This window comes from Ambystoma mexicanum, chromosome 1p, assembly GCF_040938575.1.
Source record: "Ambystoma mexicanum isolate Mex_15411 chromosome 1p, UKY_AmexF1_1, whole genome shotgun sequence".
In the NCBI taxonomy this organism is placed as follows: Eukaryota; Metazoa; Chordata; class Amphibia; order Caudata; family Ambystomatidae; genus Ambystoma; species Ambystoma mexicanum.
In genome coordinates this window covers 632860726-632932814 of record NC_090921.1, presented here as the reverse complement: position 1 = coordinate 632932814, position 72089 = coordinate 632860726, and the positions used below count along the sequence as shown (strand labels likewise).

Below are 72089 nucleotides of genomic sequence, written 5' to 3'. Positions count from 1 at the left end.
CTCGTGCCCATCTTTGACGGCCCTACCTTTGCATCTGTACTGCAATGCTCAACAGGGAAACCCAGTTGTCAAATGAGGACAACATTTAAGTGGCTCATTGTTCACCGCTCCGAACTGTTAAGGATTTTACCAGCATTAGTTCAGATGTGTCTGATATGTGGGATGTATTAAAAGGTTTGAAGCATCAACATACTGAATTAAATGTGAGCCTCTAGAAGGGACTAAACCTCGAATACCCCTTTAGATTATTTGTAGTCTTCGCGCAACTCGAGAAAATGGACAGGGTAATCTGTCGAATGCACCATACCTGGGATGTCAATAAGCAAGCGCAAGCTCTACACTTCGCGGTCATCTTACTAAGACGCCATCTTGGAATGCATTATTTACTCCATGATGTTATGCTGTCTATCAATATTGCCAATAATCTAGCGTTCTCAATATACTATCCTGTAGAGACTCTACATGAGAGTGCCGACCATCCAGGGCGCTACTTGTATTCCTGTTGGTCAGATACACTCCTGAGGCATGTGGTGTTAAAACGTCCTAGTGTCACTATTGGTTTTAAATCTAGCAAGGCCACTTCTGCCTCTGTGGAATAAGAGGTGTCGTTTCTCTCGCCTATCCAAACGGGATGCATCATTGACTTCAATGTGCAATCACATTTTCACATTTATTTAGCAGCTCCGCGGTGGCATGTAGCAACGATATTCCATATCACAAATTGGCCCCAAATCAGCCTGTATACCGCTCAGGAAATCCTCCTCACAATCTCTTCCTAGATAGTTATTTACATATCTAGGCATCCAATGGAGGCATGGTGGGACCAGAAGCGTGAGGGGAGAATTAGTAAGAAATGCTCTGGTTAAAGTAGACCACAAAAGACCTCTACAGTCCTCCCTGCCATCTATTCTCACGCACCCATCTGTTCGCAAGACTACATAATTGGACCTTGGACAGTCTACAACTAGAGAGGCACCAGAAGAAACTTTTAGGAAAACCTAAAGCCCACAACTTCCAGAGCAACTGCAAACAGGTGCCAACCCCACTTTCTCACTGGGAAGGGCATGCAAGAGATCCACCAAACTGACCCTTTTGTTTGGGACAATCTCATTCACACTTTTTTTGGCCCTGTTGCAATTATTCCCCTAATAAAAGTCATTGAACTCAAGCATTTGGCTTTGGTGTACTTCTTAGTCCCAGATGAACACTGTAACAGGTGATGTCAGACTTGGAATCAAAAAAGCTTAGATTGGCTACCCAATACGGTACACTAATGCCAATCCTTCAAGGATTGTTCCCATTCCTCAGTCCCCAGGGAAGTAACCCAGTTTGAGCCCCAAGCATCCGATGATCCCACCCATGCACCCCAGTGAGATGCTGTAAAGCTTATGCGAAATACGAGCGGAAACATGGCGTCGGTGGGCAGCCATTTTGGACACTCATCTCCCATCACCGTAATAAAAGTGTCTATGCGGACTGTATTTCAGTAGCGAAAGCAGAGCAGAGCAAGGTCACATAACTACATAAATATTGTTGCTGCTGTGAATAGTTATTATATTGTCCACTGAAGGACGAATACGAGGAGGGAGTCGGAGCTTTCTGCAGGTGCCTGATAAGGGGTTCTGGGAATGAATGCAAGGAGAGGGGCACTGGGTTTTCAACTCTCTGCCCCTTCCACTTGTGATCTGCTCCTCGGCTGATTGTAGTCACAACTGAGAAGGGCGGTGATGCCCCCATAAAGAGCAGAGGGTATTCTGTGGAAGGCAGTTAGAACCTGGACACCCAGGCAGTCTTGCTGAGCTGGAGGACGCTCTGCCTCAGACCCCGTTACTACGAGTGATCTCTTCGCCTACCTGCTCCGGGACTAAGCAGTGTCGTAGTAGCCAAGATGAAGGTGTCTTCTTCTTCCTTACGAACGGTGATGCCAATATATATATGATTATATGTTTATGTATACTCATACATACACTGAGTGAATAAAGGGCCTATAACGAGCCATTTTTATTTTTACTATAACGATTAGTCTATGTGTGTATTGCCTGAGTCCAATAACTTGTTTTGCCATGGGCTCGGGAAAACGCGGTTCTCCTCACGTGGCCAAGCAAAACAGATGCGTAGGGGACTAACCAGAGTAAAAGCCCAAACCTGTGGAACCACCAGTCAACTAGGGAGGTCAATACCGGTATCCAGTCTTTATATCGAAAATGTATATAGAGAAACACACATATCAAGGATTTTATAACGAAAATCTGTATACCGAATGTATTTTTGGGTGGGGTAAAAAATTAATTTTTGGGGGGGAAATGTTTGGGATGGGTTTTTAAGGGTAGTAAACAGGGGCTTTGGGGGGGCACCCCACAACCCCCCCAAAATAAAAAATAAAATCAAAGAAATGCATTCGGAATACAGGTTTTCGTTATAAACTGCTCGATATATGTGTGCTTTGCTATAAGACATGTTATGTTATGGGTACTTATATAGCGCACCGTCACCAACGGAATTGGTCCCCAGGCGCTCTGGTGGATCTGTAAATGAGATGGTGGGATGGGTTAGTGAGGTAAAGCGGGAGTAGGATAGTGAGAGGAGTGGTGTACTGTTGGCAGCTTCAACTCGGAAGACACCGGTGCTGAGCTTTGGTGCGAGTATTGGATCGGTGTCCGTCCGCATATGCTGTTGGTGCGGCTTATGTGTTGTTGCAATGTGGTGAAGTGCGTGCGGCTTGTTGTGCGAGAGATGGCTGTGTGAGTTTTTTAAGTATGCAGATAGTTTGCGTTTATATCGGTTAGTGGGTTATGTGACATTAACATGCAAGCATTCACAGTTCTGTCTAAGTGTGGCACTTGCTGACCTACATAATTCAGTCAGAGTGTGGCACTCACCGGTCCTCACAAAACCATCCAGATACGGCACAGGCCAGTGCCCACAACTCCATCCAAGTGCGGGACATGCTAACATTCTCAATTCCCTTTAAGTGTAGTGCTTGGTAATCTTCATAATTCCGTCTAGATGTGTCACTCGCCAACCTTCACAATATTGTCCAGATGCGACGCAGTGCGAAGCTAGGAAATCCGCTTAAGTTTGGCACATGCTAACAATCGAGATCCGTCTAGGTGTGGCACATGCTAACATTCACAATCCTGTCTAGATACAGCGAAGGCTAATGTTCTCAAATTCTAAGTGTGGCACATGCTAACATTCACAATCCTGTCTAGATACGGCGCAGGCTAATGTTCTCCAGACATGTAACCGTCCATTTCCCCCTTGGCAGTGACTGGATAATGGGGCCAGCTAGAGAAATCGGTGGCTGGAGAAACAAGAGATTGGAGAGGCGACAACATGAGGTTGTAAGAGGTTCAAGAAGGAGATGGTAGGAAAGGGGCCACGAAGATCAAGAAATCAGGAGAGGGTGGTAGCCAAGAGAAGGCGGTAACATCAGGTGGCAAATGTGCACCTGGGTATAGTAGGGTCTACAGAACATTCAATTTGTGACCTAATTCCAAAGCTACTAATAATCTGTTGTAAAGCATGTGTTATGGACTGTGGAATATTATGTGCATTCGCCATCACACCCAAGCATACATCTCCAGCTAACAAATACGCCTCGAAGACCCTTCACCAGCAGCATAGGTTTGGGCTCTCTAATTAGTCAATGGCATGTTTCCGTCAGTGGACCTAGATCAAGATTAAAAATCTTATTAAAAGTTCCCTCCATTTATGAGACTATTGCCAAGAAACTCAAGTAGTCGGGGACCAATACAGTAAGAGAATTCAGGTGTGTCATAGTTCAGACCTTATGTGTTGAGCAGCGTCATAAGCCTATGTAGAGGATGACCACGCAAACTTGACCAATGGGCTGAGCATTACTGTCAAAGTATAAAATATACAAAGGGTGACCCAACCTCACCAAAAGGCTACATCAAAGCATGTACAAAAATGCCCTACGTGGAATACATTTATAGTATAGAACATTCGTTAGCATTATTAGAAGTAAAAAGATGTCACTTTAACTGATATGTTTTAAAGAGAATTAGTATCCCCGAAGAGTAACCAGTAGCTTTCACATGGTGTGTGATTTGTTGGACTAATTCTAATAGAACGTATCAGTATATATGCCTACACGTTTAAAGAGTTTAGTGCTGGGATTTATTCCAGGTTTTATGGAAACATCAAGATTATTAGATTTGTTTGACCAAGAAAATGCTTATCCAATGATTTGATTCCATCTCCCACACCAAAGATCTGATTAATCGTTGCTGTGAAGTTTACTGAACAATCAGAACATATAGGTACCCTCATTCATGTTCAGGTTGATATTTGCTGGCATCCATAAGTACAAAAACACTGCCTTTGTCAGGTGATTTTATAGCTACTAGCACCCTTGGCGGGCGCGTCAAGCATTCAAGTTGCTAAAAATCCGGGCTGCATCCAACGATCCAAGCCTGAGTTCTGAGCAACCCGAGCAATTGAGGCACCCGCCGACCATTTTCCTTCTCTCTACACACTCTCCCCAGTCACCCACCAGCCTCTGCCTCGCCACCCTCCACTTACCATTTGCAGCACGCACCTCACCCGACTCCACTGACAGCCGCCATGGAAATGGAAAAGGGGCTCTGCACCAGAGCCATCTCGTACAGTTCCAGGGCAGCCATGTTAGATGTGGAATAGGATTGTATGAATCAACAGGTCACATGCTCGCCAGGACCCACGATTCACACAAATGTATTGCTGTTGGCACCCCGAGGATTAGCCATTGGGTGCTAATAGCAACAAGCACCTGCTCTGGGGGCTTCACTAGGTGGGAAGGGTACCGGAGTCCGGCATTAAGGCAAGAGCCTAAATTGGGACTTGGTGAATAGAGTGGGCACAGAGCAGTACAAAAAACACCCTCCCATGCTATATCTGAAACAATGTGTCAGGAATCTTTCAGGAAAAAAATCTTAATTAGAAGAAAGCTTAGAACCCCAAATTCATTTTCCTTGTTCCTTTCCAAGATGTGCTGCTCTTGCAAACATTTTCACACAATTGATAAGACTTACATAGACTGTACGTAATTGTTAAAATGTTGAGCCCATATTTTACCTTCTCATAACTCCTCAGCATTGACCTAAGCTGCTGCACTTGTGCGGAGCAACTTCTGAAATAAAATGCAGGGCTTTGGCTTAGCAATGTAAGTGCTCTGTCTCCGAATGTCCATACCTAAGCAGTGGCAAATACTCCACTAATCATTTTTTTCTTCTTTTTTTTTTTTACTAGCATATAGTTTATTTCAAACTTTTGCCTTTACATATAAACATTTAAATAACATTTTAATATTATTTAGAGCATGTGTTGCAGTAACAGCGAAAGAAAAAATGAACAGACAAAAAAAAAAGAAAAAAAGGAGAGAAGAGGGTGTTGATATTTTCACTTTAACATGAGATGGATGGCACTTCTATATTATTCTTTATGCATGTCATATTATGCTCTGAGAACATTAGACCATCACTACTAGTATGGAGACTAAGGGCCTCATTACACGGACGGCGGTAAGGGTTAACGGTCACCGTTAATGGTACCGGTGACCGTTAACCCTTACCGCCTTACTACGAGGTCCCTTTGCGAGTCGGAGACTTTAACGTCTGCTTTTTGCAGGCGTTAAAAACCAACCCGCAAAGGGACCAGGTAGCTAATTACCGTACCGCAATTTGCGGTGCCGTAATTAGCACCTTCCCCATTCCCATTATGCCCTATGGGGCAAAAATGGGAATGGGGAAGGGCAATGGAGGGAAGGAGGAATTACCGCCCCACCAACCTTGGAATAGGGCAGCAATTCCCCTTTCCTCCAAGGCAGTGCCGGTATTTTACCGGCATGGACCAAGGTGCTAATAGCACCTTGGTCCACCGCCGTCCGTGTAATGAGGCCCTAAGATTTCCTTCTCATCGAGCCCCATCTCCTTAAAGCGTACTTATGTTAAGTCAGTTTGAGGATTTTCTATGTTTTACAGACGGGGACGTCTATCTCAGGCTTAGAGTTTCCTATGTGTCGGTTCTAAATATCTCAGAGCACTTTTCCCAGGACGAAAATCAATTTACAGTTTTTGCTTTCACCAAGCTTGTGCCACCAGTTATCAACATCCGTTTTATTCAATAATCATTCATGAAAAATCCTAGATACTTTGTTCTCAGCGGTTCAAGTTGGCTACCTGTTAGAACCACATGCTTTAATGTTTCATCAGGCCCGTTGCAAAGGCGACACCTGTGGTTATCTCCTTATATTTGTTTCCTGGCGATCAAGTGTTGCTTTGTTTGATATAGACTGAACCTGAAGCGCATGAATGCTGCTCGGTATCTTGGGCTAGGAAATGTATCTAGATACATTGGCAAGCTGTTTAATGCCTTCACTTCTTTTGCAGGAAGTGAATACAGTTTGATCTTTGATTTTGCATCTTGTGTTCTCATCCAGTCGATTAACCAAATTTTCTTTTTTCGCAGCATTTGGGCTATTTATTAGTAGATCGTCAGAAATTCCGGCATTTGTTATGAGCGTCATGCAAAAATTGGACTAGGTATCCAATATCCAGTCCTTTGGATAATCAGGATTACTTTCCAAAATTTTGAATTGTGTCTCGAATTTACTGAGCCAGGTTTTTCGAAATAATGAGAACGCATTCCACTCAATTACTGCGTACAACGATCGCAGTCCAAGTTCGTTGCGAATCAGTTGCACTCCACTATTCCAAATACATAACAAATAATGAATGCCCCTTTAATGCAGGGAACAGTCACACCAATTCTTAAAAAAAGAAATAAAAAAAAAAAAGAAAACGATGTCAGTCAGGGCAAATTACCACCAATATCTCATGCTTATTATGCTAGCCAAACATTTGCAACAAGGTGGAGCAATCTGGCTGTTGCCCCCCCCCCCCGGCAGCGTTGGAGCCCTAATATTCCGCACTTAAGTCTCAGTGGTGAAGAGCCTTTTTTTTTATAATAGTGAAAATCTTACATGGACATCTTCTGTTACTGAGAATTATTCTTTGTAAAACAAATGTTAAAAACACTGTTCCTATGTTAACAGGCCCTGGTAAACCTGGCCTTATTTGCATCATTGCTATACTATGCAAATGTTATGAAATCTATTTCTTCCTATTTTATGTCCTAATTGCGGCTCTAACAAAAAACTGGCTCTCCTGGTTCTTCGACTTCATTGATGGAAACATTTAATAAACCCTACATTCTTTGAATTGGCCCCCCCATGTACAACCACACATTTTATTTGAACTAATGAGTCCTCACTTTCATAGCTGGAGAGGGCTATTTTCCCCCAAACGGCACCTATCCGTCTCAAGCCTTGTCCCTTATCGCTATTAGTATTGTACAAATCCGTTGGGAGAGGTTTCTTTAGGAAAGATCTGGCATTTTAAATTATATGTTACTAAACTTCGATCCACAGTGGATGTTGGTGTTGCTGGAAGAACCAAAAGGCCTCTTTCTGCATTGCTTTTCTAGTTTTCTGGTTAGGAAGATTCAGTTGCTATACCAAGAAGTCGCCCGTTTCACTTTACTCAGTATTTAAGCTACAACACAGCTATAGGAATAGAATTAACCCCAGAAAATTATTTGAGACCCGTTATCCATAGCAAACGTTCTGCATGAAGGCCACATTGTTTTAAGTATGAAAAAAAGAGGCACAGTACTTGTCAGAGACATTAGCTTAACCATTATCGAACTGGATATAACATACCTAAATGCAGATTCAATTTTAACTGCATTGTAGGGGGCGTGGTCTGCACGCATGGTGTGAAGCCGCGAATCCGCCGTGCTCCTGCCCAAGATCCTGAAGCCGCCGACACTACGGTGGCAGAATCGAAATAGCAGCTATAAAAAATTAAGAGGCACGTAGCGGAACCTTATTGCTCCACGCGGCTGAAATCCCAGTGGAAATCGGAGCTGGCAAAGAGGATAACGGAGCGTTTGAAAAAGCTCCCCTATGGCATCCAAGATGGCAGCAGAGGACTGCGAGGGCCGGACTGGGCGGAAGCAGATGAGATTGTGAACGTTTGCCCTCCGGATCGAGACGAGTACTGGGCTGAGACCCCACGGGGGAGAGCGACCCCCGCCGGAAGCCTGCCGAGGAGCTGGAGCGAAGACGAGACGGACGGAAAGAAACCTACCCCTTCGGCGCTGTGCGGCGAAGAAGATCGAGGTGAGCGGAGTCAGTCGACTGGGGCACCAGGATTGCTGGCGGCTGAGGAGCGCTGACGGGCAGGTACACGAGCAGTCCCGAAAGGCTTGACACAGCACAGGGTTCCCTATCACATACAACTGGGCCCTTACCTCGCACCTGGAGGGCAGACAGCGGAACTGGGATTAGGATTACAGAGTCAAGACCTACAGCCCGCCCTGTCCATCTGGAACCCTCCAACGGGGCCATGTCGCCTCCTAAGAACAGATCAAAGGCCGCCACGATGGACGCTTTCACAACTGCATTCCCGAGGCAGCAACTACCGCAGGAAGCAACCCCTGCGGCGGACCCGCCACCCTCGGCGTTGGACCCCCGAGACGCTCAAATCTTGCAGGCAATTGCAGCGCTACGCACATCTATGGAAGGCATGATCGGAGAAATCAGGTCAGATATACAACTGATGAGACAAGATGCCAGCAACCTGACGGAAAGGGTAACTAGAACTGAAACGTCCCTGCAAGTAACCAGCAAAGACACACAGGAGCTAAAGGCGAAAGTCCAGGAACTGGAACCGACAGAGGCTAGACTAGAATCCCGCTCAGAGGACGCAGAGGGGCGGGCCCGCAGCAGCAATGTCCGTATCCTCGGGGTTCCGGAGGACATGGAAGGCCCAAACCCCACCGAATTCATCGAAACGCTGCTGCTTCAAGAAATTGGGGCAGGCTCACTTACCCAGGGGTTCTCAGTGGAGCGGGCCCACAGATCCCTCCAGAAAAGACCGCCGCCGGGCTCGTACCCACGCCCGATAATTGCAAAAATTCTGAATTTCCGTGACAGGGAAGTGATATTGCGGTTCTCAAGAGAAGGAGGGGTGATAAAGAGGAATGACTCCGTAATAGTTATATACCCAGACTACACCCCAATGGTGCAACGATCGCGGAATTCCTTCATACCTATAAAGGCCAGGTTACGGAAACTCAACCTGAAATACAGGTTGTTGTATCCGGCGAGACTTAAGATACTATATAAAGGGAAGGCAGTCTTCCTAGAAACCCCAGCTGCCGCTAATATGTGGCTTGAGCATAATAACCTGGCCGACGACACCGAAGAACCTGAGAAGGGGTCCATATGACTAAGGAATGACAATCTATGGAAGGGACCGCACCAACAAGCTGGAGATAAGGTCAGCGACATCACTTAACGCTGCAACAAGCTGAAGTCTTGATTGGGCAGGAGCACGAAGGCCCAAGCGCGAGACCGTCAACGACCCACCCCGCCTAGAACAGTGCAGGCCAAATGCCTACACACCACCCGTACCGAAAGGCCTGGAAAGGCCCCGAGGCTTGGGAGCCCCTGAGCGTCGCAAGTTCAAAACGACTGCTGGGGGCAGCTACTTGTTTTGTTTTTCGGTTAATGCATCCTCCACGTTGGAGGATGTGAAGGTTGGTAAATCTCCGATGGTTAAGCCTACGACAAGGGACAGGAGGACAGAAACACTGAAGATATTGGACCTAAGCCTATTACAAACGGGGAGTGATGGGGACACAGCCGCCATCAGCATACAGCCCTTGCAGGAGTGGGATTGCTCCCAGACCCCCTAAGAGACCACCATGGTTGTACAAATTAAGATAATGATGTGGAATGTGCGGGGCCTGGGCACATATCTCCGCAGAAACAGAATCAAGTCCTACCTGCAGCGGAAGAAGGTGGACATTGCTCTACTACAAGAGACACATTGCTCTGCCGAGTTGGAGGCGAAGATCAACGAACACTGGGTGGGACAGGGTTTTGGGGCCTCCTATTCCAGATTTGCAAGAGGGGTCTACACCTGGATCGGCCCCCACGTACCTTTTCAACTCACTAAAATGGATAAGGATCCTGAAGGCAGATATGTGGTACTATGGGGGACACTTGAACAGAGGGAAGTGTGTATAGTGAACTCATACTTCCCCAACAACAATATCCCACTACACCTGAAAGATCTGAGCTCCAAAATGCTACAGTACAGAGTTGCCTTCTTTTTATGGGGAGGGGACTTTAACTGCGTCCATGATCCAATGCTAGACAGGTCCAGCCCCACAACGAAGGGTCCTTCAACGGCCACATCCCTGACAACCACGACCAATGAATTGGACCTGGCGGACGTCTGGCGGGAGCTGCATCCAGGTGCGAGAGGTTACTCGTCTCCACATGCCCTCCATACCCGGCTAGATTACCTCTTTGTGGGCAGGGAACATTTACCTCCCGCAATATCTGGGAAGAACTATTTCAGATCATTCGCCACTGTTAATCGAAGGAATCAGACCGGCCCGAGACCACCCATCCCCATGTGGAGGATGCCTGCGGAGGACTTGGGGGACCAGGCGTTTAAGGATGAGCTACACGAGTCCATAGACAATTTCATAACCGAAAACACTGGGAGTGTAGAACACGTCAGCACGCTATGGGACGCTCTGAAGGTAGTGGTGCGGGGGTAAGTCATTGCTAAAGCGGGCGGTATTAGGAAACTTCTGCGCAGCGAGCTAGACGAGGGAGAATTGAAAATCACGGCACTGGAGGCAGCCCCGATAGACACCCCAAAGAGAGAAGAAGATCTTAGAACTTTGAGGGAGAACTGCAACGATGCATGGAACAGGCTATCAAAATTCGATTTTATTACTAGAACCAATAGGACACACGCCGAGGCAGACAAACCCGGCTGACTGTTAGCTTGGCTTTGCAAAAAAGAACACGCCAGACATATAACCACTGTATTGAAAGACGAACTCGATGAAACTCACAACACTCAACAGGGTGTCAATGACACCTTTAAGAATTTCTACGAACAATTATATTCCCATGCGGACCAGATTCCCCCCCCCCCCCCCCGAGATCAAATACAGGACACTTTAGATGAGATATGCTTACCCAAATTAACCCCTGCACATTCTGAGGCTTTAGATGGGGACATCACACCCGATGACATTACGGAAGCAATTAGACCCCTGGCGACGTGTAAGACCCCGGGCAGTGATGGGTTGCCCCCGGAATTTTACAAGGCATTTGAACCCTCCTTGACGCCACTATTGCTTGAAGTCTTCCGAGAATCCTATGAATGTGGGACCCTCCCCGTTAGCATGAGAGAAACTTTGTTGGTCCCCATACTTAAACCCGACAAACCCACAGATAGGTGCGACTCTTACCGCCCGATTGCAATGATAAATTATGATGTTAAAATACTTACGACAATCCTAGCCAACCGACTAGCCAGAGCAATTGGAGACTTAGTGCATGAGGACCAAAACGGTTTTGTACCCGGTCGTAATACGACCATGAACCTGCGTAGGCTCCAACATATAATAACCCATACCGACACAAGCAAAGAATGCTATGCACTACTGTCCTTAGATGCTATTAAAGCATTTGATTCAATATATTTGGAGTGGCTAGTGGTGGTCCTGGAGCGGTTTAGTTTCGGTCAGGGGTTTATTAGATGGATCAAAATACTGTACAATGGACCGCGGGCACGAGTAAAATCTGGAAGATATGCATCGGAGTCGTGGGACATCCGCAGAGGTACCAGGCAGGGGTGCTCACTCTCACCCATGCTGTATATACTGGGCCTGGAGCCCATCGCTCTCTTTTTTAGGCAGCAATTCTTCGATGCAGGCATTCGGGTTGGAGGGGTAGACCATCATCTCCTTATATGCCGATGACGCGCTGATATATGTCAATAATTCCCTTCTCAATGTACCAACAATGCTGGACGTTTTAGACAATTACGCCAAGGTCTCGGGCATAAAATTCAGCAGAGCCAAGTCCTGCTTGTTCCCGCTCGCGGGACTGAAGGGAAAGGCCATTACGGAACTTCCTCTGGTGGGCATAACCTGGCAGACCACTTCATTCCGATACCTTGGGAATCAGATTCTACACACCCCAGAACTAATGCACAGTACAGATCTTGGATACGTATGTATAAAGGAAAACTATTCCAACAGGATGGAGAAATCTTTCTTTCAACTATAGCAAGCAGGAACTCTGCTCAAATTTGGCAGTTACTCAATCTTAACTCAAATTTGAACAATTTAAAGTCACAATTGAATGGAGTTTCAGAAAATCTATGGATTTCACACTTTGCTCAATTATACTCGGACAAAGCCTTTCATACACATAACTATGGATCTAACTCTTCAGGCTCATGGAATTTAGAATGCTCTGAAAACCTAATTGAGGCACTCATTCTTAAATCATCTTCCTCCCGTGCGGCAGGCCCAGATGGTATCACCAACTTTATGCTTAAGCAACATCCTCAGATATGGGCCAAAATCCTGAATAACATCTTTCAACGTTTATTAAAAACTCGCAACATTCCCGATTCATGGCGTTCATCGGTCATTGTGCCAATCTTTAAGAAAGGGGATCGCTGCGTACCAGCAAACTATCGTCCGATTGCACTTTTAGATGCTCCAGGCAAAATCTTTAATCGCTTAGTGCTATCGGCCTTTAACATATGGACATGTAAACACAAGCATCGTGATAGCAATCAAACTGGATTTGTTTGTGGCCTGGGGACTTCAGTAAACCTTATGATTCTCAACACATTGAAAGCTCAAGCTCATCAAACTAAAACATCATTGTTTTTTGCATTTATAGATCTAAATGCTGCATTTGACTCGGTTTCTCGGATAAAACTTTTTCAAAAACTAATGAAAGCTCAGTGCCCTCAAGACATCATGGACATTATTATTGCTCTTCATACAGGCACTTCCATACGTGTCCGCCTATCTACTGCTGGCCTGTTATCTACAGTCATTAAACATCAAGAGGATTAAAACAAGGGTGTATTTTGGCATCAGCGCTATTTAATTTTTTCATTCATGATGTACAAGAAATCTTTTTCAACCTATCCTCCGATTCACCAAAAATGAATGGCTCCGCAATCCAAGCGCTCTGGTATGCTGATGACTTAGTTCTAATATCTAAGACACCGACAGGCCTTCAAAAACTAATTGATGCACTTTCAATGTATTTCGATGATAATGAACTATCCATGAATATCAAAAAGTCGCAAATTGTAGCCTGCGTTGTGAAACGATCTCAGAGAACAAGATTTGTGTGGAGGGTAAAAAACATCGCCCTTGACACTGTGTCGAGTTATAAATACCTAGGAACTCAATTTGAAGCCAGCTCGGTGACAACAGAGCATTTTCAATTACTGCAAAGTAAAGTGACAACTGCGATATCACAATCCAAATTGATATTATACAAATACGGTAAATTTTCTGTGGAGTCTGTTCTACATTATTGGCAGCAGAAAGTAATACCAATAATACTTTATGGCCTGGCATCACGAGACATTTCAGATGCAAAGGAACTTGATAAAATCGAAGCCAAATATTGGAGAACCCTTTTTCATCTGCCACAATCTGTCCCCATTGCGTGTATCAGATACGAACTTGGTCTCATCTCTCTTAGGGCTAGATATCATTGGCAGCTCTGTGCCCTGCTCAGAAAATGTCTACCGAATATTGAATCTGAGACCATAATTGCTGTACTGGCAAAACACCTGCTTCAATCACCTCAAAAATTTACAGTGAAATGGACTACTTATGTATACGATATTATGGCATCAGCAGATGTTGACGTTGAAACCTTGATCCTAAATCCTAACCGTGCAAGAAATAAAGTGTACATTCACGATTGGCGGACAAATCGTGAACTCTGCTTGAAATATAAACATTTCGATACGCATCTCTATCCTGATAAGAACATGAGATGTCCAGAAAAATACTTGCTAAAGTCACCATCTCCATATATATGCGAATACGATTCAATTTATGGTTGACCAAAGATATCCTGGCTCAGCGTAAGCTAATACCCATGTCGGAGAATTTTTGCCGGTTCTGTCTTGTTGTGACTCAAAAAGAAACTCTAGAACACCTATTAGTAGATTGCACGGCACTTTGCTCAATCAGAAACATTACATTTGGAAAAAATATGTGTGTGGTTGCTTCGGTCCAGCCATCCTTGAGATGGTCTTGTCTCTTAAACTCAGCCAACATGAGTTTAGTTATTGCATCAGTTCACTTTAATAAATTGTGCTTAGATACCGATGAACATATCTAAAATTGTTATAAAATTAAAACACGTGGAAATAATCACACAAAAATTGATGAACATGCATATAATATGTACACAGATAATGTAAACCTGTATATCTAAAATAATACCAACATCAATTTTATTTTAACTATTGTTAAATCGAAAATGTTTGAAATCTTCTTACAAAAATGTTCTTGTAAAAATCTTATGGTTAAAACAAGAAATAAAAAAAATAAAAAAAATTAAAAAAAAAGACTAATGCACGATCATAACACTAGAGCAAAGAACACTAGAGCGAAGATCCCAGCGCTACCTAAGTCCATGGGGTTCTGGTCTAAGCTGCCTTTATCCATGATGGGCAGGGCCTCCATAGCCAAAATGATTGTCCTCCCCAGGTTCCTGTATGTGTTCCAAAATGTGCACTTCTATATTACTAAACCTTTCTTCCGTTTGCTGGATACAATAATCCGGGATTTCCTATGGGGGAGGTGCAGGCACCGGGTGGCCCTGTCCACATTAGTCTTACCATACAAATCGGGTGGGATCCAACTGCCTAATTTAGAGAAATACTACCTGGCCGCCCAGTTGGGCTTTGTATCAAAATGGTTAGCAGACAATGTCACTTCAGAGACCCCTCTGTTGCAGTCCATGATCTCCCCGTTACGCTTAAAGGAATTGATCTGGGGCCCTCAGACCCTGATAAGCAACCCACCCTTCCTGGTGACCCTGGGTAGGAAAATATGGTACAGGACCTCAGTGATTATGAAACTAAAGCAAACATTCCCCGGAAATGCCACTGCTCTCGGGGTTGAATAAGACTGATACCGATCTAAATAGTGCCAGGCTCTGGGAGGGAAAAGGAATCTACACGTGGGGAGACCTGTATGAAGGGGGGACCTTTCGGAAGTTCTCTGAGTTACAGGCGGAGTATGATATTCCCTCCAGTCAATACCTATGGTATCGGAAGATTAGACTGTTTGCCCAAACAAATTGGGAAAATTGGCCAGAGGAACCAGACATTAACCCCTTTATAACGCTGCTTTATAGTTTGGGAGAGGGTGGAAGAGTGGTGTCCCAAATATATGACCACATGGGAAACTGATATAGGGCGGGAACTAACAGATAGCGAATGGGACAGGGCACTGTCATTCTCTGGAGAGGTCTCTAGAAATCACCGATTTCGACTGATCCAGATCAACGCGTTATACCGCACCTATCTGACCCCGAGTAGATTGGCCAAATTCAACAACAATGTGCTGCCAAACTGCCCTTGGTGCGGAGCTGATAACGCAGACTTAATCCACATGCTATGGACCTGCCCCAAGACCCAGACTTTCTGGTCCAAAATAAAACAAATGTGCGAGGAGGCGGGTCACACTAGGTACGAATGGACCCCACATGAGTGTCTCCTGGGCACCTATCCTATGTTAGCTAAACTCAAACATTCAGTCAAACTAATGGATTTGGCATGCATAATGGCGAAAAGGACTATGGCTATGTCATGGAAAAAACCCGCAGGTCCGATTTTCACAGTGTGGCGTAAAGAACTTGAGAATTGGGCGAACGCCGAAACAAAGGCTCGGGAAGAGAGCGTAACCAGGTCTACTGAAGACTCGAGTATGGCGCTGGTTGCATGGAAAAATATCATGACAAAACTGTTCCACTCCCCTGATGATAAACCTCCTTGAATAACCCGCAGGAAGCACACCCGACCACTGCAGAAAAAAGACACCAACTTCAATAGGTCCATCGTGAGACACAATGACCCCCTGGTCTGGTCCATGTCCCCCCCCCCTTCCCACGACAGGAGCATCCGCCCTATCGGTCACCAGTGAAACTGGACTTGGATTGACACCAGAGATAGTTACTGTTCATTGTTGTTTGTACTTATTGTTTAACATGTTGCTGTATAAGTATCCAGACTTGTTTATTGATACTGAAGCTGGCACAGAAAGAGGTGCAGTGTTTGCAAATATAACAAAATGCCAATAAACAAATTTTAAAATAAAAAATTAACTGCATTATAAAATCAAGAGTTTTATGTGGACAGTTTATCGGAACGTCATCATCCAAATGCAGTTAATTATAATCATCTATAGATCACAAAGGGAGAAGAGTATCCAAAAAGATTCATGGAACTAATGCGGAACAGTTTCGGACAATGAACAGTGCAAGCTACTGCAAACATAAAAAATGCATTTTTCACATGTACCTAGGAAACCTTTCAAATAACAATGTGTTGTTTAGAACAATATGAAATCTCCATAAAGCAAAATCGCACACCGGAATGTGAAAATTCATATATTTTAACTTTTATCAAAGCTCTTCACCGATTATGTCACATCAGGGAAAGCACAGTGTATCATTTTGAATTTATGATGAATACGAAAGGACTATTAGCCAGTATAAGCCAGGCATTTTGAGAACTGAAACACTTGTCACATTGTCTTTAGAATGCAAGTCTCCAAGATGAGTGTCTTTTTGCATTCGAGCATTTAGAGGAGAAAAACTTCATTTTTGTGAAAGGGTATTCTAGTGTGCTCTCAAATTAATACGTCCTTGTGTGAGTGCTTGCAACAGTGCCAAAGGTAGCATTTCCTGTAGTGCAGGTGGTTAAATATTTTTGGGGCATCCTGTGTATTTGGGCCTTGACAATTGAATGTAGATTTCATTTTTCACTTAAAGATAATTGGAATGGAGTACTTTGTTCCAGCCTTTAATTCTCAATGTTGACATCTAATGAATAATTTATTTTGCCCATAACCAATGCCAGAGTAATAACAGGGTTGGATATATCGCTAGTTATAGTTAGAGCAGTTTATCTTTCTTTCATGAATACATCCCGTTCCTAGTAGCTCATTAGGAAACTTTACACATGATCCTCCAATTATGAGGCATCCTGTTGTACACGTGGCTCCAGTTTCTCTCTGGTGCCGATACATTATAGGGTATTCTGTTTTATCGATCATGCATCTATCATGATAGATATCTGCCAGTGTTTTATTCATATTGCTGATGTTTGTAGGTACATTCTTTCTGTGGAAACATGTCTACGTTGGATTTTATTTCTTTTTTGCTGAAACAAGATTAAATAAATATATGGTAATGTGGAGTAAGGCCAAGTAATATGAATGATCGACGTTTCTTGCATAGTGCCGAATTGGTCTGTCTCGATATAGAATGACATACAACTGATAAGGTCGGAGGATCTTGAGTTTTTTCTTGAAGATATAAACAGATGTCACTTAGTCAATATCACTTGTGATTTCTATAATACTTTCTTCAGATTCCATTTCTTGTTTTTTTAAAAGTTTTAGCCTTTCCATGCGTAAAATATAGTAGTCATTTGGAATCGAAACTTCTATCAACTTAACAAAGGTTTTGTGTGTTTTTTGTAATCTGAGAGTTGTGTGCATGTTTTTGTGAGTTATAAGGTTTCCCGACTGACTGAAACACTTTCCACACACATCACATTTATGCTGTTTCTCTCCAGTATGGGTCTTCTTATGGGTTATTAAGTGTGACGACTGGCTAAAACATTTTCCACATTCAACACAAGAAAATGGCTTCTCTCCGGTGTGCGTTCGAAGGTGAACATTTAGGCTTGAGGAGTGCCTGAAATGTTTACCACATTCAGTACACGAATATGGCTTCTCTCCAGTGTGTTTTCTTTGGTGAATGATGAGGCTAGATGTCTGGCGGAAAATCTTTCCACATTCACTACACCGAAAAGGTTTTTCTCCTGTGTGCGTTCTTTGATGCAGAATCAAGCTTGAAGCCCAGCAATAACACTTCCCACATTCACCACACTTGTATGGCTTCTCTCCAGTGTGCCTTCTCTGATGAAGAATTACACTTGATGACCGGCTAAAGCACTTCCCGCATATGGCACATGTGCAGGCTTTCAGTCCTGTCTCTTTTCTCTTTCTTTTGATTGAGTTGGTATTCGTTTCATTTTCCACGCAATGCTCCGATATCTGTTCTGAGAGTTTTCTCTGAAAATTTTGTGAAAAGCTCTGTGCTCTGCTAGCTTCTTTTTGCTTTAGACATTGTATAACCTGCTCCTTCAGGTTCCTTGATAATATTTGACGAGGCTCCATTTCAGAAGTTCCTCTTTTTTGATGATTCTCCTCTTATCTGTACCTGGTTCCATTCACTGTGGGATACAAAGAATGAAATTTACTTCATGTTTATTTAGTACATTGTAAATTAATGAATGATTCGATACCTTGTGACAGGGCTTATATTGTGCAGTGTAAAAATAACCCTTAGACTCCAAGTGATATACATATTATATCATGTGATGGCCATTTGCAAAAGAGTGAAAAGAATGGAGTGTTTACAAAATCGTCAACACTGTATGCAGTGAACCCCAACGAGCCTGTACTGAACTCTCTGGGAGTAGGCCCGATATATAATCTGCCAGACAATGGGTTAATGCTGAATTACTGCTGCTTGTGTTCAAATGGTCTGTAAAATACCCAGGTCTGACATTCAACTTATTTTTGCAAGTGAGAAATACCATCCTCCCGACGGATTTACATTTTGTTAGGGAGGCTTTTGCTCAGCATGATCTCTTCAAAGAACCTCATATTTTATCTTAAATTCTAATGTTCATGTGGAACTATTTTGTGCTCGTCCCTACCACCATCGTGTTCTCCCCTTCAGTACAAATTCTATATTTTTCATCATTTCATCTTCAACTCCATTTAACCCAGTTACCCACCGGATTTCTTGTCGCTTGTATAGCCTCAGGTGCACCAACGGGATTTATCCGTTTCCTTTTAAACCCCTCCTGTCTGCACCTGCTCCTTTTTTATCTTCCTGCCCATCTTATCCCAATCTTTTTTTCTACTTCTTCCAGCTTGCCCTTATCACCAATGTGCGTTTATCCTTTTCTTCTCTCTATCCTCTGCGCTACTGCCCAAGTCCACGTCAGCGCCTTTTTACATTCCTTACTCCCTTTATCAGCACTCTTCTAGCCATGCTCCGATTGTCTCATTTTAGTCTCACTTCTGTCTTTTGTGATCTCCCTCCCTTTGTTAAAGAATGCTTTAAATCAGTCACTCTTCATCCTTTGCCAATGTCAGTCTCTCCTCTGTCTTTGCCAATATCAATCTATGTGCCCACTCCTTCTGCATTTGCAGCCTCCCCTTCCTTTTCCCCGTCCCGATTACCACCCCTCCCCCGACTTTTCAGTAGAGCTGGAGAGGGCTAGGCGGTTGTATGCACTTGGGATCCAAATGATAGTAAATGGTCAGAGAGCACATGCCCAGGGAATGGATTTCATGCCATGCTGCATGGGTTTAAGTGGGCAATGACTAGCAGTCTTTTCCGTCTCACCCAGTTCCTCCCCCCTCAACTTTGCAACATGATGCTGCGAGTTGTAGAGACAGAAAGAGGCGCGAGAGAGCAGTGAGCTTTAATATAGTGCCTGTTCAATGTACTGCAAGCTTTTAAAAATCAGCTTTGAAACACTCTTCTGCTAAGCAAAATGAAATCGGAACTTCCAGAAAACCTGAAAACTTGCAATCTTATGTCCTGACACAAGGGGCCGCATTACGAATGTGGCAGTAAGGCAACAACGGCGCCGCTAGTGCTACCAGCGCCGTTGTTACCATACCGCCACATTACGAGTTCTGCTCGGGGGTGCCGCTCCGCTCTGCACGCCTGGTCAGACCAGGCATGCAGAGCGGCACCCGCGAGTAGAACTTGTGATTGCACCGCCACTGTTATAAATGGTGCCGGTGCAACCATGCACCCCACCCCCATTCCCTATTGGGCAGAATGGGGATCAGAAGCCCGGCCATACCGGCACCCGCGAATGGGCAATTACCAGCCCATTGAAATCATAATGGGCCGGTAATGGCCTATTCGTGGGTGCCGGTATAGAGTTTGGCAGTAGCCGTTCCATTATTAAGGGCACGGCTACCGCCAAACTCGTAATGTGGCCCAATATCATTCTCTAAAAGAAGCAAATGAAGGGTATACTAGGAAGTTGGTAAAAAAATGACTGGAGTCAAAACCAAGTGCAAGATGTTCAGCAGTTTCAGCATCGCCGACCTTAGCAGCAGGTGATTAGTCTTGCGACTCTGCACACACTAATGTTACTTTATTTGTATAGCGCCAAAGCCCTTGGGTGTCCAGGCGCTGAAACAGAAAGAACAAGTTAGATGAAAGAAGCAGCCCAGTCGCAGAGTGTTTACATGAACAGTATGGTTTTTAAAGATTTCCTAAAAACCAGATGATTTTCCTCCTTTCGGAAGTGCTTCTGGCAACTCGTTCCAAGCCTGTGCCGCCAACACGGTTCCGTGAACCGATGCCAAGTGCAAATGTGCTTGCTTTAGGCCAATTTCACATACGGAATAGGTTTTACACACCAGGAAGTTTTAAAAAAGGACATGCGTACAGGAGGCCTTGTACGTCAGCATGCCAGGTGGTGTCTGTGCAGAGGCCACACATATTTGCCTACTGAAGCATAATTACCCACTGAGCTCATCTGAAGCAAAATCTATGCATAGTGAGCAATGGCGAACAGGACCGGGAGCTTAGTTCAGGGGCAACTCACTCACCTTGGATGCAAGATGACACAGAGGAAAACGGGTCCGATCCCCGGGTCTGTGCCTAGAAGTCTCTGGGTATTAAGCTCGTTATAAATAAGCAATTGCAATTACAGGTGCATGCGGGAACGATACTAAAGTACATGCTGAGCCCGGAAATAGTCTTAGGAAATCTCCCGTCCTTAAATGCTTGGAGCAGACACCTCTCTGACACAAGCACCAGTAAATACATTGGACAGCGAACACTACAGAGCACGGTGACAACACACTTGCGAAATCAACAACTTCAAATAGCCAGAACAGACATCAGGGATCAGAGATCTTGGGGGGGAAGGGACTTTTTAGAAGTTCCATTTCTTGACCTGTGATGCTTTAATTACAGGTCAAACTGTACAAGGGGGCCAACAGTGGCCACCAAAGAGTGGTGGAAGTGTACAATAATGTTTAATGTACATTATTTGTGTTGAAATTAAAGTTTGTGTGCCCCCTTTGATTTGCATGGGCTACAATATCCAAAATCATCTAACTCTGAAAAAGAAATAAAACAAACACCAGCCCCCCGTAGATGAATTGTACGCTCATTGCAATTGTTAGGCATCTTCAAGAAACATGCGTTCCGAAAATATAACCCGAAAACATATCTTGCATCTATAGGTTTACATAATGTGTTTGTGGCGTTTGCTCTATAAAAACTGCAATGGTGCACCAATATTATGCTACAAGTCTTTTATACTGCACACAATCGCCACTGTAGTGGTTTCCTAGCAAATGGCTTGTCTGGAGTTTGGCTCATTTTGCCCCGTGTATCTAGATCTTAGTTTGTGGAGGAATAGGAGTATGGGAGAAGATAAAGAGGATACAGGTGAAATGGAATAGGAATAGGGTGATGTAGAGGGAAAAAGGAATGGTTCATTATCTGTTGGGTACCTCTGAGAAGTTGGACCGTAGATCAGGACTGCAGAAAGAAAGGAAGATTTTTAGCGTATTTGTCACGCAATGTGGATTTGTTCTCTTGGCGGCTTCTCGCTGTTAGCCACAAGTCGAGTTTTCATAGCCTAACGAACCGCCCCCACCGCCCTTCTTTGGGTACATCAGTGGCGTCAGAACTTTTTCCGGCTACAACTTAGTGGCCCTTTAGAGGAGGTAGACTACTTGGAGACTGGATACATCCGTGTGTCTTTTGCCTCGAAAGTGTGGCTTTCTTCTCAGTCATGTAGCTGCCATTTTGTGGCTCATAAATTAACTTTACAGTGTTCTTTGCGGAGATAGGGGCCGACTGCAACAGAACCTTTATAGCTCCATGTTTAGGAGTTTGCACATCTCTGGATCTTTGGGTTCCGTTTGTGCCCCCTGATCCGCTAATTTGACACTTATGCACCACGTCGGATGCCTCTGGATTTGCAGACGCAGTGTACCACCTCCATGGACTAGGTTGCCCAGCACTAAATTCTTGAGGGTCTTGACCAATTTCATTTCTACAAAAGGTGCAAGGGTCCTTCAGGTAACTTGTTGCAAAATCGATTGAGTATTGAGTCACAGGAAGGGTCTGTTGCATTCCAGGCAGAACTTAAAAAGGTGTAGCCTTCATGCGGTGGGCTAATGGGGTCTAGGGTTCCAACAATTATATGCATCAATTGAATCATTCTTTTTATTTGATTGGCCCCTAATAACAAATTGCTGTTGACGTTTGGTCTCGCCTCATGGAGGCATCGCCACTGTTTAATTTTCCTTTCCACTCCACTCTTGTGACGTGACCAACAGCGGGGGAAAAAACAAATCCGAGGGCATAGGTGCCGTGGGGCTGTATGGGTATCAAAATATGTAAGGTAAGTATATTCTGAAAGAACACCACTTTTGACGAACATTTTGTCATTCTGAAGAAAACAAATGTAATACTCCGTGCATACCGCTAGATAGCGAATCATGCACAGCATATGAACCTAAACAGATCACAAGCCCTAGAAATGTATCTCTCTCTCCCCCGAGAACCCCACCCACCCAAATAAAGCATTTGGTAGAACAGGCTTTTTTGGTATGGCTGTGTGTTGGTTCATAAATCTGTTCCAACACACGGTGGAATTGGCAGTTATTTGTGAACCCTCCACCCCCTTCTTTCACCAAAAAGGAGGCTGCCTTTCCCAAAATGACCGGAGGAGTCACATGGCTTGCCCTTGCCTCATTTTTGGCCATTGGCTGTATTTGTCCCAAACTGGGGGATGTCAGTCTGAGACAGGTTCTCACTGGCATATGCAGGTGCCCGTATGGGGAAGTGTGGATTCAATCCTTTGTGCAAGTGGCCTGTCTGCATGCTTGGATGTGCTTGGAGGGATGGATGGCGGGCCATTGGCTGACCCACTACTCTTTTGAATGCTGCTTGGTGTTTAATTGGGTGCAGTGGTGTTCACTCACAGATTCCCAAAAAAGATAAAAGCAGCCACCCCTCACCCCTGCCCACTCGTTGTCTAAAGCTGGCCCTTTCAAAAACCTTCTGCTCGAGGACAGATGGAGGCTTTGCACCAGAATGCTTTCAAGCTCCGCAGAATTTGAAGAAACAACAAGAAACCCACAGTGGGGCTCTTCTCCCATGATCCAGTGGAATAAACTAGATCACAGAATCTGCTCAAAGGCCTTTTCTCCCTGAAGCACATGACTGTGCGTCTGCATCGTCAGACCCAGAAGCAGGTACTCTTTTGCTGCTAGGATCCCGAAGACTCTTCAGAGCTGAACAGACACAAGAACCAATGACACAGGATCCCAGGCAAGGACTCTGGTTCCGTTTCTCCAGTTCCAAGAACTGCTCCTAAACTATTCGTAGGATACACTTTCGCACTAAGATAACCCTTTCCCGTCAAAGACTGACCCGAACCACAATACTTGTCCCTCTTAGTGTCTTGTGTCTGCCTGAACCAAAAATCATTTGTATATCTCAGTTAAAGCAGTTTTTTTCAGGAAGGACTCTCTTAAAACTATCACTTAAGCTCTTACCTGCCTGACATATTGTTGCATCTCCCGTTTCACAAATGTACCTTTTCTTGAATCAAAATGTATTCTTTACATAAATATAGTGTGTGGGCAATCTTTTACTGGCTGTTAATGAAAAGTCTTTACTGTACCGGTGAACCACTCCACTCCACCTCTTGAGAGGTAGGCCTGGGATGCTCGGTCACAACTACCACATAGAGCCTGGTGAGTTTGAGGGAATCACTAGCAATGCTGGCATCAGGAAGGGACACCCAAGGACCATGACCATTGGGCCCGATTTCTGTTTCTGAACCCCAATCACTCAAAGCCAATCACAAAATTAACCTGCTGTGAATACACTTGGGGAAAAGCCTGAATTACCATAACACTGAGGTCATATGCCCCTTATGCGGAGGAACTTTTTTAAACCAATGGTACAGCTAGAACTGTAACCTTACACCAAAAACAGAGGCACTTAATAATCTACCCCAGCAATGCCTATCTTTTGGTGCCAAGAAGGGAATCCACTTTAATGGAATCTTAGTAGCTGCTTGCTTGACAAATGACCACTCCATATCCATACTTCCTGTTTACCAGTCCATCACGAGAGCCAAATGGGCTGCCTTCAAATACCTCCGGGGATCTGGTCCTCTCAATCTACCCTACCATATGCACCGCATCAGCAATTTAAGTGAAAACCTAGGTGACCTGCCCTTCCAAATAAATTGAAACTCAGCTTTGTGCAACTTCTGAAGATCTGTTTCTAATATGTGCATTGGGATAGCCTGTGCAGTGTACAGCAACCTAGGGATTGCTTTCATCTTCAGAGCATGAAGTCCTCCGTATGTTGTCAAAGGTTTGACAGCCTAAGATGAACCCCGACTGGTCCGGGTGGATAAGGGTGGGAAGGAAACCTTCTAGCCTGTTGGCCAAAATCTTGGTATACATTTTGACATCAACATTAATTAAGGCTATGGGCCGATAAGGGCCACACTTGGTGGGGGTCCTCATTAGGTTTTGTAAGAAGTGTCACTTTTGCATCCTCCATAAAGGTCACAATTTGCCCCATCTTCCGCAAGTAATTAAATAAGCTAGTAAGGTACGGAATAATTACCCTACTGAATGTTCTATAAAAGCCCGTCATTAAACCATCCGCCCCAGGGAAGTATTAAAAGGCAATGACTTGATAACTATGCAACCCTCGTCCTCTCCAATTTCCCCACCCAACGCATTCCCAATTTTGCTAATTGCACCTTGTCCAGGTAATCCACTATAAGTGTTCCAGGGGATTCTGAGAAGAGTACAAATCCATGAAAAACATTTATTATGCGGGGCACTTGTGTACATCAGCTGTTCCCTGCTCATCATCTACTGCGAAAATAACCCTAGAACCTAGTTATCCCTTAACAGTGTATCAAGATACTTACCCGCTCTTTTGGTTTGGAGAGGTTTAGCACTGGCCCACAGCCTGCCTATATTCCCTATATGCTTTCCTTTGGATGGGGTGGAGGGGGCAGATTCCTTTTCCTGCACTACTCTACTTCCCCCCTCAAGTTGGGCTTCCAACACCTTAAATTGTTTTTCTCTCACTGCTTTCATAGCAATGAGCTTCCCCCCTAATAGTTGATTTAAAGGCATCCCACCCTGTGCTCTCACTGGTGTCTTCTAACTTGTTTATGTCGAAGAAGCGGGCGTACATGCCTTCTAGATCTTTTTTGACAATCCAGATCACTTATGTCTCCTGGAGTTTTCCACCCCCACATACGGCGTGATCTACTATACCAATCAGCCCCACCTCGATCCCCTTGATTGCCTCTATTAAGGGTACCAAGACCCAAATATAATCTATATGGGACTGGGAGTTATGGACATCCCGCCCCCTTACCTCCCTCCACATTGCCAAATTTCTCCTGTAAGGACTTAGATGAAATCCCTCCCCTATGCGAAGCCCCAGTTGTACTCCTATCCAGTTCCCGGGACCAGGACAAGTTGCCCCCATCATGATATTTTCTTTTGAGAACCCTTCAAGTGTAATCAAGAGGTCCTTCAAAAATGACTCTTCACCCTTATAAGGGGCATAAAAATCGAGGCCACAGTATATTCCTTCCCGTCCACGCCCCCTCTGTCGCCAGTAACGTTAATCGGGAACCCACGCTCCCCCAACAACACTGTAGAACCCCTAAATCCAGATACTGTTGTCTCGCCAACACCCCTTCCCCAAAAGAACCTCCCTCATTACCCCAGACCCCATTAACAGAAGCCCCCCGCCACTTCAACCTCCCCCGCTCAATCCCCACCCCTCCAGGGCATTTTCACCCTTTTGGTACACAGGATGTGATAACCCATTGCTCCTCCAACACACCTCTGGCTATGCTCACTCCAGTTACCATTCACCTCCCCCTGCTGCCTTCAAACGCCTCTGTACATGCTGAGGGTTCGAAATTGAGAGCTGGGAGCCATTTAGCTCCTGCATGTAGCCTAGAAGAGCCTAGTTAGCTTGACACCAACAGCTACCGGAATCTACTTTTGGCTCCCAGGCCAACTGATGCAGAACAAACACACCTATGTGCGTTGGGGACAATCTATAAATAAACTTTAGTGCACATCTATTCAACATTTAAAGCTCATAAAGAATGGCCGAAATGATATTTGTGCAGTTTATTTGGAAATTAGATTTACAGACAGCTATGTAAAAGCTCCTGGTCCCACCGTGGTAGCTCCTGGTCACTGGCTAATGCTGGATACCCAGGAGCTGCTTTTAGCTCCCACTTATACAACCTTAATTTCGATCCCCGATTCTACCCTTTTGCCATTGGTGACATGCTCACTTTTGGAGGGTTCTTTTCGCTAGATTACCCCCGTCTTTAGGTGTGGTGCGATATACGCCAGGATTTCTGCAAATCTTATCTGAGCCTGCGTTTTGAGTTCCTGGTCGGTAACGTCTTCCGGCATATTTTTAATCCTAATGTTAACCCTTCTTGATCTATTCTCCAGGTCTTCTATTTGCGCCGCCAGGTTCTGTGTAGCAGTATTCAGTTGTTCGATCGCTTCACTGGTCTTTGAAATCCATCACCACCTCCTGTAGGTTCGGGGTGGTCAGTTGTGAAAGAATACATTATATGAACACCAGTTTTCATTCTATAAAATGTCACAAGAGTTTTGCCGTGGTCCACAAACAGTAATCCAAACAACCTCTGTGTGTGCGGGTTAAGTTGATGGCACTGCTCGTAAGCTAGGAAACAGCTGAGGTCAAAATAGCACTCAAATACTAGCAGGTGATGACTCTTGCCTCTGAGCTCAAGCCAAGGATAGAAAAGAACAAATGTTCAACACCCCCCACGCCCCCCGCCCCACTGCATGTCTATTTGTATTTCACTATTTTTATTCACCAAACTTTCTGTTCACCCCGTCAGTGAACTTACCTTTCAAGGACCGTGTGTTATTTACGTATCATGCCAATGCAGCTAAGAAAACCGTATTTAAGGGCTAAAGACGGCAAGTAAGGCAGAGAGCCTTAGCAAAACCTTTAGTCGCCTCAGCCTCTATCCGCTCGAGTGCTTTCATGATACTAAATAAATTTGACAGTTATTCTGTGAAAGTGTCTCACTATGTATTTATTTTCCAGGTGGGAAGGACCTTTTAGCAGGGGCTTAGAGCCTTGCTCCAAGTTGCATCTATTGACACAGTCCTTTCCCTCAATTGGCCCACTTCTGTTTTCATCTCGACCATTGTCGCATTAAGGTCTGATCTCATAAGTTGAAAGTGGCCCTGAAATGCCTTTGTGAGGGAGGACTGCAAGTCTCTCAGGTCACTGTGGAGATCCTGCTGTGAAAGGGCTTGCCCCAGGGCTACAGCTGATGATTTCCCTGGTGCTCTTACTGGTAGATTTAGTGTCACCAGGACCCCATATAGCACATAGGGTTGCAGGCAGATCACCCATACTGGGAGTATCCATCTGGGCCTTAAGGCGGACTTTCAGCATCCAATATTCTGTTCTTGGGGCCTGGGCCGCTCAGTTAATTAGTGGGGTGGGGCTAGCGCATAAGGTTTCCAGCATTCCACGTCTGCAAGCTTCTCAGTCAAAAGGTAGCTCCTGCCATGGGGCACGGGAAAGGGGCTGCAATGCAGGGCGATAGAGAGGAACTCTTCCACCTCTCTGCTACATTGGAAAATATGATAGAGGAGCTTGCCTAAGACCTAGGCCTTGGGGAACTATCTCCAGGCACCCTCCCTTCGTGCTCCATTTCCTCTCCTTCCATGGTGCACAGCGGAGGAGCTGAAGAGCAGGGGCACTTCTCTTACCAGTTTCAACAGTCAAACTGCTCCTATGCCCTCGCAGGGTGTAAGTCCACCTTGAGCCTGAAGATCCAACCCTGAACCCTCATCTCCTGCTCCAGCTTCTCATTCAATGCACTGACTGGGGTGACGTAAGTCCTAGCGATGTTTGGAAGGCAGTAAATCTGCTGTTCTGGTGCACACTCAACCTGAGAGCCTAAGCTCAGAGACACAGAAAAAACAGACAGCATGATAGATGATGGGAGAGGTCGTTTTTTAAATGGGCTCTTCCATGAAAAAGGTAGGGGGATAAAAAAAACAAAAGAAAAGTATATTTTAGGTTGTGTAGTGTGATTCCTATCATGACTGGTGGACTTTCCTCAAATAATAAAAGGACTGGGACAAGTTATTTTTGGTCTGAAAATTACTGCAGATTGAGAGAGGGGGTGCCAAGTCTCTATGGTGCCCGTAAGAAACAAAAAGGCAAGAGCTCATAAACTTAGGTAAAATTCTCGTTTACGATATGGGGATAGGCATACTGCTAAACAGAGCACAGAACTTGTTCAGGCATGATTGTTGTGGCCAGACCAGCACTTGCAAACTTCACTGCTGGGTCTCTAGTTCTGCGCTGTTCACTAATCATACAGTGACCTCTTAGAGGACACAGGTGGTAAGTAATTTGATGATGTGCCAAAGGCGGATACAAACTTTTTTTTTATTACTTTTTTTATTGGTTATCCACAAACAATAAACAGTGCACCTCAACATGGTGCATAATAAACTTCAACCCCCCGCCCACGCCCAATCCCATATTCAACAACCACAGTATGTTAGTCCACCGCTGTCTCTGTCTCATCTGTTGAATTGTCTGTGTCCAGTGTTTCTGGGACCGTGCATTTCGAGGATGCCACCAGATGCTGCCACTCTGTTAATGTTCCTGTTTCTTCTTCCCCACCTCTGCAAGCCGCCTCCCTCCAAACCACAGTTTCTGCGTCCGCCCATTTTAGGAGGTCCCTCCACCAGGTTTTTATGTTGGGTCTTTCCCGTACCTTCCATCCCATGATGATCCTACGGTTAGCCAAAATGTAAGCTAGGTCTTTAAGCTTGCTCACATGCTTAAGTTTACGCGGTCTAGGGATGCCCCCCACCATACATGCCCACAAAGAGTCTACGACCAGTCTAATCCCTTTGTCCGCCAGTCGGCCTGCTATCTCCTCCCAATATCTTGTGATTTCAGGGCAGGCCCAAAACATGTGTACCATCCCCACGTTTTCCGCCCCACATTTTGGGCAGTGTTGCTTAGCCACCTTCGCGAACCTGGCAATTTTCTTTGGGGTCATATATGCTCTGTGAGTGATGCACAACTGAATCTGCTGCAACCGGGCGTTTGAGACTTTATGATATCTTTGCATCCTTCTTTGCATCCTTTCCCAAAGTCTATCATCTATATACTCCCCACGTTCCTCTTCCCATCCCTGCCTGACCTTGACCACCTCTTTACCCACCTTGGACATCAATATCTCATAGATTCTGGAGACTTTGTGACCTCCTTCTGACACCACTTGAAAAGTTTATATTAATGTGTCTGGTTGTTGGGTCAGTTCTGTTTCTGACCACATCTTAAATAATAGTTTCATCAGCCTAGCGTATGTGATATACTGTCCACTATGTAAGCCCGTATCTTCTATCAATGTGCCGAACTCCATTTTTTCCCCTTCCTGCCATACATCTCCCACTGTTGTCACACCCACTGGTTCCCAGTATTCCCGAATGGCCCGCCTCAATTGTTCCTCTATGCCCCTTAGTCTTACAAGAGGGATATGCGGGGAGCACGGCTGTGGGTTCCCCATTACGGCGCAGGCTCTGTGCCAGAACTTTCTGCCCAGGGCCAGCAACGCCGATCTGTTTTCTTCCGGGGGTCTGTCACCCACATGCACTCGTTTAGGAAGTAAGGTGCACTTTCCGTCCTTAATAGCCTTAACTCAGTGTTAGTATACTCAGATAACCATCTAGCTACGTACTGTAGCTGGCCTGCTAGATAATACACCTCGGAGTTGGGCAGCTTTATCCCTGCCTATTCATGTGGGTTCTGCAATTTCCAGAGGGCTATCCGGTTCCAGGTGTTGTGCCAAATGAACCCTCTGCAGATGCTATGCAGGTTGGAGAAAAATCGTTTGGGTATGAAGTATGGGACATTTGACAAGTTGGGTAGCCACCTAGGTAGTACTATCATCTTGAGCAAGGCTGTCCTCCCCACCAAGTGCAGGGGCAACCTCGTCCAAAATGTCATACTACGTTGGATTATTCCTTTCACTGCTTTCACTGTGTTTTCATGTTCATTTTCAGGTTTATGGTATATATCAATGCCCAAACATTGGAAGGTATCCACCGCCCAATTGCTCTGTAACACAGGGAATGCGCGTTTTGGCACACCTATATATCTGCCCTGGGGAAATATGCTAGATTTCCGTGGGTTTATTGTTATGCCCGACAACCGTGCAAACCTTTCTAGAACCTCCAATATGTATTGCAGATTTTCTTCCGGGTATTGCAAATACAGCAGCATGTCATCTGCATATAGCGATATCAGGTGCTGCTCTCCATGCGTCTTAATGCCCACCTCCCCATAATAATACCTGAGGTATGCTGCTATTGGTTCTATCGCCAGGATAAATAGCATCGGAGACCAAGGGCATCCCTGTCTAGTGCCTCTGCTCAAAGTCCATCGCTCGGAAACCACGGGTCCCATCCGGACCCTGGCCATTGGTTCATTATACACTAGTTTCACCCATTGTAAATACCCAGGTCCTATTCCAAATTTCTCTAGCAGCCATGGCCATTTGACTGAGTCGAAAGCCTTGACTGCGTCTAGCGAGACTATTGCCAATTCCTGGGTGCTCTCCTTGGTCTGATCTACGATGTGGTGCAATCTTCTGAGATTGTTGGAGATGCACCGCTGGGGGACATATCCCGTTTGATCGTGGTGCATTAGGGAACCGATCAGTGGTCTCAGCCTATTCGCCATCACTGCTGTGAGGATCTTGCTATCCTGATTCAACATCAATAGCGGTCTATAGGATCCACAGTCCATGTTTATTTTGCCCAGTTTGAGGAGTGGGACGATGTTCGCCTCCCGTATGGTCTCCGCTAGCCTGCCCTTTTCGAGCGCCTCATTTAGCATAGCTAACAGGTGTGGGAGCAGGTCTGACATGTATGTTTTATAAAACTCGCCAGGGAGACCGTCCGCCCGGGGGCCTTGCTAGTGGGTAGGGTGTGGATTACATGTTCTAGTTCCTCCAGTTCAAGTGGAGCTTCTAGTCTATCTCTTTCTGCGTCCCCTAAACTGGGCAGGATTATCTCCTCTAATGCTTCATTCATGTCAAGTCCTTCACCTTCACTTTCTCTCACGTCTGTGTACAGTTTGTGGCAATATCTTTGAAAGCACTCATTCACCCCCTATTGGGTGTCTGCGTGTGTGCCGTCTTCGCGGCTCACCTCTCGTATCACTTGTCTCTGGGTTTTGCTTTTGCACAGCCAGGCCAGCAATCTGCCTGGTTTATCCCCTTCAGCCTGCTGCCTTTCCACGTATTTCCTGTAGTTCAGGTTGCACAATCTCTCCCACTGGGCCTTGCACTTCTCTGTTAGACGTTGCAGTCTCTGCCCTCCCAGGCCCTGCATGCATTGGCTCTTCGATCTCCCTTTCTGTAGACTGCAAGTCTGCCACTATCCCCCCCCCTTGTAAGATAGCCACTTGGAGATCACCTCCCCACTCACTACCACCTTAAATGCTTCCCCAAGGCGTTCTGGCTGACTCAACACTTCCCACATTTATCTCAAAATATTCCTGTATGGTTTTCCTTAAGTCTTCCCTGAAGGTGGTGTCCTTGAGCATCTCCGCTGGGCGGCGAGATCTGCCATGTCGCGACCAACGGTGCGTGGTCCAACAGGACTGCTGCTCTGTACTCTGCCTCTCTGATCTCCTCTACTAAGGAATCTTCCACAAATATGTAATCCAACCTGGTGTGCAGGTCATGTGGAGCTGCATAGCATGAATACTCTGTGTAGCTGGTGCAGTTCCCTCCATATCTCGGTCATCTGAAAATCTTGTTTGAAGGAAGCAAGGGCCTTAGCCGCTGGATTCGGTCTGGTCATCTTGTCATCCGACCCGTCCATCACGGGGTCTAGTGTGCAATTAAAGTTCCCGCCGATATGACTGTTCCGCCCATTTATGGGCTTACAGTGGCGTATATATTTCTGAAATATTGCGCGGTGTCATTGTTCGGGCGTAGATGTTAATCAAGTTGACTATTTTATTGCCCAGCAACCCCTTGATTAGCGTTATTCTCCCATCAGCTCCTACTTTCTGCTGTAGTAGTTTTAAGGGAACATGGGGTGCTATCCATATGAGGACTGCCCTAGCATACACTCAATACGTGGCACCAATGGCGGTCCCCTTCCATTTCCTCTTCATCAACTCCAGTTTTTCTTTTGTCAAGTGGGTTTCCTGTAACATTGCTATGTCTATGGGCCTCATTAAGAGTATGGAGGCAGCCATGCCCTTAAAAAGGGCATGGCTGCCTCCATTCCAGCTCCCAGTAAAGGTTCCTTCAATGAGAAATAACCGGGTCATTCCAACTTTGGAGTACTTTGGAGGCCCGGTAATTCCTCCTTGAAGGAATCCATCCCCATTCCCATTTGTGCCCCCATAGGGCTCAATGGGAAGGGGGAGGGAGCTAATAACGGGCCCGTTAATAGTTCCCTGTTCTGCCCTCGCGGGACCCACTAAGGAAGCCTGGTTCATTACGGGAGCGCCTATGTTATAATGAGGCCCCATCTGTAGCTGCCTCAGGTACATGATGATTTTGTTACGCTTGATATAGGTATTTAATCCCGCACGTTCCAGGTCACAATTCTCAAGTCCCCCATTTTAACCATAGCCCACACCGCCCTCCCTCCTCCCTTCTCTTTTCCTGTGCAGTTTCAGTAGTGTTCGTGGACATACCGGGCTGTTACCTTGCATTGTCATCAATACTCCCACCTACCCCCCTTTCCCACTTTAAACCACACCCTAACTCCCGCCCCCCCAACTTCCCTTGTCCTTCCCTCCCTCCACTCAACTGTACCCAGCCCATAACTTCCCGCCTCCCACCCCGCTGTCCCCCCAACAATTGCCCAGCTCCATCCCTGGATCTCAGGCTTCCCTGAATCTCGACCTCCACCTTGCTGCTGCCGGTGTAAGGTCGCTGCAGGTGGATTCTAAACTACAGTGTCCCTCCTAAACTCCCTAGTGGGGGGTGAAGTCGTGTTCTATGGTGTTGCTCCCATGTACAATACCTAGTGCGCTTATATCAATACTGCTAGCAGAGCCCCGTACGTGCAGCACTCTAATCAAATGGGACGTTATTCAACCCCAGCCCACCAGTTCTAGCCCTGCACGAGGAGAGAAACAGCAGTTCAATTATCCTTCGCCATGGACTCCCGATCACCAGTCACCAGTTCCTTCTGGGCAGTTCAACCTGTCCATCCATCTCGCTGCATCCTCCGGGGTCTCAGAGAAGAACGCTTTGCCGTTATGTTCAACCCTAACTCTTGCGGGGTAAAGCAATACATACTCCAGGCCAGTCTTGCATACTACTCTTGATTGTTACAAAGTTCAGGCGACGTTTCTGCACCAGGAATGTATAGTCCGGGTATGCTGTGATGGTCGCCGAGGCTCTGGAAATTGTTCCGCCCTTCTGGGAAGTACTCCAGGATTTTCTCTCTGTCTCTATGACACAGTATCTTAGCTATGATCGGGTGAGGCGGAGCTCCCGGCGGTGGTCTTCTGGTCTGGGCCCTGTGAGCTCTTTCCACTACGAATCCTTGGGATAACTTGCCTGCTCCTATTTCTTGCTGTAGCATAGCCTTGATGTATTCAGTGGGGTCTGGATTTTCTTCGCCTTCCAGCAGCCCCACTATGCGAATGTGGTTCCACCTAGCCCTTCATTCTGCCTCTTCAGCTCGATTTTCCAAGTTTTCCACTTTCTGTTGCAGGATATGTATCTCCCTGCTGTTTTCTTTATTGGTTTCTGTGGTCCTTTTCCAGCATTCCAGTTCAGTTTGCTATGGCTATAACATCTTGCCTCAGGAGATTTACATCAATACCTTTTAAAATTATTTATGGTTGTTTTAATCAAGATTAAAAAAAATGATTTTCTCAACATTAAACAAAAATTCTCTAATAAAATACATCATTTATACATATATAATACTTGATAGAAAAAAAATTGATCTATTTTACCACATGTATTTAAAAACATGGAAGTTAGACTAACACATTTTTTCTTGCTTATTCATTTTTAAACCGTACAAAAAATTCAGAGTAGCATACCCAACAGGTTTCCTTACAGTGTGAAATAGCAAATTCCATAATTCTGCAGTAGACTCAATATATGATCCCTCAAATAAAGGTTTAAACTCTGTGGAAGTAATATTACACATTCTGCACATAAATGTCTTAACGTTTCAGGAGCAGATTTACAATATCGACAGGGCAGTGCTTCTAGTGGTAGGATTTTTCTTCTGCATAATATTTCATGGGTAGGCCATATGTTTAAACGAAAGCGCAGGAAATCATCCCTTTGGCGAGAATTTGGAAACAGCATTAAATAAGGCTCCACCATATCATAACGTTGTAAGTTGAATGGGTTGTCTATGAATGCCTGGTACAAAGTACAGGCATTCCTTGTCTTGATCCAATCAAGCTTCCATAATTGCTTCTTAGCCGCATTAGGATTTTTGATCAAAGTAAGATCAGAAAGATTCAATTGTGTAAGAATTCCCTGTGCCTTCATTCGCCATATTGTAGGAAAGTTATCTTTTGATTTTAACAGGTAACTTGCTATAATATAAATTAGCCCCTCAGAGTTTCTGTCAATTGCCATTAAACATTTCCTATATAAGGAACAAAGTTTCCATTTATAAGTTGCATATAGCGACACTACGCCTAGCTCATGCCTCAGGATAGCTAAGGGTATCGACATTGGTAAATTTAACACACGTTTCCAAAAATAGCCTTCCAATGCAGTCCACTATTCACAAGTTTTATTTTAAAGGCTTCACTACCATATGGGACCACAGGCACAAACTTTTGTTAATAGTAGATTATAATGGGCTTTAATGAAAATTTGCAGTACTTGACCTTGATCAATCGGGCCTGAGAGAGTGTTGCGATCGCTTTTTGCTTTATATAATTTTCATATCCCACTGAGCTCACTTGCTGGGTTATCAAAGTTCCCAAATAAACGTATGAGAGGACTGAATCCAAGTTTGCTAATTGCAATGGCCATTAATGGATTTTAGATCTCTGCCTGTGAGTGCCAAATTGAATCACCTTGGTTTTCGCAACGTTTATTGAAATATGATTTTCTCAACAGTAGATCTCCAAGGATTTCAATAGGGCACGTAGACCATTGGGGGTTTTAGAAAGTAAAACCATATCATCCGCATATAACAGATGTTGGATTGGGATGCCATCTGTTTTTGGTGAGTCCGTCACTATTAATTCGAATCGAGATTTTATATCTGCTATAAAAAAGTTGAATAAGGCGGACGCCAAAAGGCATCCTTGCTTCAACCCACGAGCAGCATTAATCGGATCAGAAAGGAGGCCAGTGGTATCTAATCTGAATTTCACACGAATACCACTATTCAAATCAATCACCCATTTTAGAATTGACCACGGGTAACCACTATTCATCAACTTTATATATAGCAACTCACGAGGTACTGCATCAAAAGCCATGCGAAAGTCGATGAAAGCGATGTATAATGCTTCCTGCCTTTCATGTGCTCAATAAATAATACTATTCAAGGTAATGATGTTTATACCTGTGCCCACCTCAGGGAAAAAGCCAGTTTGGAAAATATCACGCAGGCAACCAGTGTCTAGCCATTCGTTAAATTAATTTAGGACAAGGCGCCCAAAGATCTTGCCCGGTCAATCTAAAAGAGCCATAGGCCGATAAGCCTTTGGGTCCGCTCTGTTGCCCTTTTTGAATACTGGCACTATAATAGATTGTTTCCAAGTTTGCGAAATTTGCTTGGTAACAAAGGCATTCTGGAAGATTTGCATCAGGATGGATGCCCATTCGTATGGATGGTTTTTAAGCATACCATTGTGCAATCCATCTGGCCCACTAGCTCTAGATTGACTCAGGGATTTGATGCAAGCTAAAATGTCATTAAAATGTATCGGGAATGAGCATGGCATAGAATTAAATTGAAACCACCCATCTATGTCCTGAAAGGGAGATTGATAAAGTTTTTTAAAGTATGCTTCCCAAGTTTTATTCTGTACTGAGTTAGTTAGTATAGCCACCTGAGGTCGCGTAGACACTCCGTTTCTACATGCCCAAATGCCGCTGCTCGATTTCTTCACCAGATGCATTAACATTTCTTTGCTGTTTTCTTGATGCAATTGTATTTTTTGTCCTTTCAACCAATGAGCATAGTTCTTTTTTAGTTGCTTTTTCATATTATTTCGTAGATTCATGGGGTAATGTATTAAATTACGTATGGCCCACCTCAAATTAACTTTGGCTTGCTGAATCTTAATGTAAAAAGGATGTCGATGGTCGATTTTTATGGAGAGATCTGGAGAGATGGTGTGCTTAAATATCTGCATTTTCCCCACATAGCAATTTGAAGTACTGGGTCATTATACATTTCATGGAGAATATTCTTGGTTGGTGAAGATTTTGGAAATTCCATTTTAGGCGATTACCACGATTGTTAATACCAATGTGTGCAGTATTGGTGTTTCTCGCCTGGTATAACCATACAGTTGGAGATTTAAAAGACATAACCAATTTGTTGTGATCACTTTCATCAGATGAAACATTATTCATTGTTTCAACTTGTGGAAGGAATTCTTTGCTCATATAGATGTAGTCCAATACTGCACCGGAGGTACCCCTTTGCCAGGTTTTACATGACGGGGTGTCATCGTTACACACATTGTTCAGCATAACTGGACCCCTATCTTTCATAATTTCGTTCCATGTGTTTTCATCACTTGTCTACTTTCAGACCAAAACATACTGCAAATGCAGATTTAAATCGCCTACGATGAATGTAGTCACGGGTCCAATGATCCAGGCTATTTTATCAAGATGCCATAGTAAAATGGTAAAAAAAAAAAAAAATAATAATAAGAAAATGAAATACTTGGTGGAGGCAATTCTCCTTTTGTTGTTTGAATTTTAGGTTTGTCAAATATGGTCTGGATTTGTAGCTGTGAAATTTATGTTAGATTTGACGTCATCGGTAATGCCTGGTCTTTGGTCCGGTCATATTCCATTAGTTCGCTTGGCCTAACAGGAGCCGTGTTAGGTATCTTCGTAGATACAGCATTTTTCACAGTTGCTGTCAGGTTATCATTTTTGGGAGTGGGGTTCATAAGAGAATCATTTGTTTGGACACTTCTAGTTTGTTGAACCTGATATGCCTTAATGGATTCCCTAATTTCTTCTCTTAGGTCTTCGATGGATATTTGGGCTACTGGGAGTCCAGGATCAGAGGGACCGGTTAGGTCAATGGCGGTCGATGTGGTGTTATCCTTGAACATGGTCGTCCTTAACGCTGGCACTATGATTTTATTCACATCACGAAAGGACGATACATCACTTAGATCAGTAGTTTGTTTAGACAAGGCCACCAAAGTGTCTAAAGGTTCATATGGTGGTACTAACTGAGGTGTCACATCTGCTGTGTCGGGCGCATCAATTTTCTTTACAGTTTTTGATTGGATTTTTACGTATTTACGTCTCTTTAGTCTTAGCTTTTTGGAGTCACCTTGATTAGTTAATTTGACTTGATTCGGTCTACCATCTTTAGGAGGTATGAGTTTGTTAGCGCCTGTTTGTTCGCCACTGTTCGGCCTAAAGAGGTCAAATATATTTCTCTTTGCCTGTGTATCTGATGAGACTCCTGATATCAAGATGAGTTGAGCTTCCCCAACCAGTTGCTGGTTTTCAGGCAGTTGATCAACTGGCCTCAAGACATTCGTAGCAACTTGTGGCGGGGGGGGGGGGGAATTCTTCCGATCCTACAATGTGTATTTTAGGTTCTTTAACCAATTCAAGACCACTTCCCACTGGTGTATAATTCGTTGTTCTATAATATAGTTCGATTTTTCTGTGATATTCCGTCTAGTATCGGAAGTGTTCTGCTCCTTCGTTTTGTGTTCAAACGTTAATCCCGCCTCTAGAAGTTTTTCAAGCAACTTCGTTTGCTGGGTCATCTTGTTGTCTAAAACTTCATATGCTATTGACAATAGAGCTGTGTTCATTGCACTCAGCGTATTGTTCAGGGCCGGAGCCTCAGGAAACGAGAAACGCTTTGATTGTGCCTTGTGAATGAAGAAATCAGATTCACGGGTTACTTCTTGAAATCTCGTCCGCCGGGGAGTGGGTGCTATGAAAGAAGGTGATTCATCAACCATTTGGGTGTCTGATCGCATTGAGAGGTTTGACTGATGAGGATCATTTTCATGATTGCAATTGCAGGCGGGATTTTGTAGAATTGCCACGGTTTGTTCGGATTTTTCAAGTAAGCTCTGCGTGTGCCCTTCTTGTAACTGTATAAGATACCCTGAGTTTGAACAGATATATAAAATGTCAGCTTCCGGGATTTCAGAGCTAGACGATGTGTCCATAAAATCAAGGGCCTCATGGTCGATGTCACCCGTCAAAGTTAAACATTCGTAAGCTTTCCTCAGCTTTATTTGCGCTTCAACTGAGCACGTATTAGGTTCCATGATTTGGGGAATCATTTCTGCAGATTCAGCTACATCGCACTCACCAGGTTTCTCTCTTTTGTTTATGCACTCTTTTTCTACTTCGCTCGTAGTTATTGAGCCTTGCTACATTTCAATTGGAAGTAGTTCTCTTGAAATGGCGACTGATTCCAATGTGAGGTCAGTTACTTCAGCCGTTTTCCCCAACCCGGTACTTTTCTCATTTGTTGGGGATTCTCTCTTGTTCAAGCAGCCGTCTCCTACTTCGCTCATGATTGTTGATCTCTGCTGCTTTTCAATTGGAAGCAATTCTGTCGCAATTGTGGCTGATTCTAACATAGTATCAGTTAACTCTGTCGATGGCCTCAGCTCATTAGTTTCTAGGCTAGCCGGTCTACCAGATTTCAACGTGAATGTCTTTGCTGTCATAATTTTTGGTACGTTAAATTAGCAAGGATATACAATTTAAATAAATTATATTTTTGACTTCACAACTAAAAGAGAGCTTAAATGCCCCTAAAAAATGAAAAGAAGTGCAATGGATTAACTAACTGTTATAACTCAAAAAACTGCTTACGCTGCAAGCTAGCACGCTAGACAGCTAGACAGTACCACCACACTTGACCACCGTACTTGCTCCACGGCGCACGCGCCAATGCGCGGTTATGTGGAATAAATAGGAGGCAGGTTCACAGGTCTGCAACAAAAGATGAAAAAGAAAGGGTAGCTATTACCGGCTGTTACCAGTCCATTGGCAGTTCGCTAGAGTCCTTTTCAAAAGCAACACTGTTTAATTGGTTAGTTCATTCGTACCCAGTATCAGCAGCCAATCAGAAACAACGCAGGCAGCTCGTCACACCGGAATCATGGCAGCTGCAAAAAACAGTTCTCCGTATCAACAGGCAGCAAGGAGCAGGACAGCTAGACAGTACCACCACACTTGACCACCGCACTTGCTCCACTGCGCATCGATACTAACCGCATCCATCTTGGCCTCTAGGGATGTTTGCAAGTCGGCCAGTTTGGATTCCCAGGCAATTTTCAGCGCAGCACTAGCTTTGAGGATCTGTTGATCTCCTCCTGGCGGCTCCCTTTTCTCAGGCATAGAGTGCACTGGCAGACTTACTCCCTCTTTGGTTTGGCAGGGCTTAGTAAAAATGTCCAGCAAAGACCGTTTCCCTTTGGGTTTGGTCATTTTGGACGCCAACGCGCTGCATTAACCTGCGCAGCTGTCGCTGTTTGCATGGTCTGCGTGGTCTGTGGACTATCGGTCTCCTTTTGTGGGCTTGAGAGGGTATATCTTGACTGATCGAATCGGCCTGCCGACTGGCTCGATACGCCCTTGTGTCTCCTACGTGTGGCAAAAAAGTTCCGACATCCGCTTGTGCCGCACGCGATGCCTCAGCAGATCAAAAGCTGATTCCTTTGTGGTCAGGATTCCAGTGCCACCTGTGAGTCATCCCACTGTACGAAATTCTTGCAGCATCAAGCCTCCCCTGTTCAGTGCCACCCTGAGCGGGTGGGGGGCGTGTTTGTGCTCCTGCGGGGGCTCGTTGGTTGGCCCACTGCAGGCAGCAGACCCTGCACCATCTTGGAACCGTCCCCACCAGTAGTGTCACTGCCAGTCAATGCTGTGCTCTCGGTGTGTTGGAGGCATGCATACATCTGCAGCTGTATAAACTTGGCCTCCCCTGAATCTTGCCTCGGTTTCTCCCCTACTGTGGGAATGTTTGTCATGCAGGTAGAGGCCTTGATGTGGCAGCCTTTGTTAGGGGTGCACGCTGCATGCAGCAATGGAGCCCTTACCCCTGCTTCTCCGGCATTAGCCGTGGCGTCTGTTTAGTCTTCTCATTCCGGGCCGCATTCCATCTGGGTCCATTCCAATGGAAAGTGTAGAGGTTAGCTCCTTTTGATGTGCTTCTGTGCGTTCCAACGTTGGGTCCCGTTTCTCCAAGGTAAGATCTGGTGCTGCGCTCCAACTATCCCTGTGAGGCGCCTTGGCGTTGTGGCATCCTCTGCCTCCAGTATTTAACGGTAGCGACCACCTGGGGCACTCTTGATCCCCTGTACCATGTCGCATCCCACAGTAACAGTAATGGCACTCACCGCACACAGCGTAGTAGGCAGTTTCACTGGTCAGTATGTAGAATCTGCCCTGGTCTGCTGGCAGAACCTGTACTTCACTGCCGCTGTTTATCTCCATGCGATTATTTGCGTGCCTATTGTTCACTCTGTTTCCCTTTCCTCAAACAGCTTTGTACGTTCATGTGTGCAGCCTCCCTTGCTCGTACCCTCTTGCAGGCTCCAGGAGCTGCTGCTATAGTGTTGCGTACCAATTCCTGATCTCTGTCCACCGAGCGCAGCGCTCGTTCCCTTCCTTTTCGGTTCCATTGCTACAAAGTATCTTATTCAGTTTACGAGCCCAGGCTGCGACAGCCGTGCAGTCTTTCTACTCACTCAGCAACAGAGCATATGTGAGCGCAGTGTCCAGCTGCAGCCAGCCTCAGTGTTTGTTGATATTTGGGTCGTGGTGTCCGGCAGCCAGCCGTGTTTCAGCCCGCGGCCGACGTAGCATTCTTCCTTAAATACGTTATGGGTTATTCATAATCAGCTTGCCCTGCTCCATGGAGACGCAGCGGGGTGCTGGTTTCACTGCTCCCTTCGTGCTCCGTCTCTCCGCTCCATATTGCCGAAGGTGTAGGGTTCCTTAGTTTGTTTCTCGTCCGCCATTTTGGATCTGAGCGGCCTGGGTCGCTGCGATCACGATAAGGCACAGAACTTCTTCCACATCCCATTCTGTGGGCTTCAAGCATCCTGCAGTCGCAATTCCCTAGTTCATGTGCATGCACATATGTTTTCGTCCAACGCAGGCGTCAGTCTGGGCACTTTTGATACGGATTATGGCAGGATCAGCAGGAGCTCCTCCGGTACCACGTCTCTTTACATGGCCCTGTAGCCACACTCCCAAGGTGGATAGAAACCTTAATCTCCATGCCACAGCATCTCCAATCTACTGGGAACAAAAGCGAGATCAAATATCTTACTTTATCACGGCCACAGGTCCATTCACCGTCCCGGGATGACCCTGAGGCCCCCTCATCTGAGCCAGTCCCCTTCCAAGGCCCTGCACAGGCCTCCTGGCATGCCACACTGAGCTGGTAATGTCTAATGAAAGTTTTTTAGTTGGCCCAGTTTGCCATCCTATAAACAACCGGCAGGTAGACCACACTCCCCGCTCCCCTGAGCATCCACCTAGGACGTCACCATGCCTTTGGTCGACCGGCTCTAGACCCGCAGAGGCAGCGGCACCCCACTGCCATGTAGGCTATGCAAATGAATCTTCTAATCCAGCGACTAATGAAAAGCATAAAGGCCTTCCTACCAGCCCCCGAGGCCGCGTAAGTGACAAGCAAATTGTTCCTCTTACGAATACATGCAGTCCTCGCAACATAGGCGAACACCCCCCTGCGGACATCCAGACAATGCCAGCTTTCCTTCTCCAGAATTCTGACACCACCTTCGGCAGAAAACCAGTATCACATTGGAGCACCAATGCCTCGAAGATACCGCTCAAATACAGCTCTCTGCATAACAGTGAGCTGATTTCATGCCACCTGCATGCAGATCTGATAGCTATCAAGAAAACAGTTTAAAGAATGAACAGTTTCAAGTTAATGGGCCGCATAAGTTGCCCGGTGTGGATTTAACATGCCCTGTATTCATATATACCGGCACGTTTCAGCACCGGCCAACTACAAGTTACCCAGTGAGGTGTTCGATTTACCTCCAGCTTATCACCTTACTGGCATAAATCGCTGGTATTACCGGTGCCAGTAATACCGGCCTAGTCCCCTATGGAGTCCAATGGGACTCCATGGAATGGGGATTTACATCCAACACTCGTAATCCGGTGGTAATACAGCTGGACCGAGTGCTGCAATTGGTATTTCAGTTTGCTGGTACCCTGGTGGTAAATCCACCAGGATACAGGCAAACTTATAATGAAGCACAATGTCTTCAACTGGCAGTGGATAAACGTCAAGACCAGTGGAAGATCCCTAGGTGGAGCCCCTGGATATTCCACCTGGCCTGGATAGGGCAAAGCTCTTCACATGCACCCTACAGGATTGTACTCTTCAGAAATGTCCCAATTTCCCCCCAACAACCCCTCACTGCCGCCCACCGAGCTTTCAAAGCAGACGAAGCAAGGCCCTTCTCAAAACCAGCAGACAGGAATTGCAGTATAAGGGCCATGCCTGGACATCACCAATGTTCCCTCTAAGCTGTGCGCATGTGCACTTGCCCAGCTTCCTTCTGGGTGCCGCTCAGAAGAATTTTAGTAGCGCACACAGACAATTCCCACCTATTAAAATAAGATTTAATAAGGCACAAGCCACAGCAGGTACCTAATATTTGCTTTATCTCAAAATGAAGCTAAATTATACTAACTATTCTTGATATTCTGGTGTAACCTATCAACATTGCCCTATAATGCAAGCTTGACCTTAAAAACCTAAAAACTCTCAAAATAGAATACACCCACACAAGGTTAAAAATAAATATGAAAAAGTGGCTCCATGAACAGAAGATATAACTAATATATGCAAGCACACACACATTAACTAAATTATCTTCACTCCCCACCCTGGATCCTATTCTTGCCTCTATCACATGTATACCGTATGAATCGAACTCCACCCCAAGCCACGTTGCGATTTTGCCAGACAACCATGACTTTGCTTACCTTAGCACAGCAAAAGGTTATCAGACTTCGATACAAGTCTTGGTTTATGTTATAATATGAATGACGTTCATGCACAAGAATTTACGTTACTCATGGTGCCTTAGTATAAGCATTAACCACAAAATGTATCCCGAGTGTCAGCTCAAATATCAGGTACTGACTGTAAATAAGCAGGCTACTAGGATATTTAACCTCATCCCATGCTTCCTATTCTTTGTACATATGTCACGCAAGCACTTTGAAGAGCCCCCTTGCAAGTTAACGCATTTTAAAACTCAAATATTAACTTGCTCTCTAAGGATTTTGAGTAGGCAAATATCATGCTCAGCGTCTCATACTTTAGCATTGCTAACATTACCCTATGAGAGAAGAGCAACATTGCAATATCATTTACTTGGCCTGTAAGGGATAATTGGTATGGGCCCTGCCACACATTATTCATATATAAAATGAGGGCAACAATATTCAGATAGCTAGAATGATTTTCACTCAATTTGCAACCTTTCAAAATGTTCAGACTTCCATGGGGGATATACCTTAACAAATTATATGTTAACTTGCTCCTATTAAAAACGGGTTTCACTGAGGACTTGTCGAAACCTACTCAACAATTGAAAGGTGGGGTATGTTGCAAACAATCTTGTATGCACTTCAGAGTAATTGTGCACATGCAGATTTATGACATTTTCTTAAACTGCACATAATATCACCATGAGGCTTTTAATTGGATTTGCTTGCAAAGTATTGCGGGTATCTAAATATCCCAGTTAGAGTTTTACTTCTACAATCCCTCACTTTTTACAGAACCCTGTCAACTAATATTGGAGCCTAGCACAGGAGCCCGGGAGAGGGACGGGTGGAAGGGAACAGGAGAACAATCCTTTGTGGTGAAGAACAAATCAGCAACTTTCAAAAAACAAATCAGATGTTTTGGCAGTACAGAACCGTATAGTGAAGGAATTGTTTGTTTGCTAAAGGATAGGAAACTATAGTAATAGCTTAGGAAACAGCACCTTCTAGTTCTTTCTAAGCTCAGCTTCTGATGACTTTTCAATATATTCATGGGTTTGCATTTATTGCTGCTAGCATCCCCATGTATCTATTTCAACTGATAACAGTGAATTTCAGAAGAGGGGTCCCTATTTAAAGAAGAAGGTACTCAATATGTTGAAACTGTGAGCATTGCTGCTATTGACTTAAAGGGCAAATATATGTGATTTCCTTCAATGGGACACCAGATGAAACCCTGTTGATTTTTATCTAGGCTGTGGTGATCAAGCGTGGGCAAAGCTATAGACTGTACTATGTGCCCTTTAATTTCACTTGCTATGTCAGGATTACAATCAGGCCTCCGATACAATTCTACTCCATACTTGGAATCAAAAGATTTTTCAGGGAGTAAGAGTGTAATATGTTCTTTCCCCTTAAAATTCCTCTTGAGATACGGCAGTAATATTATTCGAGTTCCTACCAATTACACTTCTCTGCTGGTCACTGATTCGAAAAGAGATCAGTGGAACTTTATGGGTAGAAGCAGGGGGCAGATTCCTATATGTTCATGGTTTCACATTTTTATTGGGTACATTGCCCTGTTTTTAGTAAAATAGTATATGCCTCCTAGCTGTAAGGCTGGTTTTGAGCAAATGTCACAACTCACAGAACAACATAATGTGGATAGTAAGCAGAGGCCCAGGAACTCAGATCATCATATTCTGTGGTGCAGTTATTCTGATGCAATTATCATCCTTACATAAATTATGAGAGGCATTTTCTCCAGGCCTTTGAATTACTCCATTAAAGTGGCATGAACTCCTATTGCCATATTTTCTGATAAATTCCTTTCAGTTGCAATTATTCCATTTGCAAAAATTGCATGTCCAAATTTTTTGACAACCACATCAGTGATTAGCGATACTTGTTTTGAATAAACATGAGTTTTTTCCCAATGGCATTAAATGCTTTGTGCATTGTCTCTGAGCACTGTCGACAAATGAATAGCCACAACTAAACCTATTGTTTATCCAGAGCACACACAACTTTTTTGTGCATACACATTTTTCTCTCTGTGCTGGAGTACTTTTGGTAGGTACTATGGCATATGTTGAAGTCTTGGACTGGTTGATGAGCTCTCCTTCTAATCACATAAAATATTTGATTTGTTTACCTATATGTTTGGAAAAAAAGTTGTAAGATGGTCCTTTTACAAGGATTTGTAAAGAATTACATTGGTTGGGAAGGTGGCATTTCCTTCCAAACTCTTCAGAGATGGTATCTCACTAACTATGCATGCTCACAAAGTGGCTTACTTCGTTATTCAGTTGCACACATGAAAAATAATGTGCGCACAAAGGCAAATCCTTTCCGCACATAGGGAAAGATAATTAGAGGGAACATTGGACATCACCTAAACTGCATTAGGAACACACCAACAGAGAAAACGGTTTCAGTGTCCATTGTAGCACTTCAGTTGCTGGCCTTCTGCTGGACTGCAGGGAGCAAGCCACTTCCAAAAGCCAAGACTTTGCCAGCCCCTCCTCTCAATGTCCATCTCGCTAGAGTATGTCGCTGCCCACCCAACGGGGACATGTACACTGGCAGCACCCACACTGGAGCAACTTAAGACTCATTAGCCACTATTACTGAGGTCAATGGAGCACAACCAAGATCAGCTCCACCCTGCAATCCAGAATCTTGCACAACACCCCCAGAATTAAAGGTATGAGGGAAATGCCTACATCACCACCTCTGGCAACTTCAGATTGCACCCACTCCACAGGTTTCATTGCCCGGAAACCTGGCGCATAACAACGCAAGTTAAGCACTCTCTAGAGGCAAGTAGGTCCAGGAAACCCAAATCGTGCTCCAATCTCCAGAAACAGAGCCAGATGCAGAAACCTCTCCTCAGCCAGCCGGCAGTGCAATCATCTACGCCCTTGATATAAACCATTCTCAGGGATTCCAAGTGGGCCTACCCAAACATACGCGAACTCTGTTTACGTCCCCCAGACTCCGACACTTGAGTGCTCCTGTTGATTCACATATGCCACTGCTGAAGTATTGTCTGGCTGCACCAATATAAAATGCCCCTGCACCTGGTTAATAAAGGCCACCATACCTGTGGCAATCGCTGTCAGGTCCTTCCAGTTTGAGGAATCAGACTTCAATCCACAACTCCTGGTGAGCGAGACGCCCCAGAGTCGCTCCCCATCACGCACCACTAATGTCTGTGGTAAGAGTGATTGACAGATTGACAGATTGCAGCAGAGAAAATCCCTTCCTCATGGTGTCCTATTCCAGCCACCAATGAACTGTCCTTCATGACTTGAGACTTCAAACTCCTGCGGCACCAATGTCGATGAAAAGGAGCCACCAGAGGCCTCTGGTACAACCGTGCCCACAGCACCACAAACTCAAAGGGCTCCACATGCCCCTGAACAACATCATGGAAAATGCCCTCTCCATCCTGTAGAACTCCAGCAACAATTCTTGAAAACAAACCGCTGAGTCCAACAGGAGCAACACCCACCCCAGGACTGTTGGGACTGAAGCATATAGTCTGCACCTCTTCCTCCAATAGTGCCCTGGATGGAGCTATCACAACGAGTCGTCCAGGTAAGGAAATACCTCCACCACCTAAAGATGCAGCCAAGAAACTACCAGGGCCAAGACAGTGGTGAACACCATTGCGGCCAACAGGAGACCAAACGAGAGAGCCAGAAATTAAATTATACCTCTCCACAGCAAAATCACAAGAACTGCTCATTTGACTTCAGGATCGGCAAGTGGAAGTATGCATCCTGCGGCTCTACTGAGACCAAGAAGGCCCCTCTCTGACCTCAGGGATAATCCTTTGCAGTGCTGCAATCGTGAAAGGAGGTTTGGACACAAGTAAGTTGAACATCCTCCAAGTGGCAACACTTGTGTATAGGCGCCATACAAATGTCCAATAAATAAATAAATACAAATCACCATGCTGAGTTTTTTAGAGCCCTCTGAGACCCATGCAGGACCTGGGCACTATCTGAAAGGCACGGTTAGCAAACAATTCCTGGATCCCTTCCTGCAATACCAGCCTCTTAGGTTTGTGCCTGGGCAAAGGTGTCAACAGATTGTAAGTGCCGGGGAAAGGGCCAAGAGCTTGATCTTGAAACCCAGTCTCACCAAACGATTGTCCCAGACATCGACTGATAAAATGCCCCACATGTTGCAGAAATACTACTGTCATCTCCCAATAGGCCATAGTTGACCGTTAGGACTTCTGCCCTTCTTGCTGAAAATGGAACTTCAAGGACCACTGATCCACCTTCTCCCGCCGCTGTTGCTGGAAGGAAGACCCACGCCTGCCTGGCCTGTAAAACCCAGGCCATGGGAATTAGATGGCTTGGCCATAGCTCTAAGCTTATATGCGTACTTGTTTGCCTTAGGGACCTTATGAACCATCTCCTCCAGAAGGTCGCCAAACCACTTAGCCCCCTCAAAAGGTGGTTTTAAGGCCATCACCTTCCGGGACCCTCCTGAGTGCCAGTCTCCGAGATGTTGGTGTCACCTGCCAGAAGCAAGAGTCCCCATAGCCACAGCCGCCACCCTCAACCCATCAAAGGCGAGATCAGACAAGAATTTAACCTGAAGCCGGCTTGTCCTCCACAATAGGTGCATAAACGGTCCCTTCCATATTTTCAGAGCCTAGTCTCTGGAGGAAAATAACAGTCTGGGTGGCAAAGGACACATACACATGTTCTCACAGTCGGATGCGTCCCAGAATAGGATTTTTACAGAGCTGCATCTGCCTTCTTATTAACCGTAATCAAAACACTGCTGCTTCCTACGCAGCCAGGAGGATTGACTCACCAAGCTGGCCAAAATGGGAACAATTGCAACAACTTCAAAAGGACACATATTAGACATAATGTCGGGCATGGAAACCCGTTCCAGGTCCTACTATTCCGACAAAATCTTGTTCTCGATATCGGCAATCAAAGGTAACCCCAACATGGGCAACAAACTGCCGGACTCTTGGCCTCCCTAAAACCCCTGACATAGGAACCTCCAAAGAGGGGCACCCCACGCAATTTGGACCAGCACCTTGTCCAGTGCATCTTTAGCCAAATATTTGCCTCTGGAAACACCACCCTCCTCTGGCTCCTCAGACCCACTGGACAACCTTAGAAGATGACGGATATGAAGACGACACCTCACCCACTTGGACAATAGGTGATAACCTTTTGCTTCCTTCAAAGTCTGCAGGATTGCCTTCTGCACTCTTGTCAGAGGCACGACACCTCTTTCCATGCCTCCTCTTTTTCTGCTGAAGGACCATGGGAAGCACAGAAGAACCAGACTCTTCCTCAGACACCAGGACCGCAAGCGCATGCTTGCAAGAATGCCTTCTCCCAGCATGGGACATGACTGCAAGAAAAAGTACCAAAAACCAAGACACAGAACAGTAGCAGTTTACGCCACCAACTAAGAACACATAAGGTCCTTGAAATAACTCCAGCCTCCCCCACCTGAAATCAGTTACACTCATTGCGGAGTAATCATCCCTCTCACTATGTAGACCCCACACACTGGCTGAACGGTGAATAACGAGTAGTGGCACACAAGCCGATCCGGAATAATCCCTGTTTGCTTGCCCTGCCAGAACAGCCCAGTACAGCCGACACACATAGGGACTGAGCAGGAACCAGCCCTGCCCACCTCCAGCAATTAAAGAAAATTAAGAGATTGTGAGGGCCCCCAAAGTCGTTCCGGACCTAACTACCTGTGCCCGGATATAGAATGACTACCGGTGTTCTTGGACAAGGGAGCACGGAAGGGGCCGAATCCAACGTCATCTGGTCCCCCTCGCCCACCAGGAAGCACATGCATAGTGGCCCTCAAAGACAAGCAGCAAGTATAAAGGTCCCTATCCGGAGGACAGGGAAGAAATAAGGTTAAATTGGAAAGGGGGGGTACTATACCTCCTAGGGAGGGTCGCAACAGTTTTAATTGGGAAAAGGATTCGTGTGTATGGAGGGTGGGCATCAAAAGAAAACTAGAATGAGGAAGAGGGACAAGGAGATAATGGTTAACTGGGGGGGGGGGTATTATACTTCCTGGCGAGGGGGAACCCATTTTAATGGGAAAATGGTTCCTGTCAGTGAAGCCTGGACCGCAAAACAAAGTACTGTGACGAGGAAGAGAAGGTTTAGGATTAGTGAGAATTACTGGGAAGCAATCCAGGCATCAAAACAAAGGGTTGACCTTGGCACCTGCTTAGAGGACATCAATAAATCACATTAATTAACTAAATCATAGACTCGTGCCATCGTGATTTCCTTGGGATGCTTCAGGCTACCGCACCTTTAAAAGAGACATTCCGTATTTTGAAACATGGGGTATGTATGCTATTTACTCAGTGAGAGTATACAGAGTCAAGATCATTCAGTGAACATCTTACCCGAAAAAAAATCCGGTTGATCAGGAGTTTTCGTTTCCTATCTGCGTTTTCATGCAACCGGATGCAGTCAGAGCTGTGAAAACTCTATCCGCATCCCCGAACGCGCAGAAGACGGGGTGGGCTTGGAATTAAATGGGGAATAACAGATGCATTGCAGGCAGAAAATCCCGGAAGGACAGAACACGCATGTGTGCAACTCCGGCGACAAACTCGGCAAGCAATCCCATTTCCGGGCAGACTATGGCGACGCTTTTTCTTTTTTTTACTGTTTTCCTGTTCTCGATGGTAAAGACTTCAAACAGGAAACCGGCACTCAATATCCGGTTTTTTCAATGACCTCTGCAGTGTGCTCGCAAAACAACTCCTAGTGCCGATTCAACAGTAGGAGTTGTTTTGCGAATTTTTCGAAAAGATTCATCTTCCGCGTCCGCGTTTTCATTGGTTTTTCCACTGCTATGCAACATACGATTAATTTAACACCAGCCCAAGAGAGGGCGTGGGAGGGAGGTATTGTCAGAAGTGTGGGCGGGACTGTGGGTGGAGCTAAGCGTCGAATGTGATCTGAATATACTATAGGATGTTATTTTTGGAACATTAGAATGACCAGCAATTAATCAATTATGTGTGTGCGGGTAATTCAAATGTTCATTCCTTCTGTGCATCAAAGCACACTTTATCTGGTAGTCATTTCCTCTGTCAGAATAGTCATGTTGATAGTAAAATGTGTTCAAACCTGTAGTGTCCCACATGGACCTCCTCACACTTGATGGGTCGCTCGCTCTTCACTCATGCAAGGAAGAAAGGACCACAGGAGCTGGGGTACAACACGTCTTTATTACATACAAGTAACAGGAATGAGCTTCCCCGTTCCCTTGGGCTCCTCCCCTTCCCGCCTCCCAGTGGTCCCTGCTACCTGATATGAGAGTGTGACGACACGACCCCCCCCGTACTAAACAACAATGTCCATTTATGGCATTTCTTCTATGAGGCGGTGAGGTTTCTTACGATCTCTCTGGGGCCGCTGGTTTGTCCTGATTGTTATCTCTCGATCTGCCCATTGGGTCATCTCGTTGTCCGTGTCCTCTATGTCTCCTTCATATGGTGCGTCCCACGTTCTGCTGGTTTCAAGGGAAGAGGTTGCAGCTGGCACTATGATCCCAGGCATCATCCTAAAGTGGGATGAGTTTCTTGTCGTGGATTTGTGGTCGTTTTCTGCTGTGATCATCGAGCCGTGCCTTTTGACGACAGTGAGGGGTTCCTCGCTGAATGCTGCCATGTTCTTGCAACATTGAGGTTGTTTAAAGATAACCACGTCGCCTGGTGTCAGGTCATTCTCCTGGGCTCTTCTTCGTGTGTCTGCGGCCCTTTTCATGTCGTCTTTCATTAGAGAGTCTTTCTCTCGCATCTCTGGGTCATCTTTGTATTTGTCCTCTGGGGCCAAGACGTGTGGGAGTCTGGTCCTGACGGCTTTGCCAAACATGTTCCTATAGTCTCGCATTAGTTGATATAACAGTTTTTCCACCTGCTCTCCAGTGAGCCTTGCTATCTGGGTGGTGCGCTTGATGTTACTCATAAATCTTTCGACAGTCCCGTTTGCTTGAGGCCACAGGGGCGTTACTTTGCAATGTCGGAAACCCATATATTCTGCAAATGTCCTGAAGTCTTGCCCCGTGAATGGTGGTCCGTTGTCAGTCTTCACAATTTTTGGGACGCCATAGAGGGCGAACATTCTGTCGAGCGCGGGAATGGCGTGATGTGCTGCCGTGGATGGCACTAGCTGCAGGTCTGGGAATTGCGAATACTCATCAACCTCCACAAGTATATATTACCCACCCTCCAGTGGCCCAAAGTAATCACCGCTATTTCTTCCCATGCTGCTCTGGGAGAGTGGTCATGTGTAGTGGTTTGGGCCTGGTGTGCGGGTTGATTACTGCACAGGTGGTGCAGTTCTTGAGTAGTTCCTCTAGCCGTGAATCGAGGTGTGGAAACCACATCTTCCTTCTCATCATTCGTTTTGTGGACACTATGCCCCAGTGTCCTTCGTGGGCCTTCTCGAGGACCTTTTGGCGTAGTGCGTGTGGTATCACCAGTTTCGTGCCTTTGAGTAACAGTCCTTCGTCTGATTTTGCCAGCTCGTCTTTGATGGCTAGTAGGCACGTGATGTCTTGATGCACATCCTCAGCTACTGTCTCTTTCAGGTGTTTTGCGTGTTTCCATCTACCCATCTCTAGGCATTTTAAGATGACTTTTAGACCCTGGCCAGCATTTGATTCTCGAGCAATTTGATCGATGTCAAGTCCTTGTGGAGTACTGCTTTGAATGACATATCGGATGTACTGGTCGGTTATCGACACCTCCGCTTCGTGTTCGTTGCGGGGGTGTCGGGATAGGTAGTCTGCCGGGTTTTGTTCTTTGCCTGGTCTGTGAATGATGTCGAATTGGTAGTCTTGGAGACGTAGTGCCCACCTCGCTATCCTGGTATGCATTTTGGCCTGGGGGTTGCCGTATATGAAGATTAGTGCCTGGTGGTCCGTGACAACAGCGAACTGTTTTCCGTAGATGAAAAGGTGAAAATGTTCGCAAGCCCACACTACGGCGATGCCTTCCTTTTCAGCTTGTGAGTACGCCTGCTTGGTCTTTGACAGGCTCCGGCTAGCGTATGACACTATGTGCTTCTCATGTCCTTCCTTGTCATCTAGTTGAGTTAGAATGGCTCCCAGGCCTACAGGACTCGCATCTACTACTAGTTCAGTTGTTTTCCTGGGGTCAAAGTAGGCCATGTTTTTGGCATCAGCGATGCGGTCTTTGATGAGTTGGAAGGCTTCTCGTCACTCGGTAGACCAGTTGAACTCCGCGTTAAGCTTGGTGAGCGCTCTTAGGGGAGCTGACGGATGCAAAATCTTTGATGTACCTTGTACAGTAGCTCGCTAGTCCTAAGAACGACCTAAGGTCTGTGGTGGAATTAAGGGTCTCTGTGTTTGTGAGTGCACTTACTTTCTCCGGGTCTGGCGTCATTCCCGTCTCGGAAAAGATGTGTCCAAAGAATCGGAGGGTTCATTTGCGGAATTCACATTTTTCTCTGTTCAGTGTGAATTGGGCTTCCTCAAGGGCCATGCATACTCTCATGAGTGTGTCATCATGTTGTTCCAGTGTCTGTCCAAATACTAAGATGTCATCACTGTAGTTAAGACAGTTTGGCACGTGTTATGTTGTGGATCTCCGCTTGAAAAAGTTCTGCTGCTGAAAAAATTCCGAAGCTTAGTCTTTTGCACCTGTCAAGGCTGAGGTGGGTGACAAATGTTGTTATGTACCTCAACTTTTTGCTGAGCTCCAGCTGGTGATATCCTTTGTTGAGGTCCAGCTTTGAAAAGACGGTAGCTCTGTTCAGCAGGTGCACCATGTCAGTGATGAGCGGGGCCTGGTGGTGTTCTCTCATGATGGCTTCATTGGGCCTCCTCATGTCCATACATATGCGGATATCAGTCAAATCCCTCTTGGGCACGGGCACTGTGGGAGAGACCCATGGCGTGGGACCTTCCCCGTGTTCTATGATGTCCGGTTCCAATAGTTTAATTAGTTCATTCTCTACCTGTTTTTCTATGTTTATCGGGATTCCTCTGTAGTGCTGTGCTACTGGTGGGAGAGTGGTGGCAATGTGCAGCTCTATTTGTCGGTTTCTCAATTTCCATAGGCCCTTGAAGAGTGTTGGGAAGACTTGTTCGATATTCGCAGTGGGGTCTAGATGTTTGTGCATCATGCGTCTGTATAGAATATGTACTAGCCCCATGTCAATATCTGCTTTGTAGTTGAGTATACAGCCGCTGTTCGTGGCGGCTTCCAGAATGTGCATGGGTATGTCTTTTGAGTGGTCTTTGTATCAACATGATGCTGTGAAGAATCCTTTGCAGGCCAGGGGTGCGGTGGCCCCGTATGGGAATATGAGTGCACAGGCTGGCTGTAACTGGGGTGCATTGGGTATGCGGTTATACACCTCCTCGCTAATTACATTTACAGTGGCCCCGGTGTCAATTAGAAATCCCGCTGCTGTTTGATTTGGATCATCAGCATCGGGCTGTGCTCCTTTGCAGTGGGGTTTCCTAATGCTTACAGGCATCATTTTTTTCTTGGTTCCTCCTTGTGTCTCTCGTTTCTCCGGGCATTGTCTTCTGATGATGCACTTGACGCACTGCCGGATTGCGATTGTTCCACCAGGTACCTGACTTATCTTCGGGGTCTCCTCCTATGTCTGGCCACTGGCGTCTTGCTGTCCCTCCATTCGCTTCTCTCTGACCTTCTTTCTGGGAGTTCATCTCTGTGTTTGTGACGTGCAACGTGGGGGTCCAGTGTTTAGTGTGGTGCTCTGAATTGACTTGACTGTGTTTGCTCTTGTTCGGGTGGTGGTCGACCGCTTCTTCCAGCTCCCTTCATTTTGCTGCGAAAGATGAAACAAACAGCTTTGTAGTGGTTTTCCCCGTCTGTCCCATGTCAGGGCATTGTCCTTCGTGTGGGTATTCGTGACCGCACCTGTAGCAGAATGGGTCGCCGTTGTTTCTTGCAGCACCCTCGAGTCTGTTGAGCGTCTCATGTTTCCCATCTGTGATCTTGATGTCATCGAGACCTTCCACTTTTGCCGCTAGAGCGGCGTCCGACCGTGCCAGACGCAGAAACTCTTCCAGGCTCCAAGATTTTTGCAATAGCCGTCTCCTGAAATCTGCACTCTCACATCCCACTATGATCTGTGACCTAAGAGCCTCTCCGTTCGAGTAGTTGTTGAAGTCACAGTGCTTCATTCTCAATCGGAGTCTCATCACGAATGCATTTATGGTCTCACCTTTGATCTGTTTGGTGGTGTGGAAAATGTGCCTTTCATAATCCACATTTGTGTGTGGCGTAAAATAGCCAGTGAGTGTCGTTTTCAGGTTAGTGTAGGTGTCTCTGTCACTTTCGGGGATCTCATCTAGTATATCTCTCACATTTGAGCCCACTGCATGGTTGAGTAGGCTGTGTTTCTGAGCCTCATCAATGGGCCCAATTGCCTTGAGGCAAAACTCGAAGTCCCTTAGCCACCTCTTCCACCGTGACCCTAGGGTGCTGGTGTCACTGAGGTCGAAGTTGGAGGGCAGTTGTGACAGCAGACTGTCAGACATTGTTTGAGGGAGTGCTCTTGCCGGGTTTATTGGCACTGTCAGAGAGTCCTCTCCTGATATGTTCTCTTGTGACATGTGGAGTGTCTGTCTCTCACGTGCTGAGGGTCCTTTCTGTGTTGCCTGGCTTGAGTTTGTTGGTGTTGGGCTCCGTTGAGTGCTGATGTGTGCTGTGCTTGCTGTGCGCCAGGTGAAGACAGGTGCTTCCGATGAGCGGGAGTTATTCCTGCCTTTTTCGGGGCCTTCCGCGGCCCCCAATGCTATCCACGAGTGGGAGGCGTCTCCTCCAACCGCCCGGATGTGCAGTTAGTGGGCCCTCACTGCGGTCTGTGGGGCTCGTGCCTCCGGTGCGCGGGGTGTTCCCGCCTGTTTGTTGCCTTTGCAGCCTCCGCTGACGTCTACAGGCAGGAGACGACTCCTCCGACTGCCCGGACGTGCGGCTGGTGCGGCGTTTCAGCAGGGAGCTTTTTGCTCCACCCGCCTTGCTGGTAGGCCTTCCACGGCTTCTGGAGTCCCCTTTAGGCAGGAGACGACTTCTCCACCGGGGGACGGGGAGCTAATGCACTCACTTACCCGTCGTGTGCTGGTACTGCAAAGCGGGAGGACGATTCCTCCACCGCTCGCCGTGCTGCCTTTGTGCAGGGCCTCCTGCCCGCGTCCCGATACTGCGTGGCTCTTCGCTGGGGCAATGCGACTTTGTTGCAGGCGCTGCCTCTCCAGCGGGCCCAGCGGGTGGTGCGCGTGTCCGCAGTCCGCCTCGTCGACAATGCATTGTCCCACATGGACCTCCTCACACTCGATCGGTCGCTCGCTCTTCACTCACGCAAGGAAGAGAGGACCACAGGGGTTGGGGTGCAACACGTCTTTATTACATACAACAAGTAACAGGAATGAGCTTTCCCTGCTCCCTTGGGCACCTCTCCTTCCTGCCTCCCAGTGGTCCCTACCACGTGATATGAGAGTGTGATGACAGGACAAAACCATGAGACATATACAGCTTTTGCGTTTTCATTGCTCGAGTTTGGGCTACACAACAAAGGACAACTTGCATACGGAGTCTGTGAAGTCGTTGCATATCGTGGCTCAGTTCTATGCATGCAGTGAGCAGCAATATGCAATGAGTGCCGTAAAACAACTCCCCCCAAACCCTTCCTCCAACCCCCAAGTTGAGAAAGTTCTCTGCCACAGACTCTTGCTCGCAGCGGTTTCCTAACCTTGTTGTCTTTACCTCCACGTACCTCTTCCTCATGCCAGAACTTTTGAGGCCTCAGCAGCCACAACAGTAACTATCCCAAGAAAGTCAACAAGATGATCAGCACCTCGATGCCCGCGGGCTGTGTGAGCACTTTAAAAATGTAAATAAATAAAATGATAGCTGACACGGTTACTTACTGCTAATCTTCATTACTCCTAGTCTTACTCTTCCTCGTTACAGTACGTGTGAGGTTCCCAACTCCTGAATCCATTCCATCTTTTATCTATTTTATCTAACACCAATACCTGCCCCACTCCTACAGAGAGTACAATATTCACCTAGCCTCACAACATGTTAGTTGCAATACACCCTAACACATCATTGAAGGTTATTCACGCTTCACCAGGGCGGCCGAAGAGGGTCGTAAGTACTGTGACGAGAAGGAATAGGACTAGGTGTAATGAAGATTACTGCTAAGTAACCAGGTCATTACCTCTACCTCTCCCTCCCTCATCCCAGTACTTACTTGTGAGGCATACAAAACAGCGGTGAAAAGTGATCCACGAACACCAACAAGATAGACCAACCAGTGTGCAGTTGCAACACCCCATCACCAACTTTATTTCAGAACTGCACACCAAATAACCTGAGTGGCAGTCTCAACACTCAACACCCCCTCCCCAAAGGAGGAAGACCCTTGCATGTTCAAACTGAGGCGATAGTGTCTGGTAAATGTATTGAGGTCGGCTCAGGTAGCCTCCTTGCAGATTTCCTGAATCAGCACTGCACTCACCTCCGCCCAAGATGTTGCCATGCGCCTCATAGAGTGACCCTGAACAGAAGCAGGCAAAGAGACTTGTGCCACAGAATAGGCTAAGGAAATGGCCTGCCTAATCCAATGGCTATTCGTAGTCACTGATAACTTGAGGCCAGTCTTCGAACCCCCAAATGTCACAAACAGACTGCTAAAACTGTTGAAAAGATGTAGTTCTGCACAGGTAGGCCAAGACAGCCCAGTTTACGTAAAATGTGTGCCTCCGCTCCTCTTCAAGCAAGGTAGGACTGGTAAAGATGGCTGGCAGCACAATATCCTGTGCCCGATGGAACTTTGAAAGAACTTTAGGAAGGAAACCTGGATCACATCTAAGAACCAGAGAATCCGGGAGAACTCTCAGGAACAGAGCCGTGTACAACGCTCCAATTTCACCCAGCCTCCTTGCCAAGTTAACAACCACTAAGAACAAGTGAGAAACTTGATATCAATGGACTCCACAGGTTCAAAGGGAGAGTCCTACAAAGCATGCAAAACCAAGGGAGAGTGCCAACGAGAAACATCAGCAAACACCATGGTTTTAGACAAAAGGAAACTTTAATAGCAGGGAGACCACCGGCTCACCCCCGGAACTGAGAACCCAAGGCTCCTTGAAAGTCTGGATCGCCACCCACTGGGCCCTAAGAGAGGACACTGCGAGACCCAAGTCCCAACCATCCTGCAGAAATTGCAAAGTCAAAGGTACGGAGCTATCCAGGGTGCGCACTGACTTCCTAACGCACCACCTTGCAAAGTGTTTCCAATGCGCCTGTAGGGTTGACAGGACGCAAACCACGGAAGTAGGTTACATCTTCAAGGTTTATTTCAGGCTTAAGAAAACAGGAAAAACACATTGACATGTTGCTTCACTCCTTCAGTTCAACAGGCCATCTCCTGGTATTCCACTCAGCATATTGTCTCATTTCCACCTTCATGTTATTCCCAAAAGGCCCACTACTCCTCTGGGGAACTCTCCGGCAGAGGTTCATCCTGGAAGGCAAAAGGTATACCATAGTAGCATGGATCCTTTCCCCTTTTATAGTCCCATCTTCCTGCTGCAGCCGATCTGCCTTCTCCTTGCTCTGAGCAAACAATCACTTCAATTCACTGTAGTCCGTGCCCCCTACAATGGCCGCCATACTTCCTTCATCCGGCTCTGATGTCTTGTAACAGAGAGCCGATTCCCTGCTGCTGCAGGGTCCTCTGTGGCTCTTTGCCACATCAGGTAAGATCCAGACCCTTCTGTGGACAGCTGTGGCTATCACATGGGCTCTGGTGGTGGCTGGCCCGTCTCGTTCATGGGCTCAGATGCAGCCCCAGGAGCCATTGCCTGTGCACTGTCCCCGCCGTTCCTCAGCCCCCTGCAGTGGGATCGGGTGAACTGTTGTCACCCAGAACGGGAGTGGCCGAGCCCTGTGATACACCTGGAGCGGCAGCAGGCGAGCCCCAGTGGTTCCCACAGCGCCCAATACACCTTCAGCTTCGAGGGATGCCTGGACTTCTGAATAGCCAACACCAATTGTGGAGTCAAGTCCCGTCTGTGTAATCGCCCGCCCCATACAGAGTGGGCATGGGAACAAGGGTACGAACCATCCTTGAGCCCCAACCAGGTCAAAAAGAAGAGGGTACCAAGAGCGCCTTGGCCACACATGTGCCACCAGAATCAAATCTGACTCAGAGTCCCAAATCCTCATCAGTACCTTGGGAAGTAGTGGGATTGGAGGAATGGAATAAATAAGCCCCTGTGTTCAGTGTCAAGGCATCCACACCCCAAACCCCCTGAGATGGGAACCTGGAGCAAAACCATTTGAGCATCCATCAGTGATGCAAACAGGTCCAGCGCCGGTGACCTGAACTTCTGACAGATCATGCGAAACACCAACATGCGCAAGATCCAATCGGACAACAGGAAGATTCTACTCAGGCCATCGGCCTGGATGTTTTTCACCCCCTACATGAACTGCCCGTAAAGATAGCAGGTCGCTCTCCGCCCAACATCCCAACTGGAATGCCAGAGACTCCAGGTGATACGCCGTTGCACTGCCCTGGTGATTGACATACGCTAATGCCAACGTATTGTCCATTCGGGCCAGAATAAGCGACCCCCGGATGGCACGGGGAAATGTTTGTAGAGCCAGGAAGATCACGGCCAGATCCCTCCAAATGGACGAATGTGATGCCTGAATCGGCGTCCAGCGCCCCTGAGCACTCTGGGCCTCAAACACTGCTCCCCTCCCGTTCCGAGGCCACTGGTGTTGGTTATAACAATGTTCAGTAAGGGGCAAACCAAAGGAAACCCCTGTAGCAGAGTGTCCAAGTCCATCGGCCACTAGAGCTGAACCCTCAGCTCTGGGGAGAATGGCAATCTGTGACTTGTACATCTGTGAATCAGTCTTCAAAGAGCAGTGAAAGTGGGACACCAGTGGAACATGGGCAGACGTATCCACGGAACCACAAAGACACATGCTGCCTTGTGATCCTTGCTCAGCAGAAGCCCTAAAAAATGCTGGAGATGTACTGCATGGTTCACCTGTAGCAGATCCTGCCCATGTGCGGTACAGGAACAGGCCCCTATATATTGTAGATCCTGAGAAGGCTCCAAACAAGATTTGCCCCAATTTATCAGGAACCCCAGACATTTCAACACTCCAAAGACAATGGTTACTTGCTCCATCAACAGCTCCCAGAGTAACCAGTCGTCCAGGTTTTGAAAACACCTGTATGCCCCTAGCATGAAGGAGTGCCACCACCGGATCCAACACCTTTATAAATATCCTGAGAGCTTCCTTCAGATCGAACGAACAGGCACGAAACTGGAAATGTCTGCCCAGAAATAGAAATCACAAATCCTTCCTATGTAATTGCCGAATGGGCACATGAATGTAAGCGTCCTGTAGATCCAGGGACGCCAAAAAGTCCAAATCTCGATCAACGGGATGATCTGTTCCAGGCTCTCCATCTTGAAATGCAGAGTCTACACAAATTTGTTCAGCCACTTCAGGTCCATCATCAGCCAGAACTTGCCATTTAGTTTGTGCACCACAAATATAACAGAGTAGATCCTCCTGGCCCTTTCCGTCCTGGGAATCTCCTTGATTGCCTCTTTCTGCAAAAGTTCCAGGACATTCTGGGCCATGGCCAAAATACCCTCCGCCCTCCTGGATAGCGTAGTTACCAATGCTCCCGAGCACGGGGGTAGGGGTGGGGTTTGAGCCAAATTCGATCCGGTACCCCCACCAAACAAGCCTGTTCACCCACAGTTCAGAAGTGTCCTGTGAAAGACCTTTTCAGGGCCGAATCCATCTTCTTATCGACAGGATCCTGAAAGGCTGCTTCCTCAGCTGCCATTGACGAGTGACCCTCCAGGCCTAACAAGATAGTATCCAACTGGAGCACCCGTGGAAGCGTCCTCTTCCCCATCAAGCAGATAACGTTTTCCTAAAAAGCGAGGAACCACCACCTTTTCAGGCTCCCCGCTCTAAGGATCTCCTCCCGAATTTCAGGAAGTAACACTAGTCCCACCTTGATAGTATGTTTAAACTGTTGTGGGGGAGGCCAGGACCCAGAGGCCACACCAGCCCCATGGGTGCCTCTTGAAACCCCATGCAATCTGCCTCCTGCACAAACACTGCAGCCAGTGCTTCTTTGTCTAGATACTTCCCCTTAGGATCCTCAGAATATCCTGGGACAGCATCCAAAGAAGAGGAGTCGCAGTCAGAAAATGAAGCCAACCACAGTACCAGAGCCCTGGTCCATCTGCACGTCTCCCACAGAACAACAGCAGAAACCAACAGGAAATTATCAGGAACACATCAACACTCCAGCACTGCAAAGCATAAACAGCCAAAGCAGAGCAGAACTCCTAAATAAAGGTCATGGGCTCAGCATGTGAAACAACTCATCACTAATTACATCTGCCAGCCCTACTCAGCTTCACCTGGACGAGCACACAAACTACACGACCCAGTCATGGCAGCCATGGCTCTCTGCCACAATAGCAAAAGTATCAGATAGCACAGATAGCACAGCGAGCTGAGCACTCTTTTCTGACATCTGTGCACAGCCTGCTACGCAGTTCGAATCCCGCCGGTGCCAGCTCAGCCTGTCATATTTCCAGGATCAATAAATTGAATACCATGCGGTGGGTAATGATATGAACTGTTATTACTGTGTTTGATGCCCTAGGGGGAGCTAGCACTATATACAAAAACTGGTATTGTATTATTAAAAGCCAACTTCAATTAAAACAAGCAGTGATGGCGGGGTATCCGAAATCTTTCATATAAGCAATAATCATGCCTCAGGTAAACCTCATAAGACACGACACTGCCACTGGGTAGGTAGAGCAACCTTGCAGAGGCACTGGGCACAGCCTGCACCCCTGCAAGGAGAACACTGCGGTCTCACTGAGGCCCCATCGCCAAAGACCCAGCCAGGCCCCCTTGCGGAAGTCACAGGCACAGCCCTTACCCTGGTGAGAACAGAAGCCACTGTGGCGCATGGTTGCACCGCTGCCCAAGACACGTCCCCATCTCCATGCAACTCAATCATCGGAGACGGGGACCAAACAGCCCAACCTGACAAAGACATTGGCACCCACTTTGGTTACAGCCTGGTATTCCCAGCAACAGGACACCCCTCTCCCAACAGGAGGGACACTGACGGCCTCCAGGACATGGAACTGGCGTATCGCCCTCCTCCGCATCAACATGCTTTCAGTTTACATCACAGAAGAACATCAGCAAAACTGCAGCAAAGACCCAACAAAACTGCAGCAGGACTACCTCAAGAGCAGAACACCAGCACAGTAAACGACCAGAAGCCAAAAGACCCCAGCAGAGCCCCTTACATATAAGCCAGCAGGGGTCAAGGAGATGCACCCAATTACCAATTAGGCAGAACACGTTCCGACCACACCTCCATGCACCTGGGCAAGCCACGTGACTAGCTGTCTCAGTTAGGTAATGGTGGTTCGTTCAACAGCCCTACTTATAAAACCACAGCAAGTACGTCAATTGTTGTTCAAGAACACACCCCCCTAGCACCAAATGCTTGTGCCACCATGCCGAGTGCTGTTCTCATTCTATGTCAAGACTGGAGATGAGCATTATGCTCAACTTTCTTTAATGCTTACTCGTCAGCAGCCTTTCAAACGTAAACGTTTTTTTTTAACAAACAGAAATTTCCAACAACAAAACAGCAATATAAGGGAATACTAAACCCCATAACTCCCCTGTTTTGTAGTTTTGTCCAACTTTGTAGTCCACAAATCCAGACCCAGTTTCCCTAACAAGCCACAACCTACTTCGGTCCTTTCCTCTTTCTTTTGCTGCTCTTCAAGCAGATGAGCACTACTTTTTGTCAGCTTGTGTGTCTGAGGCTTATTTTGTGATATTATCGGCCACTGGCATTCAAGGGTGTTTCAGTGAGTGTATTACGTTGTAACGAGTAGCATGACGGAGCGTGGTCTGTGTGGGTTGCATGTTTCAAGGTTTTTCATTATGGTCGGAGCACGAGCGAGTAGAAAATAGAGCGCACGTTACATCGCTGCGTGCGCTCCAGTGCAAGAATGAGGATGGAGCAGTGGCCGATCCCGCTCACTCCTCACATCCGATCTCATGGGTGGTATGCATCCTGGGCAAAGTCAACTGCAAGCTCTATTCCGAAAGTAGGAGGAATTTGCTGTAAAAAATTGATTCTAAGCTAGGCAACATAGCTTCATATGAGGCAGGTGAAGGCAGGCAAGGCATGCTCTTTGAGTACCCCTTTGCGAAAGAGATGACAAAGTTTGTGGATATGTACACGTCTTTAGAAAAAGCACAATCAAAGATTTCTCCCGGAAGTGTGTATGCCGGGACCAGACGGTATAGAGACCGCCAGACCGGTCATTTCAATTCACAACAGAGGCCTCAGAGAGCCAGGGCCCAGTAGTGGGAGTCGAGGCAGCAAGATGCCTTCTTTCCCAGCAGAGGCCGGCATTCCAGAGGTCACAGAGGATGTGGCTCTTTCAGGCAGTAGAGTGCCTATTGTGGTAAGTGCGCAATGCAAACAGGGTCCTGCGATGGGGGGCGGGACGAGATTGTTTATAAAGAGGTGGCAGGAACTGTCAAGTCACTCTTGGGTGTTGCAAGCTGTAGCAGGCTTACAGTTGGAATTTGCAGGTTATCCCAGTCAGAGGCAAGAACCCCGTCCCATTCAGTTGGCGCAAGAGGAAGTGGTTCTCTTACAAGCACAGCTGTACAGCCTATGGAGCAAAGGCGCGATAGAGAGCAGTACACTAGACAGGCCCGCATTTTTCAGCAATATGTTTCTCGTGCACAGGAAATAAAAGTCGAGGCCGGTGATTAACTTGAAAGAGCTCAACGGGTGGCTAGTTTACAGGCACTTCAAGATGGAGGGTATTCACCTCTTGCGGGATTTACTCTGGCAAGGGGACTGGTTAACGAGACTAGACCTGAAGAATGCGTACCTTACAATCCCCATTGCGACGGAATATCGAAAGTTTATTTGCTTCTGCTGGAAAGGTGAGAGGTGGCAGTTCAAGTGCCTCCCCTTTGGGCTGGCCTCAGTGCCGTGGGCATTCACGAAAGTGATGTGGCGGGTAGCGGCGGCAATAAGAGATAGGAGCATGCCGATCATAGTGTATCTGGATGATATTCTTATTCTGGGGCAGGACAAGATAGAGTTGCAGGAACAGGCGCAATGGGTTAGTGCACTCATCACTTCGCTAGGCTTTCTGATCAATCACACCAAGTCAGAGCTGGGGCCCATTCAGAGGTTGGAATTTCTAGGTTTCATTATAGGCACCAGGAAAGCTACACTGGAGCTGCCAGCACACAAGATGAGGACGATCAGGAAGGAGTTGAGGTTGGTGCTCAGGGAGAAGAATATTTTGCTTTGGAATGTAGCCAAAGTAGTAGGGTTGCTAGCATCAACCATTCTGGTGCATTTTCCTGGCCTGTTACATTACAGAGCGCTTCAGAGGCTGAAGATCAGGCACCTCCGGGGCGGATTAGGGTACCATCAGTTAGTGCCATTAGACGAGGAAGCGAAGATGGAGTTGACATGGTGGTTGAAAAACATGGAGGTGTGCAACCGGCGCGCTATCTTCGGCAGCGTTCCAGACTTAGCCATAGAGTCTGACGCAAGCAGGGCTGGTTGGGGTGCCAGATGCCGAGAGCTAGAAACAGGAAGGAAATGGTCCGATGAGGAATTGAAGCTACACATAAATTGGTTGGCAGTGCTAGCAGGTACGTTTGCAGTGCAGACATTTGCCAGGGACAAAGCCAATTGCTGCATGTTGCTGAAGATGGACAACATCTTAGCGGTTTGGTATATTAATCATCTAGGAGGTACGTAGTCAGAATGTTAGCCGAGCTTGCGAAAGAGTTTTGGCCTCACTGTCTAGAGAGGAGGATATTTCAGTTGGAGGTTGGATACCAGCACACTGGGGACGGGCACATTCCTCCGCAATGGCGGCGGAAGCAATCCATTGCGCTTTTCCTCATTCATTATATTGACACAGCTGCTGGCAAAAGTTCACAGGGAGGAAGCTCAGCTGGTGGTGGTAATGTCGATATGGAAGTCCTAGGCCTGGTTTCCAGTCCTGATGGAACTTTCCGTGGATTCTTTTTAGGATGATGCCTGTTCAGCAGAACCTCCTATTGAGCAAGTCTGGGCAGACACATCCACTGATCAGTGCGGGGAGCCTTCAGTTGCTAGCCTGCATAGATTTGGGCCAAGCTGAGATCTGCTGGGGCTTTCCAGTATCACTGCTGAATTCATCAAAGATTCCTGGGCTCCCGACACCCTTAGGAGCTATGGCCGCATGGGACAAATGGGAACGCTGGTGTGTCCAACAGAGTGTTTATCCTATTTCTGAACCTTTAGTGCAGGTGCTTAATTTTTTGGCAAGTCTGTCCCAGGATGTCGGAGATTTCTGGACCACAGGTGTGTAAAGGTCAGCTATTTTGGCAGGGCACGAGAAAGTGGACTGCCTGCCTGTCAGAAAGCATCCTGTGGTAGTACAGATTTTACGGGGAGTGAAACTATGTAAAACGTCCTTGGTGAAGTATTTATTCCTTTGGGACATGGACAGTCTTTAGAGTGTTTCCCACTTGGCAGGAGAACGAGCGTTCTTCAGTGACCAAGCTATCTGGGAAACTGGCAGTGCTGCTTTGTTTGGTATTAAACAAAACAGAATGGGTGCCCTAATGGACTGGTAGCAGATCGAGCAGAAGCAATATCAGAAACAATAGAAAGGGACTGCTACTGTTGCTAGTACTTGTTTGGTTATTGATTTTAACCTAGTTGTATCAACATATTGGGCCTCATTACAAGTTTGCCGGTCCGGTAGTAACACCGCCAGTAAGCTACCGGAGCCGTTACTACCGGACCGGCAAACTACGAGTTCTGCTTGCCGGTGCCTTTCCGCCCGCCAGGTCTGACCTGGCAGGCATACCGGCACCCGCGAGCAGAGCATGTCCGATGCACCGGCACCTTTGAGCCCTATGGAGTTCAAATGGGAATGGGGAGTAATTATTACCGGCACCTGGCAATGGGGATACACTGGGTCCGCCGGGGATAGAATGCCATGGCACATCCCCATTGCTGGGTGCCGGTAAAAAAACATCTCTGGCGGCAGCCGTGCTGGTAATTACCGGCACGGCTACCGCCAACGTCGTAATGAGGCCCACTGTCACAAATTATTAATTTAATTTGTATTCGTATCCACAAAATATCATGCAGAACACTGGAGCGTATCATATAAGCCCAAAAGGTTTTTTTTAAATGTTTACTCTGAAATTCTTATTTTAACTCATAGAGAAACATCAACAAAACTAGTACATTTAAAACCTACTTGTGCGTAGGGAACACAATTAAAGTGAACAGATTATGGGCGTTGTTAAAGGAAGAAGACAACGAAGACCCAGTGCAGGTGTCGAACAAAATGATCAAAAGACTGTTGGAAAGTGAAACTGAACTTAATTAAATACTCATGATGGAAAGATTTCATAAAATATCTACACAGAAATTGATCATCAAAACTATCTGAATGTTTTCTTCGTAGCAAAATAAATTCTTAAATTGTAAAGCAAACAATTCTTCATTCTTTATAATTCAATCAAATAATTTTGCCTGTAGCCAGATACGATGTAACAACAGTAGAGAATCACAAATACTTCATCGTTGTTATAGCCAAAAGGAGCTAAATGCTTCCCTCTACTTTTCGAATATGGCCCTTTCTAGGATGCTAAAGGAATTTTGTCAACCAGAAAGGAGAAACAAATGGGTCTGCCTACGTGACAGTAGGGGGATCTAGTTCGAGTGTAGGGGTGTGGTTCTAATGAATGAAGTGGTGAAGAACACGCAATTCAAGTCATGTTTCAGTGGCATGCAGTGTTCAGAGCCGCCTTCTTCAGGGCGTGGCTACAAAGACCCTGTGAATATATATATGTATAGATCTGGTTAGGTTTGAATGTTTGTGGATATGAAACAGTGAATAAATCATAGCCCAAAACAAAATTTGGATTTCGACAAAAAGCAAGCTGCCCCATGGTTAAAACTTACGATGGAGAAATGGTGCTCCAATTCCCATCAACTGGGTTGCTTGAACACTCTATATGCCGTACATGGCCTGGGCTACTATTCTTGGCGAGCTGTTGAAGCATGCATGTGCATGGAAAGTGGTTGTTCGTGTTGCAGGAGTGGTGCGGTCCACTGGTCAAACTCTAAGTTATAGGTAAAGCGGCAGGAAACTAGGGTAAAGGCCTCTGTGTTGTGGCACACTGAACAAAATGTGTGCGTAGACTGTACTCATTAAAAAGAGAGAGAGAGAGGGGCCTGACATTGCTGGACCCAAGGCCGAGTCTTACCCGGAGGCGTCCAGCGAATAGGGAGGGAGAAAGTGTCAACCCGGCGTTGTGAAGAAATCTTCTGTTGTTGAGTGGTTAGAGCTCTCGATCGTCACACTCTGAAAAAAGATCAAGAGGGGAATGAGTCCCAGAGGGAACGGCAATGTATGCGCCTGACTTGGTGCAGAACCAAACGTGGTGCCGTTGTCTGTGGAGCGAATGGCAGGGGGGCTTACCGAGACGAGTCAGGTGTTTGGCGTGAATCAATCTTGGTTCTGGCTTCTGTGCGGCTCAGCGTTTGAAGAGGGTCAATTTTGTTTGGGACAGGCGGTGCGTCCTAGGGTTTCAGAGGGGCATCTAAGATCTGCTGTGTTTGAAGGAACCAAAAAGGACTTCTCTTTCATGGCTGCTCCTAATGTGCGGTGCGCACCCGTTGCTATGGAAACCCATACAGGGTGCACTACGTTGCTAGGCAATGGAGGACGCGGGACATGATGGGCCGTGAGTGTGTCTTGGTATGTCTGTCGTGAAGCTATATTGTGTCAAACTAATTTCGGATTTGGACATGCGGATACGCTCAAATGTGCCGTGATGTGCATGCGACTGTTCGACAGACTCTGTGCATACAGACTGACCTGTGGAGAAGCTCATTCAGTTGTCTCCTTGAGGAGCTCTGTGTGGATCTGTAAGCGCATGCATGGTGCGCAGAAAGGGGAATAGTGGCCCTAGCAACTGAGAACGATTGATTGTGCTGGCATGGCGACCACCTGGTGGTGCAATGAGCCTGGCAAGCCGTGATGTGTGGTGCGGGATAAGACCCCTCAATGTAACCTGTCTAAAATAAAGTTGTGCAGGGTGGTGGCATGAATCTCTGTGTGTCACTGCAATCACAGATGAAGGGATGAAGGGGAATCTGGAGGAGGGTATCATATGTGGGGGGCACTTGGTCCAGAAAGACACACGCATGGGACATGAACTCCAGGGGTAGGAGGCCAGATTATATCATACTCTGCGGTAACTCAAACTAGGTGGATACTCGCATTGATGTCAGGTGAGGAAGTACAGTGTGATTGTATGACCCGGTGGTGGGGTGATAAATATGCTATTTGTTTGGTGTCATGTAGTAGAGGGTCGGATGTTAAAACATTGGAAGTAAATAGGAAGATCTATCCAGAGAGATTTCCTCCCCGTATTTTCAGAGTAATCCCAAGCTCTGCGTAGTTCAGTGTATTAAGGATTACGAGTAGGCGACTCAGGCTGTCGGGACACCATGGGCGCATCAGTTATTAATAGCACACTGGAAACCTTATCACGCAATAGCTTCCGCCATGATAGCCAGGTATGGAGTTATCAGCAATTGACTTGATTGTTTTTGGGGCGCATTCTGCCAGAGGCGCAATGATGTCTTTGGCATTCGCAACGTGGGCATCTATGCAAAACATATTCCCTCTGTGCCGCCCTCAACATTCTTAGATGAGAGCACATATCAAATGACAATCCGCACACTGGCTCCCAATACAAGAACGCATACATACACAAACACTATCACCCACAAGTGCCTTTCTAAATCCGAACCCCCATACCTTGTATAGAAATTCACAACAGCCTGAACTCTAAGACCAATGAGATCCTACTATGCTCACCGTCTCATCACTCCAAGATTTAGACGCACCAGTGCTAGGGGGTAGAGAGGTCCAGCTTCTCTGTCATTGCAGGAAAACACTGGAACAAACTACGGCTAGCGCTAAGAACTGAGCAATCATATCGGGCCTTCCGCAGACAGCTGAAAACCTGGCTTTTCACACAGGGACCTATGTGAACCTCAGCCCATGAACACCCCCTGCCATTTACTTCATCACTTACCATGAGTTTTGACTGTATATACAATTACCTGCCTGCTTAATTCTACTAGTACTAGCGCCTTGATGCATAAGGGTTTTGAGCGCTGCTATAAATACAAAAATAAATAAACCTATTGAAATCGTCTGACAGGACTTCAGACAGAACTTTGAAGACCTTCTATTTGAAGCCAATCTCAGCAGTGGTGACAGCAGTATTAGGTAGCTTTGAACAAGCATAATGCTTGCCTCCGGTCTGGACCTAGAATGAAGTTTACCCAAGCTTACAGCTCGGCGAGTCTTGATTCTATTAAAGACATGGAGGAAAGCATTATCCCGCCCAAGATACGTGACAGTGTTGTTTCTTTTCATTGGTTCACAGGTGACGAGCAGAAGAATCGTTGAATGTGTTGTTCTTGATAAGGAGCAGCGTTGAAGGAAACTCATAAAGTTACTCAGGAGTTGTTCATGGAGGCGAAGAGTGGAGCTGTTGCTCGCAAGGAGATCTTCGTTTTTTCGGGTCTGTTGGACTGGTGATAGTTTCGGATCATCAAAATAAAAAGGAAAGGACACAGACAGGATGTGGCACATTAGGGAAGCTGGGTTTGGATTGGTGGGCTGCAAAATTAGATAAAACTACAAAACACAGGGTACCTATGGGGTATAGTAGTCCCTTATATTGCTGTTTTGTTGTTGGACATTTCTGTTTATTAAAATAAAAACAGACAGTTTGAGTAAGCATTAAAGAAAGTTAAACATAATGCACGCCTCTGTGTCTTTAATAGAACAAAGACTCTCTGAGCTGAAAGAGGGGAGGAAGGGTGGGTGCATGTGATCTTAGCATATACAAGCATCAGAAATACGAATACAGTGAGTAAGGTTTAAGTTATGACCTGTAACTATTGTTCTCCAGCATCGATTCACATGCTTATGAATATTCCCCGTCGTCAGGCTAGTAATCCTCGGTAAAAGAAAAAACAGTTTCACTTTCACTTGAAAACTGTATTTCTCCTCTAAACCAATCACTGTCATCTGGGTCATACTGCCCCCATCCAATGACAGTCCTCTCCCTTAGCCCCGCGTCTGGCAGCCATCTTCAGATTTGATAAGCACCTAAAGTGGCAGTATGACCAAGATGAACCGCAGAGTGTCCGGAAGGAGGGTTTGCATGTGAATCCATGTCAGACCCCTTCTGGAGAACAATAGTTACAGGTAAGTAACTTAGACCTTCTCCAGCATGGGATCTGGCATGAATTCACATCCTCACGAATAATGAATACACAGCAATACACCATTACACAACCACAGGAGGTGACAAAGCTCAACAGACGCAATTAGCTCTTTCCTCTTGAACAGACTCACCTCCGGTGAACAGGTTGTGTAGCACTGCTTGGACGACTCTGGACCCCTCCCTTAAATCCCTGTTGACGCAGTGGACCTCCACGTAGCAGCCCTGCAGATGGGGGCCTGGATATAACCTACACATCTGGCAGAGGTGATGGCCACAAGGAAAGCCGTCTTCCACGAGAGAAACTTGAGTGGGGCCTGATGCATAGGCTCAAAGGGCCCCCCCCCATGAGCCTCGCCAGAACCACGTTGAGTTCCTACGCCAGTGCAGGAGCCTTCACCGGCAGGAAGGATCGGAAAAGGCCTTTGAGAAACTCCTTGATGAATCTGTGGGAGCACAGCGAGGATCTCCCAGGGGTCCTGGTGTAGCGGGATATGTCCGCCAGATGTACCTTGATGAATGCGTGAGCCAGTTCAGCTTTTGCCAAGGACAGCAAGTATGGAAGGATATGCAGAGCTGTGACCCTCAAAGGGGTAATCTTCTGCGACTGGCACCCCATAGCAAAACACTTCCACTTATGGACATAGCACTTCAAAGTGGATGAGGCCCTGGTGAGGACCTCCCTGCAGTCTGCAGGCAACTCAAAACCTCCAAACTCTAAGGCTGCAGAAACCAAGCCTTCAGGTTCAGCGATCATGGGATGTGATGAAGGATTGCGCCTCCGTCTCTGGTGAGCAGATCAGAACCACCAGCAACTTGACTGGAGGCGACGACGATAGGCTGAGAAGGTCCAGATACCAAATTTGTCTCGGTCACGCCGGGCGATGAGTATCATCTTGCATTGACACTATCTGAGTGTGTTGATGACTCATAGCAGGAGAGGGAACAGAGGAAACATGTACAGAAACAGTCCTTCCCACAGGAAGGAGAACACGTCCCCCAAGCTCCTTGGTTGGTGGAATCTACTGGCATTTAGAGTTCACCGCCATGGTGAAGAGATCGATCTGGAGCCTGCCCCATTCAACGAACAGGCGGCCCACCTGATCCTGACGAAGCTCCTGCTCATGGCAGGAGTGCAGTTCCCTGCAGAGGGAGTCTGCAATGGTGTTCTTGACTCGCGCCAGGTGGCGAGGGACGAGGAACATCCCCTGTCCGACGGCCCAGTGCCACAAGTCCTCAGCTTCCTTGGCGAACACCGGGGATCGAGGAGCCCCCTGCTTTCTGATGTAGAACATGGTAGTGGTGTTGTCTGTGAAGATCCTCAACACCTTGTCTTTCAGAGACGGTAGGTATCTCTTCAGGGCCCAGATCACTGCCTGTAGTTCCAGGATGTTGATATGCAGATCCATCTACTCCGGCAGTCACAGGCCTCTGGTGTGCAGACGCCCGGTGTGTGCGCCCAAAACTTCCATGGAGGCGTTCTGAAATTCTGTGCTTTGGTCGATGTGGGAGTGGACCCCCCACCACTCTATTGCCCGTCGGAACTCCTTGCTGAGAGGGATCTTGTCCGTGAAACCTCCAGACACTCGTATCCAACGGGCATCCAGGAATTCTTGTAGGGGTCGCATCTGCTACCTGCAGAGATGGACGAGGTAGATGCAGGACAACATCATGCCCAGTAACGACTTGATGGCCCGCACCATGGCCGTCTTTGCCGTCAGGAAACAGGAAACACAGTTTTGTAACTGAGATGTTTAAAACAGGCTTTATGCATTGGCTCAAAAGGGGGAACCATGAGTTTTAAGAACAATGTTTGAGTCCCATCCGGGAGTTGCACCTACAATTGGGGGTTGTAATCTTTTTACTCCTTCCATAAATGCTTTAACCACTGGTACTTTCCACCATGACACCTTACTTTGAGAGGTGGCGTATGCTGAAAGATCTGGTAGGTGAAACTTAAGGGAATAAAAGACTAACCCTGGATCCAAAAGGTAATGTAGTTAGTGTACTATATGTGA

The 72089-nt window shown here is 46.4% G+C and overlaps 1 long non-coding RNA gene across 1 annotated transcript; it reads right to left on the bottom strand.

Moving 5' to 3' along the window:
* Window positions 1-16147: 16147 nt before the first annotated feature.
* LOC138577737 (uncharacterized) lies at window positions 16148-50433 on the bottom strand. The gene is made up of 2 exons (XR_011303978.1): window positions 50002-50433; window positions 16148-18401 (listed from the first exon to the last, which is right to left on the bottom strand). It is a non-coding gene; the product is annotated as an uncharacterized lncRNA (long non-coding RNA).
* Between the last annotated feature and the right edge of the window lie 21656 nt (window positions 50434-72089).